Source organism: Quercus lobata, chromosome 11 (genome assembly GCF_001633185.2).
Source record: "Quercus lobata isolate SW786 chromosome 11, ValleyOak3.0 Primary Assembly, whole genome shotgun sequence".
Classification (NCBI taxonomy): Eukaryota; Viridiplantae; Streptophyta; class Magnoliopsida; order Fagales; family Fagaceae; genus Quercus; species Quercus lobata.
Genome location: NC_044914.1, coordinates 8,168,065 through 8,240,153, shown reverse-complemented (window position 1 = coordinate 8,240,153; position 72,089 = coordinate 8,168,065). Strand labels below are relative to the sequence as shown.

At 32.3% G+C, this 72,089-nt stretch overlaps 3 protein-coding genes across 4 annotated transcripts in view; 1 reads left to right on the top strand and 2 right to left on the bottom strand.

The window, feature by feature from the left end:
* Window positions 1–13,145: 13,145 nt before the first annotated feature.
* On the top strand, window positions 13,146–13,803 carry LOC115966345 (probable E3 ubiquitin-protein ligase XERICO). The gene is made up of 2 exons (XM_031085593.1): window positions 13,146–13,577; window positions 13,771–13,803. The coding sequence occupies exons 1-2, from the start codon at window positions 13,146–13,148 to the stop codon at window positions 13,801–13,803; spliced, it is 465 nt and encodes a 154-aa protein (XP_030941453.1).
* Window positions 13,804–32,683: 18,880 nt separating this feature from the next.
* Window positions 32,684–60,578, bottom strand: LOC115967271 (cycloartenol synthase-like). Of its 2 annotated transcripts, XM_031086349.1 has the most exons (19): window positions 60,570–60,578; window positions 60,017–60,232; window positions 58,456–58,641; window positions 54,140–54,229; window positions 52,681–52,875; window positions 49,359–49,443; window positions 48,490–48,656; window positions 45,835–46,023; window positions 41,230–41,343; window positions 40,952–41,074; window positions 40,744–40,866; window positions 37,140–37,238; window positions 36,060–36,116; window positions 35,932–35,978; window positions 35,493–35,636; window positions 33,899–34,076; window positions 33,557–33,631; window positions 33,090–33,173; window positions 32,684–32,824 (listed from the first exon to the last, which is right to left on the bottom strand). In XM_031086349.1, the coding sequence occupies exons 2-19, from the start codon at window positions 60,212–60,214 to the stop codon at window positions 32,711–32,713; spliced, it is 2,268 nt and encodes a 755-aa protein (XP_030942209.1). In that variant the 5' UTR covers window positions 60,215–60,232; window positions 60,570–60,578; the 3' UTR covers window positions 32,684–32,710. The 2 variants fall into 2 exon arrangements, with proteins under 2 accessions (XP_030942209.1, XP_030942208.1); XM_031086348.1 differs by lacking the exon at window positions 60,570–60,578 and having other exon boundaries at window positions 58,456–58,584.
* Window positions 60,579–69,495: 8,917 nt separating this feature from the next.
* The window catches only part of LOC115966344 (cycloartenol synthase-like), a 4,584-nt gene continuing 1,990 nt past the window's right edge, over window positions 69,496–72,089 (bottom strand). The window contains exon 2 of the mRNA XM_031085592.1: window positions 69,496–69,720. Within this exon, the coding sequence (XP_030941452.1) occupies window positions 69,496–69,720 (225 nt within the window). The remainder of the gene's footprint in view (window positions 69,721–72,089) is intronic.

The following is a 72,089-nucleotide window of genomic DNA, read 5'->3' as shown; positions in this document are numbered from 1 at the left end:
TATTTCTAACAATGTGTATTATAAATTAATAATTCCAATTGTTCTATCAGTAACATAGTATAAGATGTTTTTCCCTATTCCTTGACAAATGTATGAAAAGTAAAATCTCTTCAAATTCCATACCGCCACTTAGATGGATATTCAGCACTAGCCTATAAGATATATTAGTACTTAATGCAAATTTTATACTTAAGCTTGAATGTTTGGTGTAAAGTGTGTTAGGTTTTAAATATTTAGGATTAAATGTTTAAATACTTAATTTATTTATGTTGGCAAATTGAGAACAAAAACATGTCTAGATTAGGTGTTAGACATTTCTCAAGGTTGTTCAAGTCAAGATTCAAGCATTGTTAAGCTGTAAAAAGAAGAACTGAGCTACTGTGAAGCTCAACCGATCAAAAGATAGGTTCAATTGATCAAAAATTGTGTTTTGTAGATTTCAAATCAAGCCCAAGCTCACAAAAATTTCTAGGGTTTCAATCCAACATTATTAGGTATAAAAGTGTTAGGGAAAAAATGTACTGACCCCTTGCAAATTAATTAATTAATTACCCAAGTTAATTAATTAGATCAAATTTCATGCAATAGCGTGGTGGCACAAACAAATCACCAAAATATCTAAATGTAGCGGAAAATAAATTTGACACAGGTGATTTGTTTACAAATGGAGAAAACCACTAAGGCAAAATCTCATCAGGCGATTTTAAGGTTAGCACTCCCAAGAATCCACTATTATCAATCACAAGTGGTTACAAGTATAAGAAATCTTATCTAACCCTTTGGCCTATCCTGAAATACTAACCTACGGTTGAACTCTTAACCCAATACTTAATTGAACTTGTATTGTAGCGGTAATCTTTTCCTTGATGCACGGATTCCAGTATGTGGCTAACTCCAGCAGCTTGAAAAGGTTGTTGGCTGCAAAGTTCTTCAGTTTATCAATGATGAAGATCAAGAAGCTCCTTGGTCACAAAACCCTTGGCATAAAGACATAGTAGCTTCTTCAGAGAGAATAATGAACTATGTCACTTTTTGCATTTTTCTCCATGTATAACAGCCTTTAAAATAAGCTTTATATATGTCTAAAGTTGTGAGAAAAAAAACCCTACACTACATGTCAGCTAGGGCCAAAAATCAGATCTGGAATTTTTGATTTCGTAAGTCTAGACAGAAACAGCTTCTGTCGAGCTTCGACTTTAAATCTCGATAGAAGTCTTTCTATCAAGATTGCTATCAAGCTTTAATAAACAACTCTTCTTCACTTGTTCCTTGATAAGATCTTCATGGCTTTAGCACTTAACTTGAACAACATGTTTCTTGAAGTCTTAAACCCATTCTAGATCTACCCAATTACAAGTAAAGTGCATTTTGTTAAATGATTAGCCAATTACATAAAATCCCTAACAAAAAGGAAAACCCTAATCCTATTCTTTTTCATCTTGGACTATATGGCTGATGAACTATGCTAATCCTAATCTTAAATACCTTGGTATAACTTCTTGCTGCAATAATTATGTTTGTTATACTGCTTTAATTGTCTTAAAAGTACGTGATACTTGTTTGTGGTATTTGGATAGTGGTTGTTCCAGGCACATGACAGGAAATAAAGTTTTATTCAAGACCCTCTTTGAAGGAAAGATAGGAACTGTCACATTTGGAGATGAAAGTAAATTAGTCATTCATGGTATTGGTACAGTAGATATATCAGGGTTACCTATCTTTGAAGATGTGTGGTATGTGGATGGATTAAAGGCTAATCTAAGTAGCTTAGTAGCCTAACTGAGAGAAAAGAGATTGAGTAACTATAGAGCAAGCATCTCAACTATGAATGTCGTCAAAACTAACCTTTGCAACAAATTGGAAATGAGTTTTTTATGAACACTATGATGTTATTCATTGAAAGGGACATCGCTATGACAATTAGTATGGATTCAATCATTGATGATTTTGTAGATTCAAAAAAAAATTCCTAATTCCCTTTTCATAAATGATTGCATTTTAATATATTAAGAATACATTATGTCAGATTTAGGCCCTTGAACAAACAAGGTTTAACCAATTTTTAGGCCAAGTTGTTAATTAGATTAATTATGCAAGCCTTAGTTTAAACATATAATCAAACATATTATGTACAGTGGAAAAGTAAATAACATAATGATATGATGACCCAGGAAACAGTTTCACTATAAGCTGGAGATTTACAATCAAGAATAGCCCTATTCGTAGTAAATCGAACTTCAGTTACCTAATTGAGTTTTGAATCCCACAAACTTCCTATACAATGAACCAATACAACGTGAATCTCCAATCCACACACTTCAAAATCTCATTGAGGATTTAGATCTCTAGCACCCTTTATGGCTAGAATGAGGCAGCAACTTCTACCACACTGGATCTTGAGTTTCTTCAAAGAATACCACCAGTAGATTATATGAGAGAGCTTTGGGTAAAAAAAATCCCAGATTTAGAATAGAAGGCACATGAGGCACTCTTCTCTCTCTAAAACCTCTCTAGGTTTGCTTATAATATCCTTTAAATACTGCAACAAATAGATCACCGTACATTTTTAGACCCTTTAAACACAAACAGATTAACATAGTTATTTAGTCAAGTGATTAACTTAGGTAAATTATGCAAATCTAGATTAACACAAATAAATCCTATCGTTGAAACAGTGCAGAAAATATATAACACAATGATATGATAACCCAGGAAAACCAAACCGGTAAAAAACTTGGGGAGGATTTAACCTAGCTATCCTCAAGGTAAAACAGATCTACTATGAAAGAATTGAAGTTTACACAATAGTGACTTAGACCACTAACATCCTATTGCTAGCTCGAGTTGGAAACTTGCTACCACAACCACATGACAGCTCCAAGCCCATGTCTCTTTCTTGGATTCATAGCAACCATAAGTACTCCCACTTGTGTTTTCTTTAAACTCTTTATGTAGCAATTGAAATGATCACCAAGTTCTCGACATCAATCTTGAGATTGGATACCCTAAGTATGTATGAAGGCAAACACCTTTAGATCTCACAAGAGATTCATACACTAAAACGTGGCTAGGGTTTTTTCTTTTATACTTAAGGCAAAACATAAAACCCTACACATCAAATGGGCTTAGGCTGAGTTGGAAAATCTACAGAAAAAATAATCTGCACGAACTTCGATCGATCAAGTCTAATTTTCAATTGATCGAGCCTTACAGAAAGTCAATAATAATTTTTTGCAATTACTCGATTCCAACTTTACGTACAAATACTTTGAGCAAGTCTAAAACAAGACTAAATGTTTTGATCATGGTTTGCCAACATTATATAATGAAGTTCTAATACATTTAAACCTAAAGTCTTAGAACCTAACAAACTCCCCCTTTGGCAATCCATGACAAAACACAAAATAAACAAAATGCTCAAAGTTTACAAAAACAACCCATTACAATAACATTGCCCAACAAAAACAAATTCAACCTAACTACTATATATTAGTTGCAAGTGTAGACAGTAGCACAACCGAATCAACCTGTATATTCCTCTAACACTTGACAAACACATAAATGCATGTGTGGAAAATATAAGTAAAACAAAATAAATTCTTGATTTCACATAACATAAAATAAAAGATATATATCATGAATAACCTCATAAATATAAATCAATAATCAATGTAGCACAATGTGAAACAAGAAACAGAAATAAGAAAAAGATGTCTCCCCCTATCATATACAACTCATAAAAAATAAATACATCAAATAATAAATACATCATAAGCCAAAAAAAAAAAAAAGTACAAAGTGAAGCACCTAGATACAATCTAAAAGCTCCAAAGCAAAAAAAAAATCTCCCCCTATCTCCATCCATATTTACTTCCCCTTTTTGTGACAAATTGCCAAAGTGCAATTACTCATCAGTAAAAGGAGGTGGTGAAGGTGACTGTCTAAAACTCGCCAACTCTGCATGCAATGCTTGTAACTCAGTAAGCATGTCTACCAAAAGCTGACCATGAGCTGCCTGAATGGTCATGACAGTGTCCAACATATGATGAATGCTCGAATCATCCGAAATAGAAGGTAGAGGAGCAGTAGCAGCAGCAATCGAATCAACGAACTTATCAGCAGCCGAATCACCTAAAGAAGGAGGAGGAGGAGGAGGTGCACCAGAGGAAAACTCTACTCTAGAGCGTTTAGAGCTAGCTCTCATTTGAGCAGCTCTCTACCGAAGGAAGGTGGCACCTATGGGAGCTATGATATGAATAGGCTTAGACGCCGGAAACTCCTCTAAACCTAAATGTAACAAAATCCAATGAATAAAAATAGGGAAAAATAGACCATGAGCAGTAGAACTACTCCTATGAACCTCAACCAAAGATTAAATAAAAAGATGAGGAAAACTCATAGGAGCATCTGTGACAAAGGCATACAAAAATGCACATCTCTCTAAAGGAATAGTATGCAAATAAGAGATGGGCCAGATTGAATGACAAGAAATCTAGAAAAAGAGATAATGAATCTCGATCAACTCGTGAGAAGTAATCCGAGGATCAGAATCCCACTGGATAGAAGTCCCAGTAAGATATGACATAATGTTATCAAGGGGAGGAGACTCATCGTAAGGATAAACAGGATGCTGGACCTTAGGCACCCTAAGAGCAGAGGCCACTACCTAGGAGTAATGGTATACTGTTCACCCCGTATCCAACTCTTTACATACTGAGTGTTGGAATCATTGGAGTGGACAGAGAGGTTTGAGTAGAACTCTCTGATCAAGGTAGTCAGAGGAGGATGGCCAATATCCATCAAAGGCAACCAACCCCTACGCTCAAAATTTCTCCTAATGTCCAGGTCAAGCTCATCTAAAACTACTTTCCTCTCAGCCCACACAGTTCTAAGAAGGTTCAACTTCTCATAAGTCTCTTGGTTTTTCTCACTCAAAAACATCTCACTATCAAAGGATGGATCAAAAGATGAAGAGGATATCCTATGGGTCTAGTCTTCCTAACCATGATGCTAAGGTTGGAATAAGATAGACAGAAGAGAGACAAAAGAAAAAAACAAGAAAAACCCAAGGGCAGACTATATCAGACACAGTTAGAGCAAAAACAATATAGAAAATAACAATCTATATGATGCATGAATAGTATTAACACGTGATGCATGCTCTAATGCATTGATAATAGTCCAATTACACTTTAGAAACACAAAGTTGGCTTGAACATAGAGTGTATATCAAAAACCCCAAATTTTGAAAAGCCACTTTCAAAAATCCCAACAAATTGATCAATTGATTATTATACAAGTTACATAACAGAATATAATGACCAAATCAATTAATCAAACAAGCCAATTGCATCAATTTATGCTTAATTGAACAAAATCCCCAATTCGGGTAGTTTCAAGCCCTAGAAAATTCAATTTTTTCCAATTCATCAAATCGATCAAATTAAATCACAAAGATCAGTTTTATATCATCCCTTAAAAAAACCCATTAATCAATTTTGAAAGAAAAGATTGAAAACGCCAAAAACCCCCTAAAATTTTCATAGGTTCGAATTTCTCCCTAAAATGCATGAAAAAAATGGATGAAACATGAAAATAATTGAAAAAGGAGGGGTAACTCTCTGAAAAGTTGGCTTCACTTGAGAGAAAACAAAACAAATTAACCTAGTTATTTAGTCAAGTGATTAACTTATGTAAATTATGCAAATCTAGGTTAACATAGATAAATCATATGATTGAAACAGTGCGAAAAATAAATAACACAACGATATGATAACCAAGGAAAGAATTGAAGTTTACACAATAGCGACTTAGACCACTAACATCCTATTACTATCTCGAGTAGGAAACTTACTACCACGACCATGTGACAGCTCCAAGTCCATGGACTACTTCTTTCTTGAATTTACAGCAAGTACAAGTACTCCCACTTGTGTTTTCTTTATGCAGCAACTAAAACGATCACCAAGCTCTCGATATCAATCTTAATATCGGAAACCCTAAGTATGTATGAAGACAAACACCTCTAGATCTCACAGGAGATTCATACACATAGCATAAACAACTACGCTAAAATGTGGTTAGGGTTTTTCCTTTTATACTTAAGACAAAACATAAAACCCTACATGTCAAACGAGTTTGGGCTAAGTTGGAAAATCTGCAGAAAAAACAATCTGCATGAGCTTCGATCGATCAAGTCTAATTTTCGATCGATCGAGCCTTGCAAAAAGTCAATAGTAATTTTTTGCAATTACTCGATTTCAACTTTACATGCATATACTTTGAGCAAGTCTAAAACAAGACTAAACGTTTTGATCATGGTTTGCCAACCTTACATAATGAAGTTCTAATATATTTAAACCTAAAGTTTTAGAACCTAACAATCATGATTTAAGCTTGAAACAAACAATTTATAGGCTTTTTACGTTTGCTGTTTTTTGTTGATCTACAACTCTTAATCGATCAAAATTGTGAAAAATCCAAATCCTTGAATCAGCTTCTGCCTCTAACTCCAAGTTCTGACTCTATCCTTTGTCTCAAAAAAAAAAAAAAAAAAAAAAAAAAAAAAAAAAAAAACAACCAAGAGCTATCAGGTAGTTGTATGCTCCTAATGAAATTTCTTTGCTATACATGCTTCTATTTCATTCCCGGATGACCAGGGTACAGTTTCATGAGTGATTTCAGACCCTCAATAACTCCTACAATGCATTCCACATACCTATATTATGACCCGAGAAAATTACAAATAAAAAGTTTGGAACATAAGATTATTACAAAACCATTACTTATGTTATAAATATACAAAAATATTACTTATGTCTACATTAATTATTAAAGACTACTAATCTATATATAAGAAAGCAAAAATTACACTATACCATCTTAAATTATACCCTAGATTACACTTTGCACCCTAAACTTTTTAAATGCGTGTTTTGTACCCTAAACTATGATCTTTATTACACTTTGCACTCAAACATCAAGTTTACTATTAACTTGGATGGGAATTCAAAGTATAGGCTGCAAATTAAGTGTAATAGGAAGTATAGTTTAGGGTAGTAAAGTGTAATTTTTTTTTAAAGTATTGAGAAAATGGGCAATTGGGTCTTTTCACGTGATGTCATACTTTTTCATCCAAGTTAACAGCAAACTTGACTTATAATGCAAAGTGTAACAAGGGTCATAGTTTAAGATGCAACACATGCATTTGAAAAGTTTAGGGTGTTAAGTGTAATTAGGGGCATAGTTTAGGGTGGTAAAGTGTAATTTTTTCTATAAGAAAAGATCATACGTAAATATTTAGAGATTAAAATTGGAGCTAAGCAACATAGAATGACGTTGATGTCTTGTAGTAATGCAATACAAGACCTGAGTATCTATGCGATAAAATAAAAATTAAAAAAAATAACAGTTATTGTCAATTTGGTTTTTACATTTTGGTAAGAGTCAATTTAATTTTTGATGTTTTTAACTTGCAGCAATTTGGTCTTTATCGTCAACTCATTAACGAAAATTGACTACAATTGACTATAAGTTGAAAGTAACAATGACTAAATTGACTATTACCAAAATGTAGAGACCAAATTAATAGAGAGAGAAATGATATTTACTAAAACTATGAACAAAGTCGCTAAGAAGAGCAAAATTGTTGCTGGCACTGCCAAGGAGAACCCACAACCATAATGTTTCTCTTTATATCTTTTTTTTGAGGAAAAATATAATTTTAGATTATATTTAAGTAATGTTTTGCATGGGTTACAAATTTGAATGATTAGAGATTTTTATTTATTTTTGTTTATGAATAGGCTTTTTTTTAAAGAATTTTTCACTTGTTGTTGTTTGATCTAGTCTTATTTTTGTTTGAGTTATTTCTGTGGTTATTTGTTCTAATTTTTATTGTTAATATTTAAGCCTTTTTTTAAGAGGTTCAGAATTATATTTGGGGGGTCAGAATTATTTTGGAGAAATAATATGTCTACAACATTTTCATAACATATCTTACACTACAAGTTATTATTTGTGGGTAAAAAAATGATGTTAGTATTGAACCTAAATTAGATTAGTAAAATCTTACCATATAAGATTTATTGTAAAAATGTTGTAAATGTAGCAGTACTCTTATTTTTGTTGAACCAAAAATACTATGATTCTTAAGCTAGGGTGTACAACATTTTTTTAAGGGTAATCACAATAAGTTGGTTTAGTATATAAATTGTTTTTTGCAAGTTAGACATCAATGTAAAAAGGTCTAGACTTGGGACTACATTTCTTAAACTGATCTTTCAAACTGTCCTGTTGTCACTTGTCAATAGTGGTATCCAACCCACCTACCCAACTTGACCTTACCCAACCCCCCGTCCCGATCTCGATGGGTTGATTGCAGGTCTCCTCTTTCAAAACCCACAATATCTCAATCTTTTCAACAACCTTTTCAACTTTATTTGACGAATTTCGGCGAGCAACACAACTATACCGGCAGAGATATACTAGATCCGATGAGTTTTCCACACGATTTGGCGGAAATCTCATTGGATCCGATGAGATCTTCACTAGATCTGGCTAGACCTCATTGAATCTTGGCTGGATTTGGCTAGATCTCAACGCTTTTCAACATTTTTTTGGTGGTTTTCTACATAACCCAAAACCAATCACCACCCGACGAAAACTCGACACTTGAAACCCAACACTCTTATAACTCAATTGCGGGTTTGGGAACTCCCCACCTAATCTAATCGGGTCGGTTGCAGGTTGAGCACAAACCTAACCTGAACAGACCCGTGGACAGACCTACGTGTTAGATTCTATTTTGTCTTTCTTTTTTATTTGTTTTTATTACAAGTTTGATGTCCTTCATAGTTTGATATTTCATGTTTATGATAAGCGCTAGTCTTAATCTTAAATTTTTGGGATCATCCTCAATAAATAAAGCCATAAGCCTAATATGACATCTCTTAGACCTTGCAAAATTCAGAGTTTTATGCATTAAAAATGAATTTCTTTTTAGGAATATATCCTCAACAAAATTAGTTACAATATGTATTCTTTTCAACCATTTTATTTTATCCAAAAATCATAGCCTTTGTTACTCCCTTAACTGATATGTTTGTTTTAACTACTTTTACTAATGTTATCTTTTATATTTGTCTACCTTTTTCGTTCCCCCAACTTGAATAAATTTAATGTTTCTTATCAATATATTAATCATTCTAATCTACTCATGACCAAATTTTCTTGAGCGACTTTCCCTCATCTCTTCATCCTAGGGGACCATTCCTATCTTTAAGTCAATTTTCACAATTCAAATCCTATATTTTATTGAATTTTCACTTGACCATATATCTTAACATTCTCATTTAAGCTACACTCATTTTCTGAATATGTTCCCTCTTAACAAAGTTTATTATACGATTTGTGTGATTTTGATTAGCTTTGTTCTTTTAGTTTGTTAACTTCTTTATTTAGGTAAAGTTTTTTAATAATTATTTAAAAGATTATTTTTGTCAATTTTTAACAAATAAGCAAGAAATGGAATGCTAAAACTAATTCAAAATTTACTATAAAATGTTTACAAATTGATGTGAAAATGAAAATAGTAAAGATTTGAAAAAAGAAAAAAGAAAAGAAAAGACTAATGGTAGGGATATTACAAAATTTACTAAATAAACCTTACAAATTGATATATCAACAATCACCAAAAAAAAAAAAAAAAAAAAATGTAATCTTCATTTAATATGTTGTTGAGGAAAATGCTAAAGTTAGTACAAATTTTAATATAAAAGCTTTACAAATTGTGTATTGGGTTCTAATACAATAACAAGCCACAAAACCACTCAAAATCCATTGCAATTGAAGAGATGGTATTTGTATAGTTTCATTTTACTGTTTGTCAATACTTTCTTGAACAAATTAATGGCAAATCGTTATAGATTTGTTATACAATGTTCCTAAATACTTGAGTAATTTTTTAAGTGTTTACAGCTTTTTTATAGTGTTCTTCATCTTCATTTTCTCATTAGTATATTCTTTGAGATTTTAAGAAAACAAATTCAATTTTGTGTTTAAAATTATTTATTTATCTATTCACTATTCACATGTTGGATTAGATCATGATACTATCTACACAATACATTTTTTTTCTTTTTTCTTTTTTAAATTCCTTTACTTTTTTCCTCTTTGGAATTGTACTCTTGGTTTTTTTTTTTTTTTTTTTTTTATTAAGGAAAAATAGTTGCAATCATCATTTATAAAGCTACAACCATCATTTTTGCTTGGGATCAACCTCCTATTTCTATTGCATGACTTCAAAACCTTATTAAAAATTTTGAATTTGATTATGCATTGGGTATTTGACTTGATCACATCACATTTGATATGTTTTACATATTCGGGAGAATGAGTTTGACTTTAATGTGAGTTTTATTTTTCACTTTCTTTTTTATTTTGATTGTAGTTTTGTTATTTTTTTTTTTTTTTTTTGAAATACAATTTTTAGTGTTTTGGATTGTAGTGTGAAAATTTTGGGTTTGAGAAAGTTTTTTTTAAAACTAAAAGAATAATTTCCAAATTCTGTATAATTTTTATTGAAACATAAGATATTATAAATAAATTTTATTAAAAAAATGAATATTTTCGCTAGCTTACCTTTTGAATTTCTGATAAAAATTGTATTGATTTCATTTTGGTACAACAAAAATTATACATATTACATTTACCTTTTGAGTTTTATTATCACGCACTAAGGGCAGTTGTACATGTACCTTAGGAGAGTCAAATGAACTTCTCAACCAGCTAGTTAATATATATATATATATATATACCAAAAATAAAATTTTGAACACCCTGAACCTTTTTTATTTTTTTATTCTCAACTAAAATAAGTTTGAATATAATTATCTTAATGCTACTTTCACAGTATTTTCACTGTAAAAGTTTAGTGGCGAGTTCTAATTAGTTGTTATTTGGACCCACAACTGACATCACTTTTTTACCTACTATAAACAACTTGTCACCTAGATTTGGTTGTGAAGTTTTTGTGAAAGTGTTGTGTTAGTAGCACTACTATTAAAATATTTAATTTTATTAAAAAAAAATGTTTCAAATTTTTGCTCCTTTGTTATTTAATAAAAAATAAAAAAATAAAAAACCTTATCTCTAGAACTCTAGCTCACTTTAGCATTGACAGTGGAATGAAGCTATTTTTCCCTACACTTTTCTTTTTCATTAGCAAAAAATTACACCACCTATACCACCAACATATATTTATCTATATATATATGATTCTTTCTTTATTATCTCTATCTTTTTTTCTCCCTTCTATGTTTTCTTAGTTTTTCTCTCTATCTTATCAAATAGTTTGATAAGTTATCTACAGATTTCCAAGTCCAAAAAGTATTTTTCCATTTGTTCTCATTCCAAGAAAGTGACCACATGTATGGTTAAAAAGCCATACATTTTCAAAAGTAAAAACTTATATCAATTACAATTTTTTTTTTTTAATTTCACGTTTATTCACAATCCAATTCCCAGGTGTGTTACTTTTCTTATTTATCATACAATTTTATTTAATTGATAATACATATGAATATAATAAGTTATTATTAGTTTGACAAAACTGTATGATTAGTTATTTAATTCTATTTGTTCATGCATTCAATGATTGTTGTCATATCGATCTTTAAACTATTAATAACTTTTTTAGGCTATTGTACAATATCGTTGTATTGTATACTAAATTGTATTTAGAATACTATTTTAGATTATTGTATATATAAGGACAAAGTTTAGTTTCAAAATTAGTTGTAGCCTAAATCTACAACTTTACTCAATAAAATAAACATTGCTACATATTTTGAAAATTTAACCGTTGAATTACATGTTCTTTATACTTTCAATACACATGTCAAATTTTTTGTCAATTGGATATTATTTACTATATGATCTATAAGTTTATATTTTATGCTTAATTTTAAATTGCAAAAACTTGCAATTTAAACAATTTATTGTATTTAGAATACTATTTTAGATTATTGTTTATATAGGGACAAAGTTTAGCTACAAAATTGGTTGTAACCTAAGACTACAACTTTACTTAATAAAATAAATATTACTACATATTTTGAAAATCTAACCGTTGAATTAGACATTCTTTACGCTCTCAATACACTAGTCAATTTTTTTGTCAATTAGATATTATTTACTATATGATTTATAAGTTTATATTTTATATATAATTTTAAATTACAAAAACTTGCAATTTAAACAATTTATTGATGATATAACTATTATTTTTATATACAAGATAGAAATTTCACTTTGGCCTAATCTAAGTATATGTGTGTGTGAGACTCCCTCTTGGAGACTTGAATTCTAGCCTTTGCTCCCCACACCCCACAAACACTTAATATATTTAGAGTGACCATTATGCCAAAAATGTGCAGTGGCATATAACTATTGTTCTTTAATATGGAAGTTGTATACACATAAAAAATGGCAAATAACAACTTACCCACATATAGCTCGGCCGAAATTTAAGCTGTTTATCTCTAGTTTAAAATTTGACACTTTACTCACTTGAAGTTAACTTAATTAAAATTCCGTAACTCACTTCTATTAAAAAACAGGATTAAACATGTAATTTTGCTCTATTTTTATGTCTCTTTCTTCCAAAAACACAAAAAATACAAAATCAAATAAGATCAGAAAGAATCTAGCGAAATACTTGTATCAAGGGATTTCAAACTACAAATAAACAATTTAAATTTTAATTAAACCTCAAATTGGTAAAGTATCAAATTTCACCCCACTCACAGCAAATTCCCAACTCCACCACTATTGACCTCCCCAAAAAAATTTTCTGGAGCAGCAAAACGGACAGGTCAGCAACTAGTATTTATAAAAATAAAGTATATGTGTATCCGCTCTATATAGCGCGGCATTAAATATTGACTGCCAACAGTTGCTTTCCTGTTGATTTCGTACAACCAGGCCCAGATGAGTTGGGATAATATTTAATATAATTATCACACGTCAACCACGAAGAAAAGAAACAGCTCTCTTAATAACTGTTTTGGAAAGAAGTGCAAGCTATATCACGGTTTATTTTCTTTCAACGTCTTCAACATCTATTTCCCTCTCTCACAATAATCATGGGGTTAGTCTGTATTGCAATGAAGATAGCAAAATCCATAATCATTAGATTTTTACTAGGCATGCTGGGCCATATAAAGTTCATTGTTATGGTGGCACTTACACGTCTAGGTCTGCTCAAACCGCCAGAACAAGCAGCTGAGACTGAAGAACATTCCACTAGTTATGTTCTTGTAATGGATGGTTTAACTCCATCACTAATCGCAGTCGACAGTCTAATGGTGTTGATCAAGAAGAGGGTTCCTGTGATAGAATATAGTGGTTTTGTTGAAAGACATAGAGCACTGAATGATGATGAAGACGTGGATATGGAAATGGAATGTTCTGTCTGCTTGAATTGCGTGGAGAGAAGCCATGAGATCAGAGAGCTTTGTAATTGCTACCATGTGTTTCACAAGGAGTGCCTGGATAGATGGGTGGATGAAGGTCAGGTGACCTGCCCTTTGTGCAGAACTCTACTGTTTCCGGCAAAGACAGAGAGGATAATTTAGATGTTATAAGAGATATCAAGGTAGTATATTTGTTTGGTTAAAGTATGAGACAGGAGCTAGTGGGCTCACAAATCTCAGCTTCAGGCATCAATGATTCTATATCACTTATCTGAACTTTTTGAATTGGCTCCAGATTGTCAGAAGACATGATGAATATGATGTGTAAAAAACAAAAAATTATGGAAATCACCGTACACAATTCTGATTATGATGTGTAAGGAGTGTATACTATTTTGAGTGTGTAACAATATACGTTTCTTAAGTTACTATGCTTCACATTGTCTCTAGGGCAGTGATTATCACAAATCTGTCCGGCTTCATTGTCATTGTTTTCCTTTATTATGGATATTCATGAAAAAATAATGCATAATAGACCATTATGGCATTCTTAGACTCTCACGTGTGCTTGAAATCATCGCACATGGCACTAGTAGAAATCATTCGCCATGAAGTCGGAATCGCATGAAATTTGGCAGGTTAAAGCGAAACAACCTTCTGAGCAATAGTCATCTCCTTGTCACGAGGTACTTCCTAAAAATAGTGAATTCCTCCATGTAGACCTTGAAAATTGTGATTCTACTATTTATAATAATTTTTGTTTTCTTTATGACTTTTTATTTAAAAGTTAGAATAAGGCCCCATTTGTTTTGAGACAACCCTTAAGATCAGTATTTTATGATTTTGCCTTTAACTTAATTTTTCCATTTTTGGAAATTTTTGGTATTTTGTCACCTAATCGTGTAATTAGTGCGAATTAGGGATTCAGACGTTTCCTAATCGTCTTAGGGCTTTACTTTCTCAGTATTTATATATTTTGTAGCTGTCAAAGGCAAATCACATTATTATCAATAAAATTGCAGTGTCTTTCTCAAACTTTTCTTTGGAGGATTCCAATTTATTTCCTTGTGAATTTAGAGAACCCCTCATGGATTCAAGGTTTACTACCTAGAAGCTAACAGTTTAGTTTCTATCCATCAAAGAGAACATCGTGTATGCTCTCTTCAGACTTCTGCTACATAAGAAAATGTGACATTTATATGAACCAAACTGCAAGTGAATTCAATTTAGAACCAATACAACATGACAGCAAGATAATCATATCAATCATCCAAGACAAATCAGGGATCTTAATTAGAAAACAAGTAAGTTATCAATCATTAATATGGAATAGGAAACTTAATGAAAACAAGTGGCAAGTAGTGTGGAGGCAATTATACATATTAGAGCAACAGTCACGAGTTAATGACTAATTTCACTTAAAAACAAATTAAGAGATAAACTGTCTTTTGTCCTAATATGTTTTGTTTCACGCACTCAACAACAACGTAAGAAATATGTATAGACAACATTGACTTAATAGGATGACTCTAGTCTAGTCTACTATTTTCTTCGATTGCTACGGTATGTGACTGGACCTATTCAAACAATGACTTGATAATGATAGATCCTCAAATATTGTTCATATAGTTTCAAGCTTTTTGCCCTTCTCTCAGTTGAAAGTGCAGCGCTTATCTTCGTCGTCCGTTTTCCTGCGCGGTGTCCTTTTCCTTACGTTGTTGTTGTTGAGTGCGTGAAACGAAACATATTAGGACAGAAGACACTTTATATCTTATTTTATTTTTAAGTGAAATTAGTGGTTCACGAGTGTACAATAATTTGACAAAAATTATATATATATATATATATATTTATATTTATATATAAATGAATTTAAGTTAGATCTAGTATATCTTCGTAAGAAAGCTACACTTATATTTTTGGGTTTGATGTTTATAAGATCTTAAGGTGAGAAAGACACTACTTGTGTGCGTTTGGTTTTAAATTGAAAAGCCAGTTTATTTTATTATTTAGCTTATTTTTGTAACTATTCGTCGATCCCACTGTAATTTTTTGGTACTATCCATAAGTCTTATTATACCATTTCAACTAACTTTTAATTTTATCTACAATACTTTCAATAAAAAATTTTCAATTTCAACAAAATAAACGAATTTCAAATAGACCCATTATCTCATTAATGTTTTATAAAATTAATAAAGTACTGCCTCCGCAATTAATATGCACCACTTTATAATTTATTTGTTTAATATTCTACACCTTTCCTCTCTGAACTTATCTCTTACAGCTTCATCTTCTTGCGTAGGCCACAAAACCAGCAAAGAACAGAGCGAGTTGACATGGCAAGTAGCGTTGTACCCACTGGCACTTCACTTATATTCAAGCAACTCAACGAGACGTGTTGCAGTCCCTCGTAACTACTCAAGATGCACACTATGAAGCATAGGTGCGTTTCCGGGTTCGGGTACGGATACGAGACTCGACAATTTTTGAAAAAATAGAGTGTGGTGATTAAAAAATTATTAAAATTATTTTTATATAATGAATTTAATATTTTTATATAAAAAATTCAAATAAATGGTGGAATTTATTATTAAAAAAATTATTTATGATTTGTTTTTAATAAAATCAATATATTTGGTAATTGTAAACAAAAACCCACACCTCAAGAAGGTTCCTTTACTCATTTTCCAATTCCCAATCCCACCCACATTAAACAATTGACTTTTCCACCTACTTAATTTATATTCTTTTGTTCCATACCTTTATTCTTCTTCCATCCATTTTTTTGTATCTTCTCATCTTCTTCTTCCTTCTCTTTTTCTTTTTTCTCCTCTCACAAGGCCACATGAAGCAATAGAATGGCTGAAATAGCATGTTTCAGTGGTCGTTATTGGCCCGTTTTGGCTTAAATCGGCGCAAATCTGGCTGGGTAGGCACGAATTGGCGCGAATAAAAAGAAAAAAGAAAAAAAAGGGAGAGTCGGCATGTCGGACGCTGGATGCTGCGTCTGGCCACATCAGACTCCGATACGGCGACGTTGGAGCCGTGTCGATGCTTTCTAGGTTGCACATGGTCGGCTTTTGGATACCTTGATGGGTGACATGGCTGACAGCTTAAATTAGGTGTTATCAGTGGAATTAGTTACTGATCCAAGTCCACGGGTCAGCACCTGAATCATCTATGCATGCGTCAGCACTTGATTAGTTTATGCTATGGTTTTTTAGGTTATTTCTACACTCTACGGAGTTTGTTATGTATTTGGAGTCTGTAATTAGAATCAACTAGTCACTAACTCGTGTGATACATAGAATAGTTAAATAATAATTAAAAGTATTTATTTTGCTTAAAGGTCTATGACTTGACTTAAAAAAAATGTATAACTCGAAAATAAATGAAAATAAGTAATTTTTTGTTCAGTATAATGGTTTAGAAAAATTCTTTTTCTTTCATGTCATTGGTTCCACATAACACATCCAAACGTGGGCTATTTTATGGTGATGACTTCACACAATACTAAACTGCAATTAAATTTACTATCTACCACCAATGTAATCTATGTTATCTTGATAGTAGAACTACAAATTATATTCTCATATCCATCATCATTTAGAAAATAACTGAAGTAATGATCATATGTAATGTACAAGTTTTATTCTTTTACAATATAAAATTATTAAAATAATTAAAATAAAATCTAATGTTTTGGAAATTTTTTCAAATAGATTTTTAAATTTTTTAAAACTTAGTTAATAGAGTTTCTATTGTACCTAAAAGTGAACTATCACAATTAACGAGAATTTAACCATTCTTTTGCAAAGAGAAGATAACCTTAGGCTCAATTTTTATTTTATATCATAAGATGTTACAGTTAGACCTATACCATATATAATATGTTGTCCATTATGATAGTTCCAAATAATATCCTAATACCTATCTATATGAGTTTTCTTTTTAATGATGCCATAAAGGATGGAGTTTAGTAGAAGTCATTTAAGATCCAATGAATCCAGTAATTTTTTTTTTTTTAAATGTAATTTCAAAAGTCTTTTAATTGTAAATTTTTTAAATCATAAAATAGACTCTATCTAAACTCTAAAGGAAAACATTCGAAATAATCACATCATTAATACCATATCTTGATAGTTGCAAATAGCAATATTATTATTCATGATTAATAGATGAACAATGAAAATGTGAATTAACAATTTAACAATTCAAATACCAAGTTTAAACTATAACAACACATATGCAAAAGACTCCAAATATTGAAACATACTTCTTCTGCCATTTTCATTATTCAATCAAAACCAAAGTTTCAAAGATAATTCCAATTCAATTAAACCCAATATATGAATACACATGAATGTGACGAATTCCAAAAAAAAAAAAAACAACAATCTCCAAAAGCCTCTACCTAATACAATCACTGTTTATTTTATTTTATTTTTTCAGATTGTGCATTCTTTAGTTCTTTTTCCTTTTACATTTCATCAAACTTTTTCTAATTGACCAAAATATCTCTCATGTACATTAATATTAAACCTGATAAGAAAAACTTTACATACCTTTTGTTTTGAAGGCACTTCAAAAACCAAAATCAATGCAAGAGATTGTATAGCAAAGTAGTGTTGGAAGAATTTAAAAAAAAAAAAAAAACTATTTAAAATATTGTAAGTTTGAATTTAATCAACTATTTTGTTGGCTTTATTCCATGCCAAATTTGCTTATACTTCAGCAATTAGTAACCCTGTATTTAGGTGGGTTTGTTGCAAGGGTAGTGAGTGAGATAGAGTGTTAAATGCTCAAGAATGTGTAAGAAAATAGAGTCTCACGGCTGGATCTCACAGATGACTCGTGGCTGCAAGCCGCCAGAAGCAGCACACATGCAAAGCATGCCAGAAGTTGAAGCGTCATGCTAGCTGGAGCACTACAGGACAAAATAGGATAACTGGCCATTCTGTTATCTCAAGGCTGGATCTTGCGACTCAGTCAAGTCGCGAGGCCATGCCGCGAGCTAGCCCTATTTTGAAAAACCTGACGTTTCACATTCCAGTCTCAGTTTAGTATAAATACCCCTTATACCCACGAAAGAAAGAGAGCTTCCAGAGAGAATTTTGAGAGAGAAACCCTAGAGTAAAACAAGATTGATTCATCCACAATCTTTACATAAGAGACTCTTCAAAATACTCAACTCTCTTCCTCTCCGTTATTGAATCCTTGAGAAGCATTTTACCAAAACCTTTTTCTCACCATATCCATTACTGTGAGAGGGTTGTTTGGTGTTCTGGGAAGCAGTTAGGAAGGAACCAATTTACATTGGTTGATGCTATGGTCAAGTAGCGGAATCCAGGAAGCTAGAAAAGAAATAGGTTCGGCACAACCTCATTGGAGCAAGAAGCTTGGAGGGCTTAGGTACACTGGGTAAATTAGGCTTGGAGGGTCTATTGTTGTTCATGTATCCCAACTGCATTTTCAAGTGGATTGTTTATCACTTGGAGGGTGGCGGAGAGATTTTTTGCCGAGGGCTTTGGTTTCCTCTTCGATAACACATCGTGTGTTGTCCTTGTGTTTGCATCTCTCTTCCATTTATCTTTGCCTTTTATTTTTTGCTGTGGATATGATTTTAATTGGCATAGATTGTTTACCAATTCTGTATTAAGCTTTTGTTCATGTTCCACACATTAATTGTTTGATATAAAACTGGAATTGGTAATTTGTAAATTGGGAGTCTAAACATTCAAGGGTGTTTTTACACTATTTGAACTTTCAAATATAATATAAGAATGAAAGCTAAGTTGAAATTGTAACAAATAATAGCTAAAAAAGCTATTTATAATATAATATAGGGTATGGATTCCTAATCAAATTTGGTTATATAATTTTGTTTTAAAGGATGAATATGTTGGTAGAGTCCATTTGATATAAAATTTAAATCCTATTGAAATTAAATATGATATATATTTGTTAAGTCTCATTTGATATAATTATAGAGTTTAAATCCTATTGAAATTATAATTTTCTTATCAACTTTAATTTATATAAAATAAAATAAAAAATGAGAAAAAGAAGAGAGAGAAAGCGTGATTGATAGATATAAGGAAATATGATGGATTTTTATTTTTAAATGTCAGAAATTATCAAATTAATGGAGATATATTCCAATTTTTGGGATACATTTATATTAATGGAGTTACTATATAGTTCGTTAGTACTATCTAAAAATTCCCTAATTAGGTGATAATTTAAGATTCCTTTAAGTATAGTGGTTGTATGGCACCAAACAACTAAATTTAATTTTAAAAAAAAAGAAATTTTATAAATTCCTGCAATTTGGTGTTATATAATCAAAAGAATTAAATCTAATTAAATCAAGTTAAATATATAAATAAAAATACTGATGTGGAAAATTGTAGAGAGGTTAATCAAAAGTCAAAGGTTTCAATTATATATATATATATATAAAAGAGATCAAGAACTCAGAATTTCATTCTATCAAAATCTTTCATTTCCTTTACTCTGGTTTTTAGTATGTACTTTGGGGTTTCTGTACCCTTTTTTTTTTTTTTTTTGACTTTTTTGAAACTCTATGCTTTCATAGTTTTTGCTAACATGTGGCATCAAACTATTTAATACCATGCTTTCATAGTTTTTGCTAACATGTGGCATCAAACTATTTAATACCACATGCTTTATATTTGTTGCTTATCTTTAGTATAGCTTTGTGAGATATTCTTCATCCGTCTTTATTCCACACATGGCTTTGATGGTTTCTTTTGAGTGTTTCAAGAAAGACAAGTACATTCCAATCAAGAAACTCAGAGCCTATTTGGTAGTCTTTCAAGTTTTGTTGTTCAAAATGATGCGAAAGCTATAGTTTAAAAAAATATTGTAAAAATACGTATTTAAAGTACTCATAAAGAAAAAAATGTGTTTGGCACCATGTTTCAAACAACATATTTTAAAATGTGAGAAAATATAATTCTATGTTTGGTATATGTATGTATTTTTTTTTAAGTGGTAACTTTCTAACAAGTACAATTATTTTATTAACATTTATTAGAGGAGTAAACGTGAGAGAGAAGGGAGGAAAAGACAGAAAGAATAAATAAATAAATAAATAAAGATGAGGTGTGCATGTGAGAGAGAGAGAGAGTCGTAGTTATGTTAAGTCTCATCAAGTGGATCCCCCACTTTTCTAAATATTTACAAAAGTGTCATTGAGTAATGTTATTTGAAAACTGAAATCTGGTGGAAGGAGTTTTCTAAATTCAATGTTTAAACACTCTAAAATGAAAAACACAACTCAAACATTCCTAAATGAAATCCCTTGCCAAACTTTTTTTTTTTTTTTTTGGCCCACTGTTTTCAGTATTTAAACTCTGAAAATTATTGTTTGAACTACCTTACCAAACAGCCCTCAACATTTTCTTTCAACTTTTAGGTTAGATGTTTTAGGTTGGGAATATTATTTAATTGGGCTTTATGTTTCAGTTTTGGTTTTGTCATGGATTTCTAAAAGTGGAGATTGTTAGATTTAAGTTTTAGGGTCCGTTCGGTTAGGGCAAAACGAGGATAGAAAATAGATAAGAGAAAAGTTGAGAGAAAACTGATTTTATAGGTGTTTGATTGGAGAGAAGGGGAGGATGAAATTGGTAGAGTCCAAATATTTTCTCTCCTAGCCTACCAAAATATTTTCTCCCCTATTTAGGCAGAAAATAGAGGGGAGAGGAATTGTTACAATCAATGACTAAACTACCCCCCTCCTCCTCTTATGTTTCTTGGTTAAGTGCTTCTCGTATTTTTTTTTTCTCCTTCCGGGGTGTGATACAACAAGTGCCACTATTTTTTCATTTTCATGGGTGCTCTGACTGCTTTATTTTGTTTTGCTCTTCTTCTTCTTTCTTTTTTTTCCCCCCTTAACTAGACGTGATATTTATTTGTGCTTCATACAAGTACCACTATTATTTCATTTTTGTAGGTCATTTCTTTTGTTTTGCTCTTCTTCCTTTTTTTTTTTCTTTTTTTAAGACGTGAATTTATTTTTTTATTTTTACTTTTTTTTTGGGCATATTTTTCTTTTTAAATATATTTAGGTGATTGCCTTTTTTAAAAAAAAAAAAAATTGGGCATCATTTTTTTAATAAGGGCATATGAGTAAACTTATACAAACTCTTTTTTTTTTTTTTCCCCATCTCTCCACTTTTCCATCCCCAACCAAACACAAATGAAGGAAACTATGGTTATATTTTGTTTTTTGTTGACTTGTTTTTAAGAATAAAATCAAAAAAATAAATTTGTTATGTTTTCCAAGTTAAAAACCCACTTGCTTAGTTGAAAAGGAAAAACACTGCACAAAAGAAATTCTCATTAATTTTTGTATTTTTAGCATCCATTATAAGATAAGCACAGAAGAAGAAAAAAATGGAAGATGAGGGAAAATCTGAAGTTTTGGTTATGATGGGATTTAAGTCCCTTCCAACGAGATTAATGTATGGGTTCATTTAAGTTCTAACATACATCAGATCAGACCAATATTGGAACTACTGGATTACTTTCCTTTTTTTTTTTTAGTATATGTTAATTTCTTGTCTTAATAAAATATCTATTAGCAAATGTCAAAAGAAATGGTTCTACTAGCTACCAAAAAAGATTTTTGAGTTAGAAAATAGAAAACTATTCTTTAGATAGAAAACTGGGAGACAAAACATTTAACAAACATACCCTAAAATCTCTTCTATCCTCCTACTTTTTCATTCCCTTCCAATTTTCTGTCTTCACACTTTTTTATCCTCCCAACCAAACGAACCCTTAGGTTGGCAACTTGTGAGCAAAAATGTCTTGTAAATTTAAAGCCTTTATGTGTTGTGAAGATTGTTGCCCAAGTACTAAAACTCACTGTGCAAGAATTAAGAATTCCACAACTTTCCATAGATGTTCAATTAGCAAAATTGATGTAGGACACAATTTAATATTTAATTTTTTTAATTATTAATTTTAGTAATTTTATGTAATTTTTATTATTTTAGGTTTAGGTTATTTATTTCCTTCCTTTTAGGTGTTTTTAGTATTGTTTAGTAAAATTAGGTTTTCATATGCTTTCGTAGCATCCTTAGGGTTTCTAGTTGCCCTAGGTTTTGTTTTTACTATTTAAACGCATTGTAGCCTCCAAAGGCAATATAGTTTTTAAACTATTATCAATAAACACAGACTTTTGTCAAATCATTTCTTTGGTGGATTCCAGTTTTCTTCAAGCTTCTGTGACATCATTTGGTATTAGAGCCTTGACATACCCTAATCTAATGGCTAATCGGCGAGACAATAATCACCACAACAATGAAGGTGGTAACGATGTCAACAACCCAATCCACTAGGGTTGAGTTCCTCAAGTTTCGTAAAGAGGCTCGTGATGAGAATCGACAATTTCATGAAAAGAGTCGACAAATTATAGGCGAAATCAAGCAAATGATTGCTACTCTTCATTCTAGGAAATCATCTCACAACAACAATAATCTATATATTCAATGACGCACTCTTAACTACAAGAAAATTTCATTCTTTGACGGAGACATTTGTAAGTTGGATTTTATTGACTGGCTTCTTGATTTCGAAGAGTATTTTAATTTTTGGAATATTTGTGATGAAGAAAAAGTGTGGCTTGCATCTAATAAATTGGATGATGAAGCAGAGGAATGGTGGGAAGATATTCAAATAGATAGAAAATGAAGAGGTAAGCATCCAATCTACTCTCGGCAAAGAATGAAAATGATATTAATCGATTTATGGTTTGCCAATGACTATTATGATATACCGGATTATACAAGTCTTGATTATAAATCTACATATTCATATGAAAAGCAATATGTTCAAAACAAGGAAGGTCAACCACAAAACCAAAATGATCACAATCAAGCCCATGTGTCAAGTAAAGTAAAGGATCTGAGGGTTGAGAAGAAGCAGCCTATTTCTAAAGAAAATTTTGAAGTGGTTAAAAAAGATCCAGACTTGCAACAAGTTATTGAATTGAAAATTGAAGATACCACTTGCCAAAAAGTTGATGAAGAGGTCAAAGAAAAGAAGTTTGAGCTAATTGTGGATAATGACTGAAATCAAGAGACGATCATTGTTGAGAATATTGTAGAAGATCCAATTAAGATTAAATATAAGGATAAGTCCACAAACTCACAATCCTGAGGTTTTGGTTGATTTGTTGAAGATGACTACACAATATGTTGATTTTCTTGGAGTAGAAAATTTTAATTTTATTATTATTCCTTTGTTGATTGATGTTGCAAATAAATTGAAGGTAGAAGAGAACATATTTTATGCTACACTTTATGAAAAATTCAATTTTTAAAATTGGATCAAGTCATTAAAGCATTCAAAGTATTTGTTTATTTGGAGCGGAAGATTTCAGATTTCGACCATCACCTCGTGGAAGATTTTGTTTCAAGTGGAGGGGTTTGATATAGGACACAATTTAATATTTAACTTTTGCAATTATTTAATTTTAGTATTTTTATGTAATTTTTGTTATTTTAGGTTTAGGTTATTATTTCCTTCTTTTTGGGTGCTTTTAGTGTTGTTTAGTCAAATTAGGGTTTTATATGCTTCTGTAGCCGCCTTAGGGTTTTTAGTTGCCCCAGGTTTTGTTTTTACTATTTAAACGCATTATAGCCTCCAAAGGCAATTTAGTTTTCAGACTATTATCAATAAACATAGATTTTTGTCAAATTATTTCTTTGGTGGATTCTAGTTTTCTTCTCCTTGTGGATCCAGGGAAACCCCTCATGGATACGAGGTTTACTACCAGAAACTAACCATTTAGTTTTTGTTCCATCAAGAGAGTATCATGTGTGCTTTCTTCAGATTTCCGTGACATCAAAGACAGGATCACTACAAAACAGTGCAACAATGGCATAAATGTGGGCTACCTATTATTTTCTTTTTACCGGTTACTTCTCTTTTTCTCTCATATTTTTTTCCAGCTAAAATCTGTTTTTATAAATATATATATATATATATATATATATATATAGCTAAATACATCTTGATATTCCTTGATATTTGGAGCAGCATGAACAGTGACGGAACCAGAATTCAAACTTGGGGGGGGGGGGCAAAGTTTTTTGTTCAAAGATTTAAATGATTAAAAAGAAATGGAATATCAATAGTAGAGGTTGACAAATTTGATTTATTAGCATTAATTTATTAATTTTTATTTTTATTTTTTCTTTTGAAAAAAAAATTAATAATAGGATTTGTAGGGACACGATTCCTTTACGGCCCAATAATGTTGTTGGGCTCGCACATGAAAGATCCCTCACAATATGAGTTGTAGAGAGTGGGCTTGAGAAGCTTGGCTTTGGTCGCGGGGCGGTGTTCCGGTCTTGATTTTAGAGGAATTCCCGTGGAAAATGGAGTTGGGCTTTGAGCATTTAAGCCCAACTGCGTCGCGTCCTATGAGATTGGGCTCCTCGGACTTGATCCGAGGACCCTTGAGGTCTTACCCCGGTTACCCAACGGTGGGTTTCCTCTGTGATGTGCATGTGCTGTTCAGGTGTCTTCACCCATGGAGTCTTTCTTTTTTCGAAGAGGGATCAGAGAGCCCCCCCCCCCAACCAGATTCACTTGCTCCTTCTTTTATACCAGCCTGTGTTCGCTGTCCTTCGTCCACGTGTAGGGTCAACCTTTACAAGACTGACATTTGTCCCATCAGTCCCATCCCAGAATTGTTGGGGATGGTTGATAAAGCTGAAGAATACGGCTCTGTCAGGGGCAGGGCATTGAATGGCAATGAGAGCAGTTTTCCCGGATATTCTTAGATTCTCTCTTAGGTTTGGCCCTATACCAGTTTTACCCCTCTTTTCCGGTGAGATTTTGGATCTGCCGAGGACTGAAATGTCCTCGGCTGCCTCCCAAAACTGCCTTGTGCTCTGTATTGTAGAGCTTGGGCCACAACTCTCCTCGGCTGGGGCCTTCGGATTCTCCAGGAGTAACTGGGCCTGGCCCTTAAATTATTGGGCCCCACAATAGCCCCTCAAAACCCTGCTATCCGACTTCTTAGTTGGAGAGGAGGGTTTTGGTAAACCCGGGCCTTCAGTATGGCTTACTTAATTCAGCCCTGCATTAATGTGGGCGGTTTTCCATCTGTCCAGGAAGCTCGCCGGTTTACAAGGAATTCCCTTTAATTCGCTCGTGATCTACTCCTGCCGCTTGGCTGTCCAAAACGCGCCTTTAATGATTTCCCTTTACGGGGCTCATTTATGTCCGGCGGCTCATCTGATAAGGTGGGGAAGTGGAACGGACACATCTTTTTTCTTCAGATTCCTTTGGAAACCCTGAATGCATTTAATACCCCCCGTTTTGCCCTTCTTATAAGAAGGCAAGCAGGAGGCCATCACTTTCATGCAGACTCCTTTCCATCCTTCTGAGATCTGAAACCCATAGCCTCCTTTAGCGTTTGCTTAGCCCGATTGTTATACACCGTATCAGTATACGTCTACCATAACGAGTGATGAAGGAACCATGCCTCTCCTCAAAACACCATGCTCCAATAAAGCTCGAAATGGCTCGATCAGGGCAAGGATGGCGCAGACTTAAGATTTTTCCAGCCTCCCTTCCAGCCAAAATCCGAAGCAGGGGCTTGTCACGTCAAACTTTCGGCGTGACCGAGTCGAGAACACCCACTATCAGCACCACCCGGCTCCTCACGAGCATACCTAACATGGCACCAGTGTGTTAGGAGTCAGGGCCGAGGCAGGGGCTAAGTGCTTCTGCTTCTTCCTCTCTTTGTTCACTGGTGCCCTCCTCCGCCTTCCTCTCCTAGTCTTCCCAGCACCAGCTTCGTCCTGGTGCTGTCCTTCTCCCTCTTTTGCTCCTCTCTCCTTCTTTTCATCTTTTCCCCTCTTCTTCTCCTCCTTCTCTTACTCATGTCCTCCATCTTCTTCATTCATCTCCTCCATCTTCTTCATTGATTTCTTTCTTACTATTTCCTTCTCCTTCATTTTTTCCAAAGAGGGTTCTTCTCTTAATATGAGCAGCAATGAGGCAGAGATTGGAGAGACTTTGAAGACGAGTTTAAAAGGCGCCTGACCGTTTACTTATCTGTACTGCGGATGTTATTGTTGCTTCGGCAGTTCACCTTTTGTATAGGCTTGTTTGAGCCCCTCTTTGTATGTTGTAATAATTTCTTATATTAATAAAAATTGTTATTATTTCATTTTGCACATTCTGTCTCTACGTTTTTATATATTTATAAGCGCTGCTCGACACAATAATATAGCATCTAAATCAATGACGACTAAGACCAAAATACTTGATAATAAATAGACGTCGCCATAACTTTAATAGAAGTGCTTGGCACAATAAGGCCGACCAGTGAAAAGTAATACTTACCCGTGCTATCCGAGGAGAGAACCGAAGGCTTGATGCCGTGTGAGAAGTAACCATTTGAAGGCATATCACCCACCAAATGAACAGCCCTCTTAGGCTACTGAATACTGGGGCGTTCCTCCACCTCCCTTACACCTTCGTTGGCCTTAGTCTTTTATAGTGCTTAAGCCGTGGACGAAGTGATCTGACGTTTTTACCAAGTAGCCCATCTTACGAAATTCGAACTTCTTTTTTTTTTTATCCGAGCAGTTGGTTTCCCCATTGGCTTGGGTCCGAGGACCATACAAGGCCTTGGTTTTGTCCAAAACTTGTAATAATTTTTTGTACTTGGTGTCCCCATAGGCTTGAGTCCGAGGACCATACAAGGCCTTGGTTCAATTTATCCATTTTCCTCAGGTATCTCATAAGTTGCCGAGCAGGAGGTTGTCCTCGGCATCGGCTATCCCTCGTCGTGGGTCGTAGTCCCTAGGCCCCCATGCAGAACGGGCCTTGGTCACGAATTTACTAGGCCCACAGACTAAGAGGTATTTCCGTAGTCTTGGGTCACGCGGTACCTTTTGGCGTCCCAGTGTTCGAGGTGTGCCTTCCCCAGACTCCTTTAATCCCATAGTTGCAGATGACGTTGGAAATCGAGCCGGAGACATTTTGTCTGTAGCGCTCCTTGGGACGCTGCGTGAATTAAATGCCACCACCTCATCTTTTCAAATAAATAGGAGAGAAAGTTGCTTTACCTACGCACAAGTCCTTCAGCTTCCTCCCTTAGTAAATCATGTTTGAGGCGAGGGTTAGGGAAAAAGAACTTTCTCCACCGCAGAGGCGCCGTGTCCTCCTGAGACTCAACAGAGTGACGTACGGGCCAAGGAAGCATAAATTCAAGAGAAATTTCCATTTCGACAGAGGGGAGAGGGTGTTTCTCCCTCTTTTAGTCAAAATCCGAAGCAGGTTCTGTTCATGCCAGAATTTTGGTGTGTCAGAAGAAAGATTCTCCGCCACCAGCGCCTCTGCCTCGTTGCAGGCAAATTTTTGGTGAAGGTTCCTCAACTTCCGGCTCCCTGCACCTTTCCTTCAGTGGTGTGAGGCTCAAGTTGGGTTCTTTTGCTGCCTGAGTTATGGACATGTAAAAGCATTGAGGAAGAACAAGGTCTTGAAGCAGTAGCCGACCTCTCCTCTGTGCTGCCTCCTCGGCCTTATCTTATTCTCTTGTATCTTTCCTTTCTATTATGTAGTCAGCTTTGACATAAGTTGATTCCAGCTTTTCATTGTATGCTGTACTGTTTCTTTGTTTTAGTAAAAAGGGAAATTTATTTACTTGTTTTGAATACTATTCTTTTTGCAACACTACTTTGTGAAGGGGCGTGCTCCATGTGTGTGTTTCTTCCATGATACTTAGAGCGGGAAATCTTGAAACATAGTCCAACTAATTCTAATTTACCAACACTACCAAGCATTACGACGATAATTCATAGTGAGTTAAACTTAGGAAACCAACAGAGGTGACAATTGAATATTCTGTGATAAGTACGAGAATACCGTCCAAGGAGTTGATTGAGCAGTAGAGAACTCGGATTGTGTTTCAGGCGACATATTGCCCTATATTGCATTGATCTTTTTGGTGCTGCAGATCCGAAAGCAGACAGTAGTTGGTTTCCCCATAGGCTTGAGTCCGAGGACCATACAAGGCCTTGGTTCTGTCCAAAACTTTTAAGATTTCTCTTTTGTACTTGGTTTCCCCATAGGCTTGAGTCCGTGGACCATGCAAGGTCTTGGTTCTGTCCAAAACTTTAAGATTTCTTTTTTGTACTTGGTTTCCCCATAGGCTTGAGTCCGTGGACCATGCAAGGCCTTGGTTCTGTCCAAAACTTTAAGATTTCTTTTTTGTACTTGATTTCCCCATAGGCTTGAGTCCGTGGACCATGCAAGGCCTTGGTTCTGTCCAAAACTTTAAGATTTCTTTTTTGTACTTGGTTTCCCCATAGGCTTGAGTCCGAGGACCATACAAGGCCTTGGTTCTGTCCAAAACTTTTAAGATTTCTCTTTTGTACTTGGTTTCCCCATAGGCTTGAGTCCGTGGACCATGCAAGGCCTTAGTTCTGTCCAAAACTTTTAAGATTTCTCTTTTGTACTTGGTTTCCCCATAGGCTTGAGTCCGTGGACCATGCAAGGCCTTGGTTCTGTCCAAAACTTTTAAGATTTCTCTTTTGTACTTGGTTTCCCCATAGGCTTGAGTCCGAGGACCATACAAGGCCTTGGTTCTGTCCAAAACTTTAAGATTTCTTTTTTGTACTTGGTTTCCCCATAGGCTTGAGTCCGTGGACCATGCAAGGCCTTGGTTCTGTCCAAAACTTTAAGATTTCTTTTTTGTACTTGGTTTCCCCATAGGCTTGAGTCCGTGGACCATACAAGGCCTTGGTTCTGTCCAAAACTTTTAAGATTTCTCTTTTGTACTTGGTTTCCCCATAGGCTTGAGTCCGTGGACCATGCAAGCCTTGGTTCTGTCCAAAACTTTTAAGATTTCTCTTTTGTACTTGGTTTCCCCATAGGCTTGAGTCCGAGGACCATGCAAGGCCTTGGTTCTGTCCAAAACTTTAAGATTTCTTTTTTGTACTTGGTTTCCCCATAGGCTTGAGTCCGAGGACCATACAAGGCCTTGGTTCTGTCCAAAACTTTTAAGATTTCTCTTTTGTACTTGGTTTTCCCCATAGGAACCCGAGGACCATGCAAGGCCTTGGTTCTGTCCAAAACTTTAAGATTTCTTTTTTGTACTTGGTTTCCCCATAGGCTTGAGTCCGTGGACCATGCAAGGCCTTGGTTCTGTCCAAAACTTTAAGATTTCTTTTTTGTACTTGGTTTCCCCATAGGCTTGAGTCCGTGGACCATACAAGGCCTTGGTTCTATCCAAAACTTTTAAGATTTCTCTTTTGTACTTGGTTTCCCCATAGGCTTGAGTCCGTGGACCATGCAAGACCTTGGTTCTGTCCAAAACTTTTAAGATTTCTCTTTTGTACTTGGTTTCCCCATAGGCTTGAGTCCGAGGACCATACAAGGTCTTGGTTCTGTCCAAAACTTTAAGATTTCTTTTTTGTACTTGGTTTCCCCATAGGCTTGAGTCCGAGGACCATACAAGGCCTTGGTTCTGTCCAAAACTTTTAAGATTTCTCTTTTGTACTTGGTTTCCCCATAGGCTTGAGTCCGAGGACCATAGGTTGTACCCCATAAGGACCATACAAGGTCTTGGTTCTGTCCAAAACTTTAAGATTTCTTTTTTGTACTTGGTTTCCCCATAGGCTTGAGTCCGAGGACCATGCAAGGCCTTGGTTCTGTCCAAAACTTTTAAGATTTCTCTTTTGTACTTGGTTTCCCCATAGGCTTGAGTCCGTGGACCATGCAAGGCCTTGGTTCTGTCCAAAACTTTTAAGATTTCTCTTTTGTACTTGGTTTCCCCATAGGCTTGAGTCCGTTGACCATGCAAGGCCTTGGTTCTGTCCAAAACTTTTAAGATTTCTCTTTTGTACTTGGTTTCCCCATAGGCTTGAGTCCGAGGACCATACAAGGCCTTGGTTCTGTCCAAAACTTTTAAGATTTCTCTTTTGTACTTGGTTTCCCCATAGGCTTGAGTCCGAGGACCATACAAGGCCTTGGTTCTGTCCAAAACTTTTAAGATTTCTTTTTTGTACTTGGTTTCCCCATAGGCTTGAGTCCGTGGACCATGCAAGGCCTTGGTTCTGTCCAAAACTTTAAGATTTTTTTTTTTTTTTTTTTTTTTTTCGAACGTAAGCCCCTGGATCAGGGCGGGGAGAGCTGGCTTAAGACCAAAAGCTCCTAGGGCTGCCCGCGCCATTGGCACTTCAAGGCGTAGCCCCTAGCAGAAGTTTATGTCGGAACAACAACTGCATGTCGCCGGAGACGGAGGATGCTCCGCGAACCTTTGCTTGCTAGAGAGTTGACTCCACCGCCACCTGCACCAATGCGCATGCTTCCCACAGACGGCGCCAATTGTAGTGACACGATTCCTTTACGGCCCAATAATGTTGTTGGGCTCGCACATGAAAGATCCCTCACAATATGAGTTGTAGAGAGTGGGCTTGAGAAGCTTGGCTTTGGTCGCGGGGCGGTGTTCCGGTCTTGATTTTAGAGGAATTCCCGTGGAAAATGGAGTTGGGCTTTGAGCATTTAAGCCCAACTGCGTCGTGTCCTATGAGATTGGGCTCCTCGGACTTGATCCGAGGACCCTTGAGGTCTTACCCCGGTTACCCAACGGTGGGTTTCCTCTATGATGTGCATGTGCTGTTCAGGTGTCTTCACCCATGGAGTCTTTCTTTTTTCGAAGAGGGATCAGAGAGCCCCCCCCACCAGATTCACTTGCTCCTTCTTTTATACCAGCCTGTGTTCGCTGTCCTTCGTCCACGTGTAGGGTCAACCTTTACAAGACTGACATTTGTCCCATCAGTTCCATCCCAGAATTGTTGGGGATGGTTGATAAAGCTGAAGAATACGACTCTGTCAGGGGCAGGGCATTGAATGGCAATGAGAGCAGCTTTCCCAGATATTCTTAGATTCTCTCTTAGGTTTGGCCCTATACCAGTTTTACCCCTCTTTTCCGGTGAGATTTTGGATCTGCCGAGGACTGAAATGTCCTCGGCTGCCTCCCAAAACTGCCTTGTGCTCTGTATTGTAGAGCTTGAGCCACAGCTCTCCTCGGCTGGGGCCTTCGGATTCTCCAGGAGTAACTGGGCCTGGCCCTTAAATTATTGGGCCCCACAGGATTTTATAATCAAGAGTTTTATAAGTCAATTGACATGTCTTAATATTTTTAAAGCCTAACTAATGTGCAGATGGAGTGATCAATATGTGGCACAGGAGTTGTCTCTATGGGTAAATGTTATTGGGTTTTTGTGATTTTTTTGCGAGGATTTGTAATTGATTTGTTGTTATTGTTTCTGCTTAGACTGAATTTATGATTTGTCTAAAGATTTTTCTCATTATTTGGATATGTGCATTTTTTTTTTATAGATTTTTCTTGTTATCTATTTGTTGGATTTCTTGGGTCAATTTGTAAATTTTTTGGGGGGGGGGGGGGGGGGCAAGTTTATAAATTTAAGGGACAGAATTTAAATTCTTTTTGTTAATATACATGCTAGTATTTTTTTTTTCAAAAGTTGTGTGTGTTGTGTGTGTGGTGTGTGTGTGTGTGTGTGTGTGTGTGTGTGTGTGTGTCGGGGTTGGGGTTTTGGGGGGGGGGGGGGGGAGTATGGGGGGCATGTCCTCCCTCAGCCCTTGAACAGTTCCATCCCTGAGCATGAAATAGTTGCATTTCTGCACTGGCTTAGGTACTAATATAGCAAATATCAACTAGTACAATATGAAATTTACTCCCTTAGTTCAAAGTGCATTGAAAATTAATTGTAATTAACCTCACCCTCTCCTTCTCTTTTTGTGCAATATATTTAAGAGTTCCATTTTTATTCTGCACGTTACGTAACTAGTAATATATAACAACAGTTCACTATCATTAATGCCAAACAACAACTTTGTAAACTATTAATATTTCCCCTGGTTCCTAAGGAGAAAGTTTTGATTTCAACTAATTGTAAATATGTGATTTATGGGATTATGAATGTTTACATATTTTGAAAGATAAAGAAAAAATTATCACGAATGAACTTATAAACTTTAATTGTAAGTTTAAGTGTACACAGGAAGAATTAACACATCCTACCAAAACGGTAGAAAAAAGGAAAACCAACATAAAAACCACAAAGTGAAATTCATCATCCATTTTCAATAATTATTCAAAAACACAAACAAGCACTTCTTCACCTTGATTAATACTTTTACCACTTTTAAGAAATCAGAAGCACATTATTGCGGTACTCTCCAAGGGCCCATATAGGAAAGATATTTCTGTACGCTGAATAACTGATCATACAGTTCTTGTTGAAAACTCCCATGATTTCCTATAGATTGGAGAAAACAAAGCTAATAACGGACAAGAAGTAGAATTTGTATCACTTATTGAAGGTTAAGAAACTATTTTTCCTCACTGAGTATCTGATAGCATATGTATGTAATTGATAAGGGCAATCTTTTTCGAATGCAAAAAGTGGAATATAAAAAGTTAGACGGAAGATTTTTATTCCTTCGATAACTAAACTTCCTAACTAAGAGACCATTTTTTAAATCGTCACACATTCCTTTTCTTTTTGTTTTGTATAAATTTACCTGTTGAGGGAAGTCTCCATTTTCCATTTGTGCATTAATCAAAACCTTGGCTGCACGATGTAAGGGAGTCGCATCTCGCTGGGCCTAACCATCAAATTGGTAACAAAAAAACCAACATATCAAATTAGTGTTATCTTACTTACTAATTAGAGAGTTAGATCCTATATGCAACATTAATTTGTGCAATAGTAGAAACTATGATACCACATTGTGCATGACCTAGTTACCCAGGTTGAGACGAATTGCGCGGGTGCTTTCTCATTCATCTCTTCCCAGATTTAATCACCCACATTCTTGAACTTCCTTGCCTTCCCAAGTACATTTTATGTACTCTTTATTATTATATTATATTATTCGTTTTCCTCGATAGAACTAATGTAAAAGTCTTTTGAACCTTAAAAATTCTAGGCATGTTGACAGATGAATTTTCGTTGTGAATGGAAAAAAGATAAAACATTGTATCGTACCTGGCCAGCTTCAATAAGAGCTAACATAGCCCATCCAGTATTTACTATGTGTGCTCTGTCCAGACTGCCGTATACCTGTTCACACGTAATAAGATATTAAAATACGTAGAAAAACTATGAGCCGTATGTTAGTTTTTGTACCCAGAACTGAATATTCAGCTTTACAATGATCTAAATTATGTTGTGAAATTGGATCATACGGGACCTCATTGTGACTCTTTTCTTTAACCTTCTTACTTTTCACCTAAAGTCATTAATTAGCTTAATTTTTTTCCAAAAATTCAAGATAAATAATGTGTTTTAAAAGAATTTTTAAAATACAATGCTTGAAATGCTTTTTACCTTATCTTGGCATGACAGGTAGCTTTCTCCCCAACCATCTGAATCAAGCTGTTTGGAAAGTAAGAAATCACATGCTCTTCTAATGCTGTAGCTATTATGGTAGGTCTTACCACTAGCCACCAGACCCTTTATCCCAAACCATGTTGCATAGGTGAAGCAAACTCCCCAAGATCCAATCCTATTTTAGAAACTATATATTGTCATGCTCAATGGTAAAAAATCACCTTAAACATTTGTTAACTACAGCAGCACTACAAAACCTAGCTTGAAGAGTAACCAAGCTAGTTCATGTCCAAGAAGAGGTCAAGAAGGATAGGAAGGTTGCAAAGAGCCTAATTAGCTAAATCCTTATGTTTACCTAATGAGTAACCAATTATTAGTAACTAGCTTTGATTCTTACCAGGTTTTGGCTAACAAACTATTTTCGTGAATGCCCAACTTAATGGCTATATATTATGAACTAACTAGGCCACCTGTCATTGTTGATGGCTAGTGGATTTGGCTTTTCGTTTGGAAAGGTTATTCAAGTTATGCATGTTTACACTATATATAAGAGCATCACTATTGGGGTGGTAAAATAGCTTATTAGCTATTTTTCCACCTTAAACTCCAAGTAAGTGCCTAACATTGGTGGAGCCAAAGGCAAATTTTTTTGCTTTCTTACTATAGTGAACAGTCAAGACTAGCAGTTCACTGTAACAAGAAGGTATAAATAAAATTATTACTTTATCACTTAGTTGGGTTTGGAGGTAGAGAGGAAGAGAGAAGTGAGAAAGAAATTTTTTTTTAAAAAAAATGAATAGTATTTGGCTGATGGTAAAAATAAGACCATTGATGTAAAGTGTGTTGTGAAATTATGTGTTAAAATAAATAAAATAGTTTTTTAAGGTGTTAAATGCTAAAATTTTTAACTCCACTGATGTGTATTAATTTTATTCTTTGCAGTATTTTAAAGCGTGGGTTATTAAGAAAAAATTATTAAATCATAAAAAATTAACAACTTCCTACACATTTAAGATTTTGGAATAAATGGTAGTTTATCAATGTATATTGGTCTATCATAGTAAGTATCTTGAGTTTCAATCATATTTCCATTTATCTCTCATTTCAAATTATTAGAAATCCAGGAAAAGTTTTGTAACTTAATGACAGAATTTTGCTCTCCTTTATTAGGAAAATTAACGTTTATAAATTTCTCTTTCTCCAATTGTAATTATTAAAATATTTTATATATACATGTTAAAAATCTTACATGTTGGACTCCACTTATTATGGAAAGAAACGTGATCCACACATAGGAAAGTGTTAATTAAAATAATGATTAAATGGTTAAATTATCATTTATTAATAATTTAAGTTTTTGGGATAAGTGATAGTTCACCATAATATTATAGAACATGTTTGTTTTAGTATTTGGAGATTGTGAGTCATTTCAATTTACTATAATTCTTTTCTGTATTTTTGGACTTTAAAAACATAATTCCAAAAGAACATTTTTGAAATCCCATTATTTGCTCCCCCTCTGCTCATCTAGACAAAACCAGAACTAATGTATAATAATGTGAGTGGTATGATCTCAAAGGAGAAAACAAACCAAGAGCCATCTGGTAGTTGTATGCTCTCAATGAAATTAGCTGCCTTTGCCATACATGCTTCTATTTCTTTCCTCCGATGTCCAGGGTGCAGTTTCACGAATGATTTCAGACCCTGTATAGCTGCTGAAGTGCATTCCACATACCTACATAATGACCCAAGAAAATTATAAATCAAAATTTTGAAATATAAGATAATTCCAAAACCTTTAGTTATGTTATACAAAAACTAGAGTTGTGTGCTGTGTACATATATAATGTCTACATTGATATTTAAAGACTACTAAGTTTATACATAAGAAAAAATCATACATGTTTATTTAAAGATTAAAATTGGAGCTAAAAGAAAAACCGCCTTGTTAGTAACTAGTATAATAAATCATAATAATTATGAAAGTCATGATAGTTCGTGAGTAAAATTGTAGGCATGGTCGATCTTACTGATAATCAATGATAATATCTCCAAACGTTTCCGATGGGTTGATCATCTATGAAAGAAACACGATGTGTTAAAACCATAGGCAAGATTCAACATTACAAACCAAATTGGAAAGAAAAGAATGTCTTACCTCTAACCACGCATAAGATCTTGTGAGCTCGTATGAAGCAAACCCACCATTGTTGTTCTATATTGCCAAGAAGAAACAAATATTCATATTCAATTGGTGTAAAATAGACTCTCTCCTAAAAGAAAACAGTTTTTTATATAAACCACACAAAATATTTTGTTACAAATGAAAATTATATTGATGAATTCTTCAATATAAAATTATAATTATTAGCATATCCATTTTCACACTAAAATGAAATCTTTTATTATAATCGAAACATATGTGATATGAATCATTCAGGAATTTTAATCGATTTACTTTATCTAAAGAAGGTGTCAATAAACATCTAAGAAATGATTTCACAGGATTTGGCCAATTGTCTTGAACACAAATCCATGTTATCAAAAGATTTCTTACGATTGTTTTTAATATGGAATAAGTCCACCGTCCATAATTTTTTGGTATCCTATTGAATAAAAATTGTGATATTATTCCTCGTTAATCAAGAGTTGTGAGAAGTATCATAATCATCCAAAAGAATGGCCTCAATTTTTTCAAATGAACAATTCGAAGACCAATATTCATTCCGACAAAATCACATGGATAATACAATAGGCTGAAAACCATGTTTCTTGAAGCAAAGATCTTTAGTTTGAATCTCCCTTTTTCTCTTTTCTTGGTCAAATTAAACTCATTAATCAAAATAGTTTTATGATTTTGATTCATGAATTATAATTCAAGGTATCAATAGCATGCGTGTTGACATATATATATATTGTTATTGTTGCAAGAATATGTTTTTTAACATGCTATTATAATATTGACGTGACACATTAAGCCACCTGTTGGTCTCAGCATTATAAGAACATACATAAAAAAACGACTGCACATTAAGAATTGTCGTTCACATAATGACAGTAAGGTATAGTTTTAAAATAAAAAATTGTAACAATCAATAACTTATAGATAAAATTGAAATCTAACTCCTAATGCAGGAATTGAAATTGTATTTTGACTTGATTTTATTTTGCACAATAATTAATATGCAAAAGACTATAATTTAAGACCAATTTCAAAAGACTATGATTTAAATTATACCTGTAGTGATAAAATCACATTAACAGCGTCATATAGTTTATCTGCTGCTATTGCCTCTCCCACAATGTCAGACGGCATTTGTGATAACAAAAGCGCTGACTGCAAATGATTTCAATATGTCAAAACTGTTAAATTTCATAATGAATCATATCATTTACATATTAGATTATAATGAGTTAACAAAGGGTTAGCTTTGCATGTATGTACGTTTATAAGTTTGATTATGTTAATGATAATGTTAATGTTATTTTATAAACAAGGGTAAAAATTATACTTTAAGTGCTATACCTTAAACTAGGGGTGTGTACAAAACCAAGAAACCAAAAAAAGGGCTGAAATTGGCCGAAATGTTGCCAAAATTTCGGTTCAGTTTCAATGCAATTCGGTTTCAGTTACCATTTCACAGAAACTGAAAATTTCAATTTAGGTTTTCGTAGCAGGTTTGCATGCACCAAATCGGCCGAAACTGAATTGAATTATATAATAATATATTTTGTATTACATATATAATATAAAACACGTTTGGGCTTGCAAACATTGGGCCTCTAGCTTGCAAACATTTGTGTTAGGACATATGTGGAACTTGTTAGGACATATGTTATGTAAAATTGGCTAATCTTTTGACAAAACGCACTTTACTTGTAATTTGGTAGATCTAGGATGTGTTTAATACTTTAAGGAATAAGAGTTCAAGTCTAATATTGAAGTCATGCAAATCTATCCAAGAAACAAGTGAAGAAGTGTTTTTATTAAAACTCAACAGATAGCTCGTCAAATATATCTATCGAGATTTAATGTATAATTCTCAACAGCTCTCAACAAAGGCTATATCTGTTGAGAATTACGAAATTCAGATTTCCAGATCTATTTTTCGTGCATATCCAAGTTATTTGTGTAAGGTTTCTTTTCTCACAACCCTAGACATATATAAGGATTATTTTAACGGGCGTTAAAGGTGATGCAAAGTGATTATTCACTCAAATTGTGGCTGAAGATAAATTTTCCTTAGTTCATCTTTTTTTTGTAGAAGCTACTGTGTCTTTGTACCAAAGGATTTGTAACCAATGAGCTTCTTGATCTTCATTGTCTGGATGAACAGAAGAATTTTGCAACCAACATCTTTCTCAAGTTAGTGTATTAGTCACATACTTGAATCCGTGCATCAATTGATTAGTCATGTACTATGAGTCGTGCATTGAAATGAGAAATTGTCACTACATTACAAGTCTAATTGTATATTAGGGTAAGAGTTCAACTGTAAGTTGGTATTAGGTACTGGAATTCCTTTTACTTGTAACCGCTTGTTTTGATAATAGTGGATTCTAGGGAGTGGTGACCTTAAATTCACCCAGTGGGGTTTTGCCTCAATGGTTTTCCTCATTTGTAAACAAATCAGTTGTATCAAATTTATTCTTCACTGCATTTAACTTAGTTGGTGATTTTTTATGCTATCACGCTTATTGCATATAATTGAATCTAATTAATTAACTTATCTAATTAATTGATTAATTTACCAAAGGGGCCAATACATTTTTAGCCTATCAGTCTAGCATTTTTTGTTTTTTTAAAACCCACACGTTTGAACCTCTTGCTATTTAAACCCCATTAACACATTAGATTAAGTAAAAACAAAAGAAAATTTTTAGAAACCCTACCCTACATACCCCATGGCTCACAGCCTCACACTTTTCAATTTTCACTCATTCTCAAATAGCCTCCGCCTTCGCACTCCACTCTACAGTCTGATTCTGCCTCTGTCGCTAGCCTCCACACGCCGATTTCCCCTTTCTTTCACTCTCACTCTCTTTTGATCAATGGCTTGAGGCTTTTTTTGATCATCGGTATGATTCTTCTCTCTTTCTTCCCTTTTCTTTCTTGACTTGCTTCGTTCAACACTTCAACAGCTCTGTCTCTCTCTATTGCTTTGTTTTTTATATGTAATTAAAGTTAGGGTTTTGAAAATCTTTATAACCCTTTCTTTTTTTGTATTTTGGGTTTTGTTTAATACTGAATCAATGCTATTGTTTATGAGATTAAAGCTAATAAACTGAAAATTGACCAAAACTGAAATAAACTGAAACCAATTGATTTCGAATTATTTTGGTCGGTTTCGGTGGAAAAATTTACAAACCGAAAATTTTGGTTCGGTTGGCCAAACACTAAGAAAACCAACTGAACCGAACCGATTATGCCCCTACCTTATATTATTCAATTAAATTCAAACACATTAATATATTGAATTTAATTGTTTTTAAGAAATATAATAATGTATATGCTGCATAGATCACTACAAATATGTATTTGAATTTAATTAAGTAGCTGACAACATTGGTCAATATAATTAGAACCACTAGTCGCAAACCTACGCGATACATGATAAAATATTATATAATTATTTTATAAGAATACAATGTAAAATTTGTAAGTTAAATAGTGTATGTGTTATTTAAGAGCATTTCCTATTTTTATATGTTTTATGTAATAAAACATATAATTTACTTTGCAATAAAAAATAATACATAGTGATATATATATATATATATAAATACATATGAAAAATTTTATTTAATAAAAATATTTAAATTGCATAATTATAATATTTATATATATATAAAAATGGACAAGATGTTATTGAAATTGCTTTTTTAAAATAACAGGTGTAACATGTTACATTAAATTTAAATTATTATATAAGTTTAGAATTGTAACTCTTTTTCTTTCCAAATATAATGCCTATATTGTTGAAACTTGAATTTTAATGTGATATTTTGAATATTTATCATTTTTATTGCATTTTTAGGGTCTATATATATATATCTAATTATTTTTAGATGTTGTTTTAACTTAGGACATTCGCTCTTGATGATTGCTCTTTTATCATCAAATCAAGACATTAATTAGTTTTTGGTATAAGCAGGGATTAAATCTCAAATCTCTTATTCAACCGCAAAAAACTTTATCCGTTGATCTCTTATATCTTTAATTTATAATGCTTATTTTATTTATACTTTTTAGCCCAAAACTAAAGAGTTTTATTCAAATAGAATAAACTTTTATACTTTTAACCCAAAAATTAAGAAATAACAATAACATTTTGAGCCCAAAATTGAAAAGGCAATTGCAAATATATATATATATATATATATTTAAGGGTCAATTAATCTAAAATGGACTGAATGGACCAAAGTGGACTGAACAAACTAAATTAGACCTAAGTGGACTTAAATGGATCAAAGTGAATCGAATTGGACTAAAATAGACCGAAGTGAACAGAAATGAACCAAAATTCTATGTAGCACAACAGGACATAGTAATAATAAATTTTACATTTCATCTTTTAGATATTTTAGATGTGTTGGTATTAAATTATGTAACTTAAAGTTTAGTACATATGAAACTGTACCTATGTTTCCCCATGTAAACAATGTATCACGGACTGGACCCAATATATTAAGCCAACTACATGTCTGCATCGCAATGGGTTTAATGCACTGGACTAGAGCTTAAATCAGGCATCATTATACCGTAAATCACGCATTATGTTCAGCTGACAGAACAACTCAGTAAAATCTAAGAACTAAGATTATGTAAGACAAAAGGTTACCTTCAAACCTTCAGCTGTACAATCTGACACAATCCAACCATTGTCTGGAGTTGAGAAGGGCCATCCACCCTTTGAAATATGGCGATACCAGTAATGAAGATCACCTGAGCTGTTTGTTCTAACCTTCATATCCGACCAAAAATCACAAAATGAATATACGTTTTTGGTGATTAATCTTGTTTATGTTTAAACTTTAATGTAGCATTACTTGTGTATTTTTTATAAAATTGTGCGCCTTTTTAAGCATTGAACCATATTCGTCTACAAGGTCGGTAGCCAGGATTGCTTGAGCCGCAAGTGCCACATCCCATAGTTGAGAACCATTATATCCCTATCATTGAAACATTTAATTTACATCAATGTCATATCTCACACCTCATATAAAAAATATTTTCTCATTCCTCAACTTAGTTGAACATTTTGGTGCAAAGATAAAGAAATATAGAAAAGCTAAGTTCACATGGGAACAAGCTTTTGAATTAGAACCTGCATTTTCATTCCATCTTCAGCTACCCATAAATAATCTTTGATTCGTTCAAGGTGACACTGATACGCCTCTGAATTTGGATCTTCCACCCAACGACAGACCATGTTTAGTACCTGTATTTATAATGGAATATGTTTTGCTTCAAAACTGTTAGAGATATCAAGTCCAATAGCTAATGTTAGAGATATCAAGTGTTTTACTTGTAACATAAGTCAATTAATAATGGTTTATTGTATGGTTAGTTTAATATTTATTCTCCTATAAATACCCCATATTTTGCTCAATGTAACAAAAATTGAAATTATAGTGAAGATATAGTTGCCATAAGCTTCCTCTATAGACATAAGCGGTTAAGCTGAATCCCATAATCCTAATGTCCTTTTTCTTTTCTCAATGCTCTCTTTTCTCTATATTTTTCATAAAAATGTAACAAAAACTAAGCTAACTTGTATCTAGACCTTCCAATATCTCCAAATTTCTTTACGTGAAATTGGCTGGTTGATCAACATATGATTTTAGTTATAGAGAATTGCCTGATGGAAAAACAATTTTCGGCCTTAGTAGCCCTTACATTAGTGTATTTAAAAATATCAAAAATAAAACCAAAAGAAAAGAACAACAAATAAGTGGAGCTCATTGGTTGTAGAGGTAATTAAATTTATGACAACTTTTGTGCTTTCTTACAAATTTTTTTTTGGGGGGGAGAGAGAGAAACAAAGAATAATACAAATACTTTAATGTAGGATGTCTAAAGTCAATTGCAACAAGTCATGAACCATTCTCCTTACAAATCTATACTCCTATTAGTTTACTAATATTCCTATTATAACCCTAAGCCTCATTAAGAATAACTCTTTTTAAAAAAGTGATAAATTTATTTAAGGGTAGTTTTATAAACTTATACATTTTTATAAGACAGACAAGATAATAAATGATATTCCCTTAAAATGTTTGACTTTTCAAACAGGATAAATAAAGTGAGACGGAGGGAGTATATATATATATGACAAAACTTAAGTACAGTACCTTAGGTACTGTTTCTTGGGCTCCTCTCTTCAGATTTTGTCATGTGACTATTTAACTAAAAAATATACTTTCAACCTATGAGAAAAAATCTACATGATAGAATTTTATGAAAGGAATCTAAGAAACAACACTTAAGTACTATACTTAAGTTTTGCTCATACATACATACACACGCACATATATATATATAGAGACACACAAATCATTCTTGGGTATTCTTTAATTCTTTCAAAATAATCGCATATTCTTCATACATCAAGTGTTTTTATGGTCTTATTATAATTAAAACATTAAATTTAGAATGTCATATATTTACTCTCACTCTATATCTCTCTCTCTCTAAAGTCAAAACCTTCTTCTCAGAAAAAGAAAAAAAAAAAAGTCAAAACCTTACATGTAAATTACCAAAAATTAAGGATATCAAAACCTATAACGGTTATCTATCGTTTTCGTTCCAAAAAAAAAAACTTATAACGGTTATGGAAATGAATGTTTAAATGGAGCTTTTTCGTTGATGAGAATTTAAATTAAAGAAAGCTATAAATCATTGAGAGTTTAAACTCACAAAATTACAATTTCTGAGAATTGATATGTATGTTGTTTAGATACACTTTTGAACAAGGGACTTATTGTTCGATGGTGTTGCGCGTCTCCTAATGAAGAAACTGGTTTCCAATGCCCCACTAATTGTAAGAATAAAATTATCCTTAGAATTCAAGTCTATATCATATTATAGAAACATAGTGTATTAAAATATAAAAATTGCCATTGTATAAAATCGTGTATACATATAACATTTTATTTTAATAATTAGATAATTCATATTGATCCTTATGGACATTTTTTTAATATAAAAAATACCATTGAACATTGATAAACATACTATTTGATGAAAAATAGATTTTTTTTTTCCTTCTAAATTCAATTCTAATGTAGTTAGTTTTAAGAAAGAACAAGAAAAATAATTTGATTTAAGTACTACATTAGTAATTGTGTACAAGATATACGAGAATTGTTCTTATCTAAAATGTGAGAGTTAGAATTCTCGCCATTCATAAAAATTGAGATGTTCATGGAAATAGTAATTTTGTTAAACAAACAACAAAATTTTTATTAATTTTCAAAAATTACAACATTTCTATCTCAAGCCTACCATGATGAGCGCACCATAAAAGATTCCGACACATTTCCCATTTTAAAAAAAGAAAAAATGGTATGGAAACTCTTTTTGCAAAATACATGTAACACATAGTATGCGTTAGGATTAGGTTTTTGCCCAAAAAAAATAAATTTGTTTATTTGTTTATAAAGGTTATATTTTATATACTCATAACAAAAAGATTATCTTTTATATAACCTTCATAAAATATTTGTTTATTAAGGTACAATTGTATTTTTTTTAAATGAATTTTATTAGTATTACATAAACTAATAAAGTAGCGAAAAATATTCAATAGAAATTATAGAATGCACTAATGTAGTGCCATTTTTATGAATTAAATGTACGGAACACACTGTCATATCAATTTTTTTTAACAAAACTGTAATATATAATATATCCCGTGGGTATAACCGTATAGCATAGCTTCCAATCTCAATATATATACTGCTCATGTGGATGTCTTGAAAATGTTGATGTGTATATATATATTCATATAATGTTCACCATATATATACTATGACATATAATTATATATGTGGTTTTGTGTGAACAATGCTGGATTCTAGATTGTAGCAGTTGTTGGCTTTGGAGTTTGGAATGACCAAATTGAATAAAGAAAGAGAGGGCTCAAATCAAAACGAAGGTTCATAAATGTGAACTTTCACGCTAACTAGAATAATAGTAACAAAATACTTGTATTTTTTTAAGAGGAACAATTAACAAAAAAACCATTGTCTAGCTAGAAGACTAACCAAGTCATTTATTAAAAAAAAAAATAGTTAATTAAAATCATGGGGACGAGGAAGCCTGTGAGCTGTGATCCCAAGGAGAGTCCAAAAGTATTCTTTGTTAAGAGGTAGTTACATGAAATATTAAAACTAACACAAAGACAATTTTATTAAAAAAAAAGAAAGAGAAAACACAGCTGATAAACAAAATAATAATGCTGAAATTAGGTTATATTCTTGGAAACATGTAGTTTTCCACCAAACTAAGCTGGAAGAGATTACATGGTATTCATAGACAATCTATGTCTATGAAATCACATTATTTATTAAATTATTTAAAGTCATATGACTTTTAAGTAAGCCATGTGGGTTGGAGAAACTTTCCCGTGACCAAAAAAACAAAATCTTCCTTCTCTGCTTTTGATAGAGCTCAATAGACTGTAAGTGCGTGTTTGGAATGCATGTTGAATGTGCATTTCTGTGTTTTGCTGAAAAATGGTGGGTTCTATACACTATTCACGAGACTCATGAGTACAGAATTCAACCAAAAAAACCTTTAAAACTGGGTTTTATGGCACTATTCACACATTTAAAAATTATTTCGCTACAATGTTTTCAGTTTTCAACAATAAGCGGTATCCAAACAAACCCTAGATAAATCAAACTATGATGAAGAACACTAGTTTGACTCAGAAATAAATAACCCAAGTTCAAACATAACTATGATACTTGATTTGAGTATATACTATACATAGTATAATGTGTTTATATTTATATATGTTTATAAATATATACATATATAAACTTGAGACTAGATTGTGTAAGATACTCAATTCCATAGTAAGAATTATATATTTTTTAAATAATAAAAGTTAATGAATCCAACTTTTATAAGTTCATAAATGAAAATCATTCTATCTAATTAATTCCATTAATATAATTATAAATATAAATTTGCTAATAATTATTAGCATGGATTTGTAAAAACATTATATATAAAAAATTAATCGTAGTTTTTACTATATATGGAGAAAGAATAAGTCAATGAAATAGCTCGTAAAGAAACTTAAACTTGTTTCAAAGAAAATGAACTAAACTGGAATGTATAAGCAAACTTAGTGATCAGCTCAAGCTCGAGCTCAACTCATGTTTGAAATAAAATAAAATAACCAATCGTGAACTTTTAATACTCATCTAAGCTTATTAGCCTGCTTAAGAGGCCCAACATTATTTAGTTACTTCGATTTTATTTTTAAATTGCATTTGTAGTGCTCCCCCCCCCCCCCCGGCGGCGGGCGACCCTCTTCCCTCCTTTCTCAAAATAAGATTTAGAGAATTAATTAACTTAGACTAAACTTCTCTAATTAATTTAAACTAAACCAAGCTCAAGTTTGTTCGACGAGAAAATGAATCAAACTTAAACGTGTAATCTAACTTAGTAATGAGATTGAGCCTGTTTCATTTTTGAAATAAAACTAAATAAATAAACCATGAACTTTTAATACTTGTTTCAACTCGGCTCATTTACTCACCTAGAAATTAGTGGTTCTAACTTTTGTGCATAAGCATGCATAGCCATATGGAGGGTTAAATATCCACAGGACCACAACCCTAGGCTCAGTCCAAAACCAATGTTTCCCCAATATTCAGCTTTTCATTTCTTTATAAACAAGGAAAAAAGTATATACCTTATTAACAGGACCAATGCAGATATACCGAGTGTTTTCATCTTCATAGTGGATGTGTTGCATCACAGTGTCAAGAGCCTTCTGTCGTAGCTTTGAGAAAGGCCATTGCATTAGAAGAGGTTCCGCAACCTTGTCAAGACAACCCCACAACATGTCTTGTACCTTCGAATGTGGGCAATACAGGTCCTCCTGTAAAACTATCATCTTGTTCAAACAAGGTTTTTCCTTATATTTCTTTTAACAAATTGCATTTGAGGTTGAGGAAAAGGCCCATACCAGAGGGATTAGGAGTTCATATCATTGTAAAATGGACTTTTATGATGGTTATAACCCCTAAACCCATAGTCCAGAACTATTTGGACACTTCTTCCTTTACAAAAATGTAATTTACAACAGTTAATATTATCCAAAAATTATTTAGTTCTTTACGTTTAAAATTGGTCATTTTAGTCCAGTAGTTTTACCTAAAATTCATTTTAGCCTTTTAAGTTTGAAGTTAAAAAATTAAAATGATTTCTAGGAAAAGTTATTGGACAAAAATGACCAATTTTAAACTTAAAAAAGAAAAATTATTTTTGGGCAAAGTTAACAAATGTAATTACATTTTTTTTTATATCTTTTTATCTTTCTTAAGGAGGAGAGATATTAGATATATAAAAACTCTTTTTCATTTTCCGTCTTTTTTACTTTCTTTGGAGGGTAATTCTGTCACAAACTACTAAATTATAGAGATATAGATCTTAGCAATTCCTCTCTTTTTCTCCCTAGGTAGGTAACAATAATTCTTTTTGGTATTTATAATATATCAAGAATATTTGAGTCACTTTCATAAATATAAATAAATAAATAAGAATATTTGAGTCTCAGGCCTACCCTAACCACACCTCATCTTTTATATGTTAATGATTTTAAAATTTGGAAAATAGTTAGAATATTTTATACATATATTTTATTAATTTTTATATACATTATTATTGTGCCAAGTCATCATGTTCATTTAAACAATAATCATATTTAAATCTGATCACCAAGGTTCTACTTGTTCCTCTTCTGGGGGGGAATGGCATTCAACTTTGTGTTTGTCTTTTGACCTCAGTTTAAAATTTTAAGAATATAAAAGATATCTTACTGTAACCGTGGGATTTGAGCTTGTCTCATTCATTCCTTTTCTTTTGCTTTTTTTTTTTTTCTTTTTTTAGCAAAGTCTCATTCATTTCTTGGTTGCATCTATGAGCATTTTGACTCCTCAAGTGTGCATCTGATTAAACTTCAAATATATATTGGTTATAAGGACGTCTTTTACTTTGATTTCAATTATTTGACCTTTTTGACTTAGGATGGAATTTGAATATCCTGCGGTCCTCACATTCTCTTTTTTTCCTCTTTGGCCTTTCTATATGGACAAAGGTTAGGTGGCAATCTATCATATTATTTTCATCTAAATAACAATTTTGTATCTCAACTAGCATTTTATGGTATTTTTATGTGAGACATTCAAGATTCAAATTTCTCCTCCTCCAAATATCAAATTATAAAAAAAAAAATTATAAAATAAAATAAAAATAACAACAACACTTCATCTAATTTTTTATGTCAAATAAATATATCGGTTGGGACTTTTTAAAAAAATTGTTTTTTGGAATAAAATCCAAGTAAAAATTTTCTTTTATTCTCATATTTCATTATTTTGTATGAATTTAATTCAAAAATATTAAAAAGTTATGTTAGATTAAATAATTAAATTTACTATTTAATTTCTAACAACTTAAAACTTTAGTATCAATCGATAATTTATCATGGTATCAGTGATTCAGAGTAAGAGGTCTTACCTTCAATATTGTGTCTCCACCTTATCTTCCATTTAAAATATAAATAAATAAATAAAAAATTCGTGCACTAGGCCCACTTAATAAGGGCGCCCACATTTAAAGGACGGAGTTTAAAATTAAATGATTAAATTCATCACTTGCATCATTTCCTAATGAAATGAAGCATTTTAATTAGAATCTCTCATAACCCGGCCCTTCAAAAAAAAACAAGCATCGTCAATAGTCAAACTACTATCAATCAAATAATCAAATGCACGCTAGTTGCGTCTTGTATTTTGGTTAGAATCCCCCGCCACCCTCCAAAAGAACAAAAAATTGCATCATCAATAATCAACTTGCTATCATCAATATTCAGGCTGATATCAATCAAACAATTGAACGCACACTACTAGATGGGTCTTGCATTTTGGTTAGAGTCGGCCCCACCACCCAACAAAACAAAAAATGGTATCATCAACAATCATATTGCTATCATCAATAGTCATACTGCTATTAATCAAACAATCAAACGCACACTGCTAGATAGGTCTTGCATTTTGGTTAGAATCACCCCACCCCCCAAAAGAACAAAAAATGGCATCATCAATAATCAAATTTCTATCAACCGAAGGCACGCAATTCAGATTTCAAAAAACCACAAACTATTACACAATTTTTTTGCCACAACTGTGATGTGGTAAAGTGTGAGTAGTAAGAAAAAATGATAAATTCATGTATAAGTGATAAACAACCATTCACAGTCCATTACATTAGAATTGTAGCAAAAAAGTTGTGGAATAATTTGCATATTCTCCATGTAAACTTTCTTCAAAAAAAAAAATCATACCCTAGCACACAAATTTCTAGCCTGATCCCAATTGATTTGATGGTACGGTTGAGTATAGAGCTCTCTTCTGAGCAAGAGAATAATACTGTTGATGGGACCCACGTATCTCCTCCCATACAAATACGACATTGGCAGATACACCATCCGACAATGACACCACATTCGTCCTGCATGCATTGCACTCCATGTTATCTTTTTTTTCTTTTCTTTCTTTTTTTCTTTTTTTCTTTCTTTTGGATGATGCAAGAAATTTGTTGTCCCTATTTTTTAAATATTTCTAAGGGTGCACACTTCATGGCATGTGCAATTATATAATTTACAAAGAGTCAAAGACCCATAAAAAATAATAATAATTTAGAAAGAAAGTAGGAGGCCCATAAAAAATAAAAATAAAAAAAGACAAAGATTGGCTACAAAATTGATTGTAGCCTAAGACTACAATCTTACTTAATAAAATAAATATTAATATATATTTTGAAAATTTAACTGTTAAATTACATATTTTTTACACTCTTAAACACATGTCTAATTTTGTGTGAATTGAATATTATTTACTATATGATCTATAAGCTTCTATTTTATGCATAATTTTAAATTACAAAAACTTACAATTTAAACAATCTATTGATAACATAGTTATTGATCTTTAATTTACTAATTTTGTAAGTATGGAAGATATAAGAAATAAATGTAATCTAATGGTAGATTTGTCAAATTTCACTTCCAATAAAAAAATATTGAGTTAGGTTTGTAGTTTAAGGTTACAACTAATTTTGTAACTAAACGTTATCCAAAAACAAATAAATACAAACAATAAAGAAACCCCATTTAAAAAATTAAAGGAAAAAAAAAAGACAAAAATGAAGAACCTGGATGTATAGGAAGAAAGTAAGGAAGAAGCCATATTTCTGGGGGTAATGGATTGTTGCCACTCCACTCGTATACCCCAAGTACCTACAAATTTTTTCAATAATTATATACTATATATAATAGCAGAAGTTTTTTCCTACAATTAAGGAGGTGCTGCCATGTAGGAAAAATGTCCATCTAAAATTCAGCCACGTACAAGTTAAAAAGTGATAAATTATGTTGTTTGGCAATGCTACACACCGTTTAAAGCCTCTCATTATAAATAACAAAAAAAATAACCTGTTAAAATTAAAGAGTACACAGAAATGGAAATAGAGAGAGGCGAGAGGCCTGGGACGCAAAGAAAGAAACAGAGAAAGAGGTTGGGACCCGAAGAAAGAAACAGAGAAAGAGGCAGAACGATAAAGACTACATTGATTGGGCATAAGAAATCAAAAAATCTCAAAACACGATTTTGCAGATGACATCTCCCAAATTCCTTTCTCTTGGTTTTCGCTAAATCTAATATCAGAATTCAGAGACATTTTTCATTCTACTTTTTTTCGAAAATAAGGAGGAAGGAAGATGAAGAGGCCTTCAGCATAAGCACGAAAAAAGCCTATTCTAGGAACTCTTGATATCAGACCGTTCTTTCTCGATAATTTTCAACTAATCTCTTACCCTATTGTCTTCAATTATGTTTGCTGTCAATTTAGGGATTTTCGTTGAAATCAGGGAAACAATCTAGAAGATCAAATTCTAATTGAATTGTTATTAGGAATTTTATATTTCTGGGTTTTGTATCAAATTTTAACTAAATTGTTATTAGGAATTTTCAGTTTCTAGGTTTTGTTCCTTTGCTTTCATGAGTTTCAGTTTCATATTTTGTTTTGTTTTGATTTTTTTTTTTTTTTTTTTTGACTTGCTATCTGGGTCATTAGAGAAGAAGAAGGGTTATTAGATAAATTATAATGTATTTCTATGGCATTGAAGCAGGCCTACGTTCAATATTTCTGTTTATCATTTTGCTTCTTATTAGCTTATGCTATTTCAGTAATTTATGGAACTATGTTTATGGTAGTTTGTGCCCATGTTGCTTTTGTAAGCTTTTAGGATTTGTTTCCATGTGTTTGTAGGCTTTTATGGTTTGTGCCTTGCTATACAGCCCTTATGTTCTGTTGCCTAATACTTCTAGCTAAATATTTTGCATTTTCTTTAAGTATTCTCACTCTTGTGCCCTAGTAGGATTTTGTTCCTAAATGCATATAATTTATGTATTGTGCATTGGTTGAATGTTGGACATGCAAGTGATTTGCATTGAGCTTATTAACTTGTATGTCCGGATGTTCATTCCAAGTGTGAATGAGCATTGTAGTCACTATTTTATAGTGATTACCTGTTTGGTCAAGTCATGATTTATTTCTCATTCCATTTTGCTTGATCGCATTGTGCTTGTCTCATATGCTATTACAAGTTTTTCTGCATACAATGATGATATCGTGTTGTTATGCTTTAGGAGATTTTTGTTCATATGATTCAAGAGCTTATCAGATTCTAGAGTTAGGTGTGAGTGAGTTTTGTTCAACTGTTCCCAACACACATGTTAAGTCTAGAGTTTATTTTAGAGTTTTGTCATGGAATAGCCAAAGGGAGAGATTGTAAAGTTGAATTTTATCAACCATCTTGTTGGCTTTATTCCGTGCTAAATTTGCTTGTGTGTTAGCAATTAGTAACCCTATATTTAGGTGGGAATCATGTAAGGATAGTGTGTGAAAGAGTGTGAAGAAATGCTCAAGATTGTGCAAAGAAGCACAGACTAGCGACTAGATCTCGCGGGTGGCTCGCGGCTTGCAAGCCGCCAAAATTTGCACACGTGCCAAGCATGCCAGAAGCTGAAGAGTCACACCAGCTATTATACTACAAGGCAAAAGTCCCAAGCTAGCCAAACCGTTAGGTCATGACTTGAAGTTGCGACTCAACCCAGTCGTGAGGTCAAGTATCCACAACACCATGTTTGGAAAAAACTGACTTTTTACATTCCTTCTCATCCTACTATATATATACCCTTATACCCACGATATTCAGAGAGCTTCCAGAGAGAATTTTGAGAGAAAAACAAGATTGATTCATCCACAATCTTCACATAGAGACTCTTCAAATTTCTCTACTCTCTTCCTCTCCATTGTCAAATCCTTAAGAGGTACATTACCAAAATCTTTTCTCACCATACTCATATCTGTGGGAAGGCCATTTGGTGTTTGGGAAGCAGTTAAAAATGGACCAATTTCATATTGGTAGATACTATGGTCAAGTAGCGGAATCCGGCAAACTAAAGAAGAAATAGGTTCGGCGCAACTTCGTTGGAGTAGGAGCTTGTAGGGTTTAGGTACATTGGGTAGATTAGGGTTGGAGGGTCTTCTGCTATTCATGTATCCCAACTACACTCTTTAGTGGATTGTTTACCGCTTGGAGGGCGATGGAGAGGTTTTACGCCGAAGGCTTCAGTTTCCTCTTCGATAACACATCGTGCGTTGTCCTTGTGTTTGCATCTCTCTTCCCTTAATCTTTTCCATTTAATTTCTACTGTGGATGTGATTTTATTTGGTTTAGATTGTTTATCAATTCTGTTTTAAGCTTATGTTCATATTCCGCACATTAATTGTTTGACATTAAGCATGAATTGGTTATTTATAAATTGGGGGTCTAAATGTTCATAGTGTTTTATACACTTATTGAACTTTCAGAATTCAGGTTTTGACTTAGATTTGTGACTATAATTATATAATTGATATTATTTTTCTATAATATAATTCCAGCCATAAAGAGGATAAGTTAAGTGACGTCATCACTTGTGTAATCATAATTGTGATGGAAATTATCAAATTTTATCTAGCAAGACCTACATACAATGTTTCTTAATAATATAAATAAATAAACCTACATACATTGAGGTCCACCTCCTTCTTCTTTTCCTTTTTTCAAAGAAAGGACCACTTTTTAGTCTAATACTAAATGTTGGAATAAAAAATAATCTTTTTTTTTTTTTTGGAAACAAAGAACCACTTTTTAACCCACACTAAATTTTGGAATAAAAAACAATCTAATATTTAAAATAAACAGGAAAGATAATTATAGTCAAGATGACATCAACAATAATAATAATTTAAGTTTTATCTATATATATTTCATGTACTCGATAACTGCAATGATTATAAGGTTTTAAGTATTCGTCTAAACCTAGGACCACTTGCTAATCTAATATAATTAAACAGAAAAATGTACAGTCTTTTATTTATTCTTTATATTTGATTTTTGGACATGATAAAGAAGTATATACTTAACTGAAAGCCACATCTTGCCCCATGATGGAATGTAGGTGACGCCACCATGATCAAGAATCCATTTTCTTGCTTTCTCCATGGAACCATCCCCACCATCCATTGCTTCACCTAGCAATCTTAGGGTGACATAGCAGAGAGCTGTACAGAACATTGTGCTAGTTCCTTCTATATGTAATCCCCAACCTCCATCAATGTTCTGCAACCCATTTAGCTATAAAGTTATTCTCAATCTTCCCCCCAAAAAAATCACATTAAAAAAGAGAAGATTAAGGTTGAGCTTAGCTAAAGGTCATGCAAGGTTTACTTGTGTACGTAACTAACCGAGTGAGAGAACGTTCCTACCATCTCATGCTTGTTTTTCATAAGGAAAAAACATAAATTGAAACCCATTAAACTTATAGTTTGCACGATGAACACTAGCTTTTGTAAAGGAAAGATTCAATTTCTAACTTCTTATAGAAGACAAATAAATCAGCACCTTAATTTGAGCTCAAAATTATCACATTTGAATTTACTACCTCTTTTTTTTTTTTTTTTTCTTTATTCATTTTTTAATGGATAACACATGTACAGGGTGATGAGCGTCTTAAACGCATAATCACATGTTCACCATATATTTATGAAGGTATGAGATACCATTTGATTTAGATTTTAGAGTTCATTGACTATGTACTTACTAAGATTAATGTAACCTAATTTGAAGTAATTACTCTCTAACCTATAAGCCATCAGCCCAATGAACGAGACAATAAAACCGACCAGATTATATAAATAAGTTTAAACCTAGGTTTAGGAAGTTAGGGTCAAAGTGACTAGATAATTTAGCTAAATAATTTTTATCTTTAGATCTCAATCTCAATGCTGTAATCTTAGTAGATATAGCTGAATTACTTAATAAAATTTACAGCCTTCTTCTCAAAAAAATTTTAAAAAAATGGCTATCTTTAAATTGGGCTATTATGTCAGCCACTTATTGTTTTATTCTAATAATTATGTTTTTCTTCTTTCCCCGATATGGAAATCTTGTTTATAAAACTAGTATAAAATTAACCATTCTATTCAAATCTTGCTTATAAATCAATATAAACTAACTGGCCAGGGAAAGATCGAGTATATTCACTATGATCAGGTGCCTTTGGAATTTTCTTTCCATACCCCAAAAGAAGGGGGGTTATTAGTTTTTATAGGCTGTATGTCATTGTCAAATGTCTATTGCCCAATAAAAGAACAAATTAATTAATATTTTTATTTGATCATTTTTTGTTCTGAACTATTTCTTGTCCTATATATAACTAAAGTGACTGCTCTTTCTCTTTTTTCTTTTTTCTTTTCTCTTCCTTATTTTTGTGCTTATTGTGCCTATTCAATATTCATTGGTCAATAAAATTTAAAAAAAAATAAAAAAAATCAAAATCAAAATCAACCAAAATAAAGACCATATTTGAAAAGAGACAATATACCTGATGGTTGTAGAGATAGCGGAGTATCTCATGTCGATGCTCAAGAGGCAAGATTGCATTAAGGGCCCCCGTTATAGATAAGCCAATTACCTATATATGACAAATGATTGTGTTTATTATTGTGTGTAAGACACCAACTTTTTAATAATCTGATTGATATATCCACAGCCAACCTCTTACAAATAACATAGATTTGAAATTTTTGTCAGTAAGCATTGGATTCCAAGATTCATATATGGTGCATGTAGGGATTTACCCACCAAAGTTTGACTTTCATTTGTGTTGAAAATAGAGAAAGTTTATGTACATTTTTATGTCACAATTTTTGTCGTAATTTTAATATAATCAACTATATATGATTAATGAAAAAAAAAATAGTAGGTGTGGGGGCCGGTCAATCAACAGGGCCATTAAGGTCAGGATCGTTAGGCCTGTGGCCCATCCGAGGATGCATATCCGTCCGAGGAGGCCAAGTTAGGTCATAAGGGTGATTACCGAGAGGGGATGGTAGTCAATATCACGAAAGTAGAGTTCCGTATTCGTCCGAGGACGCCATACTCCTCGGGGCAGTATGAGTCTGAGGACGATCAGGACGCGGTCTTGTTACAACCGGACCTCGGAATTATGTCACCACTGAAGATGGGATAACAGACCAAGGGTAGAAAAGAAAAAACAAACAAATATCTATAACTACAGCTGCCTCCGCATTAATTACCTCTCAACCAACTCTTTGGTCGCATTAATGTGGAGGTGATACATGAACAGTAAGGAGGCAATCTTACAGCTGCCCATAGGAAGTTCCAGAAGGTGCTAGATGGGACAAAAAGAAATCCCACGAACCCAACCTACACGTGTGTGGTGAGAATGGAACACAAAAGGTGGTATATAAATTGAAAGAAGAACATGCAAAAGGGGGGATCGGAACATAAGAGAAAGAAAGAAAGCACAGACTAAGCAAGAAGAACGTAAAATAGTAGAAGAACTATATCGATTACGAAAACAAAAACGATCGTTGTGCCAACTCTGAGCCTTCAATATACGTAAGAGTGAATCTTTTCATTCCAAAAAAGTTAATTTAGTTCTTAACACCTACGCTCTACAAATTATATTGTTTGGGCCTATATACGTGCAAACCCAGTATCGTTTTGGGTGGTTACAAATCGTGTACTTACAGTAGGTATATATAAAAGTGATTGTCCACTATTTACAACTAACCATTTCATCAAATTATTAATTATGGCAAATTGTTAAGAATGTTTGAAAATATTGTCATTAAAAACAGTCAACCTTTTTAATATGTTTATGCTCAAGCAAAAAAAAAAAAAATTAAAAATTACTAAGTTGCCTTTTTAATTTACAAATGATAGAAGAACCTTTAATAGTTAGTACTACAAACTCCCCACCTAGGGTGGGTTGAATCCAAATCTTAAGCTTTATGAAATAGAAAATACTAATAAGTTATAATAATATAGGTACCATTCACATAATAATAATAATAATATAGGTACCATTTTCTTCTTTCTCTTTCTTTTTCTTTTTTTTTTTCTTTTTTGTTTCGATAAGATTTATACATACATATATATAACAATAATACATATATATATATATAACAATAATACATACGTACATACATACATATATATATATATATATATAATTTTGAGGCAAGATTGATCAACATGGATTGATAATGTTCAGGCAACCCTCACAGAAGTTGCTTTCTTCAGAAATATATTATTGTACATATTTAATTCTTTTTATGGTAATAATTTATATTATAGTACAAATAATTGTTATTTAAAATGACTAAATATGATTATGAAATTAAATTAATCCATATTTGATGATTATTTATTTGAAAAAAAATAACTGTAAGTTGGAGGGGGAGGCCGACTAGTAGTGAGGGGACCATAATGAAAAGGTACACGTGATGTTCCACTAAAATGAAAGCTTGTTTCTCAACAAAAATAAAAAATAAAAATGAAAGCCTGGTCTGGTTCTTAATTTATAATGACAATTTAGAGTTTGTACAATAATTCTTTTCATAAAAGGAGCTAAAAATATCGTATTCTTAATTTATTTGATTAGTGTATTATTGCAAAAACACTTCTTCTTCTTTTGAGAGGAAATGTATGCATGTAATAAAATGATTGCAAATATGATATAACTATATGCATTATGTGTTTGATCAACATCCCGTAAAATTTTGCATGATTTCCTTTGAAATGAGAGGTTGACATTTATATATAGTGAAGAATATTTGCTCTCGACAATCAATCTTTATCAGAGCATATATCCATCAAAATATTTTTCTTTATAATAATAAAAATAAAACGAAATATTTTTCTCCTTTCCGTACAAGAGAGAAGAACATCAATGCATACACGTAACGTTAGTGATTTATACCCTTTTTTTAGATGGGCTTGGGAGTTGGGACCAAGAGAGAAGAACATCAATACATACATGTAATGAAAAGTTTACAATCAAATGAGAAAAAAAAAATTAAATTAAGTTTATAAGCTCTACGTTCAATCTTTGTCAAAGCATCATCTCCATCAATATATTTTTATAAAAGATTTAAAAGATATATGTCTCTCTCTTTCCCGTACAAGAGAAGAACATTTAATAAACATAAGTAATTTTTACTTCTTCTTTTTTTAAGATGAGCTGGGAAGCAATGACTTGTTTACAAGTTTTATTTATGCATATATGATGTTTTATGTTCTCTTAATCTTTCAAGATGCATCAGGTAAGTGAAATCTTACGTATAGTAAGTGTTCAACAGTTTTATGTTTTTTTTCTATGTTTCCCCCTCAAAGTTAAGAGAAAGAAAAATAATTAATTAGTATTCTGAGAATAACATCTTATCTTATATAATAGTGAATTACTAATTAGATTTATAATGCAATTTATCATTCATGTGAGATGAGGGTTAGTGTGAAATAGAAGAAAAAGTTGTGAGAAGTCATGAAATGTAAGCTGTCATGCAATTATAGTATGAGATATTGAAGTGGGGTCAATTTGTAAATGTTAATGTATATTATGTTATGGGCTTTAGGCCCAGTTAGGTTATTTGTATAGTACACACTTTACTTGTACCGCACACATATTACTTGTACCGCACACATATGCCTCCTATATAAAGGCACTGATGTATATTCTTTTACTCATGAAATACAATATAATTATTCTGTATTTCTAACAGTAAAATTAAAATGTATTTAGCTATATCCATAAAATAAAACAAAGCATAAAGAGTTAGTTCAAACGTCTTCTTGGCCTGTCTTTGATTTTTTTTTTTTTTTTTTTTTTTTTACCCCTCTATGCATAAACGACTATAAGATAGCCAATTAGTTGCTTTGGCAATAGAATGCTAATTCAATGAAAATTTTCTTTAGATAATTTAAATTAGTACTTTTGTTACGGTGAATTGATATGAATATTGCATCATTATTCATTAGGCATTTGCAGTATGTAAAATTCTCTTTGGTCGTACCCTTCAAAGGAAAATACTGACCATGTCATTTTTATGTAGTGCATAGTTCACATTTATCTGATATGATAGATTAGAATGTAGGCAAAGTAACCATCTAATCGCCTTATAGTCTGTTTCTTCCTTTCAATGTGGTTTAGGATGTGTGGTTTAGGGGGTTATTACATATTCAATTATAAATTGAAAAGTTTTGCCACCACACCCCTTATTTTCTGTTGAGCAAAAACAATTCTAAGTCCCGTTTCCAAAAGAAAATTGATGTTACCTAATCTTCCTCAATATAGTGCGTTTGAGTAACAAGATTTCGACTTGAGTGATTAAAATCCAAATATCTTGTTTAAATAGGTTTAAAAGATCAAGGATTTGGATTTGACAAAATCTACCAAAGATTTTAATATTTTTAAATGACATGATACTCTATAAACCATCAGATAAAAAAATAACTGTAAAATTGACCCTCTCCAAAAAAATAAAATCTCAATAAAAAGTTAATCAACTACTTTAAAACTGACCCTTTTTTTTTTTGGTTAAAAAGACACCTCTTTCCTTTTAAAAAGGGAAGGGCTTTTACTTCAATATGTATGGAAAAATAAGGATTTAAGGGAGAAGTCTACTATAACTGTAGATTACCATTACTAGTTCATAAAAAAAAAATAATAAAGAGAATAAAAACGAAAACCTATTTTGAAGTATATCCTGCAATTTTCTGAAGTTCAGCAATATGTGTTTTGCTGAGTATTAGACTAATCTGAAAGGCATACATTACATGATAGCTGATTTAGTTTTACTTTAAAGAAAGAGGGCAAGCAAAATAGGAGCTTACCAAGCCAGGTAAGAGAAATAAGGGGCCACCATAGTCACCTGGCCAGAACCCATCTTCAGTCTGCAGAGTTGAGTAGAACCTCAACGCCCTTCTCAATGTGGTTGCCACTGCCTCCTCAGTTATTTCTTTCTCAGTTTTCACTTTCACTTGAGGTAGCTCCATTTCACATGGATTCTCCTTTGCAAACTATAAATTAATATTGAGAAATATAATTAGGGACGGAACACATTCATTGCCATATCAATTTGAAAATATTATGTTGTAAAATTGATAGTAATTTTGTAATTTTATTTATCTATTTATTTATTTATTAAGATATTGATGTGAGTATAATTATCACATCAATTTGTAAGCTTTTAGTATAATTAGTAGCAGCTTTATCATTTTTCTTGTCGAAATTTTATTAATACTAATTTTAAAAAATCAATTATACTTTAGTTCCCCTAAGCTAAACTCCTAGCTAGATCCCTGATTAATCTAATAAGTGTAAATGAAAACGTATGTTCATGAAAGACATGTTTTGTAAAAAGTCTCTCTCTTCATCAAATCAATGCTTTTGAGTTTTGAGCATTCACTTCAAATTTATATAGAATAAAAGGCAGGTTGAATAGAACACTTACACATGCGCGTGATATTCTATATCAAATTCAAGATTAATTTTCTTTTTAAATGGATACATATATCCTCACAAACTTCTCAAATCTGATGCTTATGTGTAGCAGTAGCACCCACCAGTACTGTCGGTCTAATTATTAATTATTAAATAACTCCCTCATAGTCTAGACTCTGGAATACTCCTCCAACCCGAAGAGCTTTTGCATAAATTTGACCCTTTTTTATTGCCGAAGCATAAATTTGATAATTGGGAAATCAACTTTCTGAGTACTTTATTATTAATACCTTGTTGGTTCTGACTTCTGACTGGCAAAAAATAATCCCATATTAGTGAAATATATAAATGGTGTCTTGACCTAACATCAAAAGATGACCATGCCTAATTTCTATATATATTTTCATCCAGTTTTACATTCCCTTTTCTACTATATCAAGGAAAAAAAAATCGTCTTCAATGATTTAAACTATTTAATATTAACCACTGCATTCCTTTTTCTTTATAAACAAATATACACACATGTTCTTCTCCAAAAATAAAATATATATATATATATATATATACACGTACACACAGACTTATATAATTACCAAAAGAAATGTAAAAGTTGATGTTTTCTAGCATTCATATGAATCAGAAGAAAAAATTGAAATACTACAAGGTTACTTACCACCAAGAAAATATTTAAAAAGAAGAAGAAAAATCAAAATCAAAATCAAAATAAAGAGCAATTTAAGTTTAAACCGCATTATTCTGATAACAGGAAAATTAACTTGATTAGTTGTATTTTGTTAAAATTACAGGAAGAAAAAGCTGTACAATATTGTATAAAAACGATGAATAATTAGTCAAAGAAATAAAGAAAGGACTTTTTAAAGCTAAACTACTTTTTTCTCAGAAAAGAAAAGAAAAGAAATCTCAATGGATTAAAGGAAAGCTTAGTTTCACCTGAATTCTCATTAGGAGGTCAGAACTTTGTTTATCATGAAACCGATTCTTCTTAAATTCATCACGGGCTTTCTCCACTTGAGCTTGTTCTTGGGGTGTTCCGAGATTCGGGTCAGACTCCCAATATTGCCTTCCAATATGATTATTTGCGCTTTCAAGCCTCACATCATTGCCCTCACTAAGCTTCAGCTTCCACATTGTTTCAGACTCCGAAAACTGTAAAGAAAATTCATGATAAAACGATCAAAACTAGTCCATATTATCTTCAACCACAACATATGTTATTATGCTCTGATACAAAGAATATATCTATGCTAATTAATGAACTATGATTATAGGGCTTGGTTCGGTGCAAAGTGTGTAAAAGTGTGTGGAACTTATGCATGTGTCTGTGTCTATTTATAGATCATGAATATTTATCCCCAAGGAAAAAGGAAGTTATAAATAGTCTTTCAATGTTAGAGACTAATGAGCAGGGGTCTTTACAATGAAAAAGAAGTAAAATGATTTTTTTTTCATTGAAAGTAGTAAAATGATTAAAGAGACTAATGACCGTTCTATAATAATTTCTCACCCACGTTCATGCATCGAGCAACTAAAATTCAGTAGTGGAATAGCTAGTTAGGCTCTATATATGCAAATGAAAAGGATTGCAAAGCATTTTACCTTCCTCAACTAAAAGGCTGTGAAGAAAGGAGGATTTTCCTTCCTATACTACACTAGGAAGCTATTTGGCAAACTCCAGGTTTAATCTAGTGTTATTATTAATTGCACATTGGGGTCCTTATATAGACGTCCTTGTGAGACAGAATTACCAGAATGTCCTTTCCAAATGGAATTTGAGTTTAGATTAATAGCAAAATATCATGGCTATGACACATGGTTTATCCTAATAATTATTAAAATATGATTCATATGAAGTGTCCATTTAAGAACAGTTTTTAATTTATAGTTTTTTGCTGAAAACTTTTTATTAAAACTGCTGTAAATAAAAGATAATCGCTAAATAAAATAAGTAGAGGAAACATTTTAGGACAATCCAAATATTTTCTATCAAGTCAATGTTATCTATCCATATTTCTTACGTTGTTGATGTTGTTGAGTGCGTGAAAAGAAACATATTAGGACAAAAGACAATTTATCTCTTAATTTATTTTTAAGTGAAATTAATGGTTAAGTTGTGCATGATAATTTGGTATTAGGACAAAATCACTTAATTTATTTTGAATCCATTTAATATAAATGAATTCAAGTTATTCAAGTTATACTAATTCTTAAACTTCGTAAGAAAGTTACACTTATTTTTTTGGGTTTGATGTTTATAAGATGTTAAGGTGAGAAAGACACTACTTGCCATCTCATTAATGTTTTAAAATCTAATTACGTGACTGCCTCCACAATTAATATTCTACTCTTTTCCTCTCTGAACGTATCTCTTACAGCTTCACCTTCTTGCGTAGGCCATAAAACCAGCAAAGAACAGAGCGAGTTGACATGGCAAGTAGCGTTGTACCCGTTGGCACTTCACTTATATATATTCAAGCAACTCAACGAGACATGTTGCAGTCCCTCATAGCTACTCAAGCTGCACATGACCGGCTTTTGGATACCTTGATGGGTGACATGGCTGACTTGCGTATTATTCAACTACATCAGTTGAGAAGTTCCTTGTATTTTGCTCCACCTCCTGGACCCTCTGATTGAGTTTGCTTTGACATTACTGCAGTGTTATTCTTTTTGGAGAGAGACTTTTTTTTGTTCGGTAGTTGTATGTACTTTGGGTATCAAACTATTACTATGCTTCACGTGTTCTATATTTGTTGCTTATCTTTAGTATAACATTGTGATATATTCTTCACCGGCCTTTATTCCACACATGGCTTTGATGGTTTCTTTTGAGTGTTTTAAGAAAGACAAGTATATTCCAATCAAGACACTCAACTTCTTCTTTCAACCTCAAGGTTAGATGTTTGAGGTTGGGAATATTATTTAATTGGGCTTTGTGTATCAATTTTGTTTTTGTCATGGATTTCTAAAAGAGGAGATTGTTAGATTTAGGCAAAAATGTACTTTTGGTCTCTATATTTTGGGCATATTCTCATTTTGGTCTTTAATTTGATTTCACACCTACCTCAGTTCTTGAAAAAGAAAAATCATATCCATTTTAGTCTCTGTCATCATCTCAATAGCAGAAAATTCATTCATGGCAAACAGAATGCATAAGTGGCATATTAGATGCTGACGTAATTAATAAAATAATAATAATAAATTTTATTTGATTTTAAAAAATTCCACACCAGCATTTAAATAAATAAATAAATTACAAAAAATTAAAAACAAAATTCTGAAATTCTATTTTTTAATTTAATTATTATAATTTTTTTAATCTAATTAAAGTAACTTTAAAATAAATAAATAAATAAATCTCTCTCTCTCTCTCTCTCTCTCCATAAACAAATCTCAAGCTGTGTAAAACCACCACAAAGCCCTCATGCTTTCAAGGTTTGATTTTTGGTGGTTTTCAAATAAAGATGAAACCAAAACTTAGAGTTAGAGAGGGCAACTTTGCTATTGGTTCTGTGCAATGACTTTGGCCTCAAAATTTGTTGCTACTTAGTCGCTAAGTTTGCTAGTTGTTTAAAATTTTATAAATGGTCAAATTGTTTGTTTTAGGTAAAATTAGTTGACCGGACTTAAATTTTTTTTTTTTTTTTTTTTTTTTAGTTTTACTATTGGTTATTTTTGTTGTTGTACTAATTTTTTTGAGCTTGTACATTTCTTTTTTAAAAGCATAATCACATGTTCACCATATATTTATGAAGGTATGATATACCATTTGATTTAGATTTTAGAGTTCATTGACTATGTACTTACTAAGATTAATGTAACCTAATTTGAAGTAATTACACTCTAACCTATAAGCCATCAGCCCAATGAACGAGACAATAAACCCGACCAGATTATATAAATAAGTTTAAACCTAGGTTTAGGAAGTTAGGGTCAAAGTGACTAGATAATTTAGCAAAATAATTTTTATCTTTAGATCTCAATCTCAATGCTGTAATCTTAGTAGATATAGCTGAATTACTTAATAAAATTTACAGCCTTCTTCTCAAAAAAATTTTAAAAAAAATGGCTATCTTTAAATTGGGCTATTATGTCAGCCACTTATTGTTTTATTCCAATAATTATGTTTTTCTTCTTTCCCCGATATGGAAATCTTGTTTATAAAACTAGTATAAAATTAACCAATCTATTCAAATCTTGCTTATAAATCTATATAAACTAATTGGCCAGGGAAAGATCGAGTATATTCACTATGATCAGGTGCCTTTGGAATTTTCTTTCCATACCCCAAAAGAAGGGGGGTTGTTAGTTTTTATAGGCTGTATGTCATTGTCAAATGTCTATTGCCCAATAAAAGAACAAATTAATTAATATTTTTATTTGATCATTTTTTGTTCTGAACTATTTCTTGTCCTATATATAACTAAAGTGACGGACAAAATGGGCTTCTGCCCTTTTCAGCCAAATTAATTAGCCTTTTGTCCTTCTTCCCAAACTAAATAGGGAAATGCCCCTCTTTTGAAACTCGACTTTTTCAAAATCGAGTTAAGCTCTATAGTGACGTTTTCAAAGACCTATAGTGACGTTTTTAAGGACTTATAGTGGCGTTTTGTAACTTGATATCCATGAAATCGAGTTATAGGCAATAAACAAAACGTCACTATAGGTTCTTAAAACGTCACTATAGGTCCTTAAAAACGTCACTATAGGGCTCCAGAATTTTTTTTTTTTTTAACTCGATTTTGAGAAAGTCGAGTTCCAAAAAAAGGGTATTTCCCTATTTAGTTTGGGAAGAAGGGCAAAAGTCTAATTAATTTGGCTGAAAAGGGCAGAAACCCATTTTGTCCCTAAAGTGACTGCTCTTTCTCTTTTTTTCTTTTTTCTCTTCTCTTCCTTATTTTTGTGCTTATTGTGCCTATTCAGTATTCCATTGGTCAATAAAATTTAAAAAAATCAAAAAAATCAAAATCAAAATCAACCAAAATAAAGACCATATTTGAAAAGAGACGATATACGGTATACCTGATGGTTGTAGAGATAGCAAAGTATATCATGTCGATGCTCAAGAGTCAAGATTGCATTAACGGCCCCCGTTATAGATAAGCCAATTACCTATGACAAATGATTGTGTTTATTATTGTGTGTAAGACACCAACTTTTTAATAATCTAATTGATATAGCCACAGCCAGCCTCTTACAAATAACATAGATTTGAAATCTTTGTCAGTAAGCATTGGATTCCAAGATTCATATATGGTGCATGTTGGGATTTACCCACCAAAGTTTGACTTTCATTTGTGTTGAAAATAGAGAAAGTTTATGTACATATTTTTATGTCACAATTTTTGTTGTAATTTTAATATAATCAACTATATATGATTAATGAAAAAAGAATGGTAGGTATATATAAAAGTGATTATCCACTACTTATAACTAATCACTTAATCAAATTATTAATTATGGCAAATTGTTAAGAATGTTTGAAAATATTGTCATTAAAAACAGTCAACCTTTTTAATATGTTTATGCTTAAGCAAAAAAATAATTTTAAAAAATTACTAAATTGCCTTTTTTATTTTTTATTTTTATTTTACAAATGATAGAAGAACCTTTAATAGTTAATACTACAAACTCCCCACCTAGGGTGGGTTGAATCCAAATCTTAAGCTTTATGAAATAGAAAATACTAATAAGTTATAATAATAGAGGTACCATTTTCTTCTTTCTCTTTCTTTTTTTTTTTTTTTTTTTTTTTGTTTCGATCAGATTTATACATATATATAACAATAATACATATATATTTAATTTTGAGGCAAGATTGATCAACATGGATTGATAATGTTTAGGCAACCCTCATAGAAGTTGCTTTCTTCAGAAATATATTATTGTACATATTTAATTCTTTTTATGATAATAATTTATATTATAGTACAAATAATTGTTGTTTAAAATGACTAAATATGAGTATGACATTAAATTGATCCATATTTGAGGATTATTTATTTGAAAAACACAACTGTAAGTTGGAGGGGGAGGCCGACTAGTAGTGAGGGGACCATAATAAAAAGGTACACGTGATGTTCCTCTAAAATGAAAGCTTGTTTCTCAACCCCAAAAAAAAAAAAAAAAAATTGAATGCCTGGTCTGGATCTTAATTTATAGTGACAATTTAGAGTTTGTACAATAATTCTTTTTGATAGGCCAAAAATGTATTGACCCTTGTGATGAATTAACAAATTAATTAGCCAAGTTAATTAATTAATTCAATTAGCATGCAATAACGTAGTAGTACAAACAAATCATCAAATAACTAAATACAGTGGAATTTAAATTGAAACGGTGATTTGTTTACGAATAAGGAAAACTACGCAGCAAAAATCTCACCGGATGATTTTAAGGTCACTACTCCCGAGAATTCACTATTATCACAACAATCGGTTACAAGTAAAGGAATCTCAGTACCTTATACCAACCTATAGTTAAATCCTTACCCCAATACCCAATTGGACTTATTCTGTAGTGACAATATCTCCTTTTATTGCACGGCTCCTAGTATGTGACTAATCAATTCAGTGCGCGGATCCCAGTAAGCGACTTACTCACCAACTTAAGAAAGATGTTGACTGCAAAGTTCTTTAGTTCATCAACACGATGAAGATCACGAAACTTCTTGGTTACAAAACCCAACAGTGTACAAACATAGCAACTTCTTCATGAGAAATATGAACTAGGGCAAATTCTGTCTCCGGTCACAATTTACATGAACACAACTTTGCTTCACACTTGTGCAACCTTTGACGGCCCTTAAAACAATCCTTATATATGTTTAGGGTTGTGAGAAAAGAACTAACCATGTATTCACAAATTGGATTGAAATCAGCTCTTGAAAAACTGAATTTCATAAACCTCGATAGATAGCTTATCTATCGAGCTAGTTGTCAAGCATCGTGCTTCAGCAATTTTTTAAACCTCGATAAATAATAGCTATCGAGTTTTAAAATCCAGCACTTCTTCACTTGTTTCTTGAATAGACTTGCATGGTTTTAACACTTAATCTTGAAACCTTATTTCTTAAAGCATTAAGTACATCCTAGATTTACAAAATTACAAGTAAAGTGGGTTTTGTCAAATAATTAGCCAATTCTAATTTGACATATATTCCTAACATTAAATCACATATGTCCCAACACTTTTCATAAAATGAGCTAAAAATATCGTATTCTTAATTTATTTGATAAGTGTATTATTGCAGGTAACACTTTTTTTTTTTTTTGGGAGGAAATGCATGCATGTAGCAGATGTTGTTGATCTAATAAAATAATTGCAAATATGATATGACTATATGCATTATGTGTTAGATCAAGATTCCGTAAAATTTTGCATGAATTCCTTTGAAATGAGAGGTTGACATTTATATATAATGAAAAATATTTGCTCTCGACAATCAATCTTTATCAGAGCATATATCCATCAAAATATTTTTCTTTATAATAAAAAATAAATAAAACGAAATATTTTTCTCCTTTCCGTACAAGAGAGAAGAACATCAATGCGTACACGTAACGTGAGTGATTTATACCCTTTTTTTAGATGGACTAGGGAGTTGGGACCAAGAGAGAAAAACATCAATGCATACATGTAATGAAATGTTTACAATCAAATGAAAAAAAAAATTAAAATTAAAAATTAAGCTTATAATCTCTACGTTCAATCTTTGTCAAAGCATCATCTCCATCAATATATTTTTATAAAATATTTAAAAGATATATGTCTCTCTCTTTCCCGTACAAGAGAAGAACATTTAATAAACGTAAGTAATTTTTACTTTTATTTTTTTAAGATGAGCTGGGAAGCAATGACTTGTTTACAAGTTTTATTTATGCATATATGATGTTTTATGTTCTCTTAATCTTTCAAGATGCTTCAGGTAAGTGAAATCTTACGTATAGTTGAGTGGGAAACAATTGCCTCATATGAAATTTGGGGGAAATAATAGATAGCATTTATAGTAAGTGTTCAACAGTTTTATGTTTTTTTTCTATGTTGCCCCCTCAAAGTTAAGAGAAGGAAAAATAATTAATTAGTATTCTGAGAATAACATCTTATCTTATATAATAGTGAATTACTAATTAGATTTATAATTCGATTTATCATTCATGTGAGATGAGGGGTAGTGTTAAATAGAAGAAAAAGCTGTGAGATGTCATGAAATGTAAGCTGTTATGCAATTATAGTATGAGATATTGAAGTGTGGGGTCAATTTATAAAATTAAAATGTATTTAGCTATATCCGTAAAATAAAACAAAGCATAAAGAGTTAGTTCAAACGTCTTCTTGGCCTGTCTTTGATTTTATTTTTTACTTTTTTTCCCCCTCTATGCATAAACGACTATAAGAGAGCCAATTAGTTGCTTTGGCAATAGAATGCTAATTCAATGAAAATTTTCTTTAGATAATTGAAATTAGTACTTCTGTAGTTCTGTTACGGTGAATTGATATGAATATTGCATCATTATTCATTCGGCATTTGCAGTATGTAAAATTCTTTTTGGTCGTACCCTTCAAAGGAAAATACCGACCATGTCATTTTTATGTAGTCCATAGTTCACATTTATCTGATATGATAGATTAGAATGTAGGCAAAGTAACCATCTAATCGCCTTATAGTCTGTTTCTTCCTTTCAATGTGGTTTAGGAGGTTATTACATATACAATTATAAATTGAAAAGGATTACCACCACACCCCTTATTTTCTGTTGAGCAAAAACAATTCTAAGTCCCGTTTTCAAAAAAAAGTTGATATTACATAATCTTCCTCTATATAGTGCGTTTTGAGTAGCAAGATTTGAACTTGAGTGATTAAAATCCAAATATCTTGTTTAAATAGGTTTAAAGGATCAAGGATTTGGATTTGACAAAATCCACTAAATATTTTAAACCTTGAATTTGAAATAATATCTAAAATTAATGGATTTTTTTTTTCTTTTAGCAAACAAGGGTATTTGTAACTTTTCGAGTATCTAACTATTCCCTTATGCATGTACATTCCCTCTATCCCACACACACCGGGTTATTACAATGAGGAATCAAAGCAATTCAAACCTATTGATTTAAAATCCAAGTCCAAATTCAAGTTTCCGAACACAATCCTAGAGAATTTGAAATTAACCCTTCTGAAGAATATATGTTGCCAAGGATGGCTTATAACTAATAGTTCATTATCTATTAAATTTTTCCAGCATATGTACATTTTGGAACTGAGCAAGTCTTGTTTCACTAAAAGATATCTAGTTTAATTATGTTAGTTCTTTATCTAGTCATGTTAATTGCTAATGTTTTGACAAAAGAGAGGTGTAATTCCCATATTTGGGTAAAAAAGTATCCTAGCTTTCTTCTAATAATAATATTGTTGTTGTTGTTGTTATTTATAGAAGATATGAATCTGATTTAATAAAAACTCTAGTCTTTCCATAAAACAATAAAAATAAAAAGCCTAGTTTCACTAATAATTTACAATTTTGATTCTCAAAAAAATTAATAATAATTTGAGATTTTTTTACTTTACAATAAAATTTAATTAGTGATCTAAAAATTAGGAAAAAAAATATCTATGAAGTTAACATCGTGGAATAGGATTCTCTATATATATTTGAAATTCAATCTATAGTTCAAATCAAATACTACAAATACAAATATATCCAATAATGTCACATCATTTAAAATTTTTAAGTGACATGACACTCTATAAACCATCAAATAAAAAAAAATAACTGTAAAATTGACCCTCTCCAAAAAAAATAAAATCTCAATAAAAAGTTAATCGACTACTTTAAAACTAACCATTTTTTTTTTTTTTAGGTTAAAAAGACACCTCTTTCCTTTTAAAAAGGGAAGGGCTTTGACTTCAATATGTATGGAAAAATAAGGATTTAAGGGAGAAGTCTACTAAACTGTAGATTGCCATTACTGGTTCATAAAATAAAAATAATAAAGGGAATAAAAACGAAAACCTATTTTGAAGCATATTCTGCAAGTTTCTGAAGTTCACCAATATGTGTTTTGCTGAGTATTAGACTAATGTGAAAGGCATACATTACATGATAGCTGATCTTAGTTTTTTTTTTTTTTGATAATCAAAAATGGGTAGGGGGGGCAACCAACGTGACAATCCTATCTAGGCGTGACAATAATAACACCCTACCCACTAAGTCCGGGTCCTACTGGGGTGCAGGAGGACGCGGTGAGCCATAGCTTCCCAACCCCATAAGGGACACTAGTGATCCTGGCTACCAAGAGGGGAAACCCCACGCAAGTCCATATTTGGACTCGAACATAGGACCTCACCCTTGGCGCATCTTATGCCCCATCCAACACCACTAGACCACACCCCTCAGTGGTAGCTGATCTTAGTTTTACTTTAAGGAAAGAGGGCAAGCAAAATAGGAGCTTGCCAAGCCAGGTAAGAGAAATAAGGGGCCACCATAGTCACCTGGCCAGAACCCATCTTCAGTCTGCAGAGTTGAGTAGAACCTCAAGGCCCTTCTCAATGTGGTTGCCACTGCCTCCTCAGTTATTTCTTTCTCAGTTTTCACTTTCACTTGAGGTAGCTCCATTTCACATGGATTCTCCCTTGCAAACTATAATTAATATTGAAAAATATAATCAGGGATGGGACACATTCATTGTCATATCAATTTAAAAATATTATGTAGTAAAATTAATAATAGTTTTGTAATTTTATTTATCTACTTATTTATTTATTTATTTATTTATTATGATATTGATGTGAGTATAACTATCACATCAATTTGTAAGCTTTTAGTATAATTAGTAGCAGTTTTATCATTTTTCTTGTCGATATTTTATTAATACTAATTTTAAAAAATCAATTATACTTTAGTTCCCCTAAGCTAAACTCCTAGCTACATTTCCGAATATAGTAAGTGTAAATGAAAACATATGTTCATGTAAGACATGTTTTGTAAAAAGTCTCTCTCTTCATCAAATCAATGCTTTTGAGTTTTGAGCATTCACTTCAAATTTATATAGAATAAAAGGCAGGTTGTATAGAACACTTACACGTGCGCATAATATTCTATATCAAATTCAAGATTCATTTTCTTTTTAAATGGATACATATATCCTCACAAACTTCTCAAATCTGATGCTTATGTGTAGCAGTAGCACTCACCAGCACTCACCAGTACTGTCGGTCTAATTATTAATTATTAAATAACTCCCTCATAGTCTAGACTCTAGAGTACTCCAACCCGAAGAGCTTTTGCATAAATTTGACCCTTTTTTTATTGCCGAAGCATAAATTTGATAATTGGGAAATCAACTTTCTGAGTACTTGATTATTCATACCATGTTGGTTCTGACTTCTGACTGGGAAAAAATAATCCTATATTAGTGAAATATATAATATGACTACGATTTTAGGACCCTTAAAATACAAGATGTTTAACCTAGTCATTTAACCAAGTGATTACTTAGATAAATTATTCAAATTTAGGTTAACACAAATAAATCATATCATGTAAATAATGCGGAAATATAAAGAACACAACAATATGATAACCTAGGAAAACCAAACCAGTAAAAAATATAGGAAGGATTTAACCTAGTTATCTTTATAGTAAAACAGATCCACTATAAAATAATTGAAGTTTTACAATAACACTTAGACCGCTAACATCCTATTGCTACCTCAAGTAAAAAACTTACTACCACGACCACGTAACAGCTCCGAGTCCACAGACTACTTCTTTCCTTGATCCACAGCAACCACAACTACTCCCACTTGTGTTTTCTTTAAGCTCTTGAAACAGCAACTGAAGGAATCACCAAACTCTTGACATTAATCTTGATCTTGATAACTCTAAGTGTGTATGAAGGTAAACACCTATAGATCTCACAAAAGATTCACACAGACAACATATCAACAACCTCTAAAACCCTACACGTCATATGGGCTTGGGCTGAGTTGGAAATTGTGAAGAAAAAACAATCTGCACGAGCTTAGATCAATCAAGTCTAATTTTCGATCAATCGAGCCTTACAAAAATTGAATAGTAATTTCATACAATTACTCGATTCCAACTTTATACATAACCACACTTTGAGCAACCTAAATCTAGACTAAATGTTTTGATCATGGTTTGCCAACATTACACATTAAATTCTAATACATTTAGATCCTAAAGTTTTAGAACCTAACAATGACTATAAAGCTTTTGCATAAATTTAACTTTTTTTTTTTTTTTTTTTTGGCTAAAGCATAAATTTGACATTTGGGAATTCAAATATATAGATTGCAATTTCTGAATACTTCATATCATGTTGGTTCTGACTTCTGACTGGGAAAAAATAATCCCATATTAGTGAAATATATAAATGGTGTCTTGACCTAACATCAAAAGATGACCTTGCCTAATTTCTATATATATTTTCATCCAATTTTACATTCCCTTTTCTATCTATATCAAGGGAAACATAAAGAAAAAAAGAAAGAAAAATTTTCATCTTCAATGATTTAAACTATTTAAAATTAACCACTACATTCCTTTTTCTTTATAAACAAATATACACACATGTTCTTCTCCAAAAATATATATATACACACACACATGTACACACAGACTTATATAATTACCAAAAGAAATGTAAAAGTTGATGTAGACTGAAGTGTTTTCACGGGTAGCTCGCGAGTAAGCATCCCGAGAAGTAATGCATGTGCCCTGCACATGACTGGAATGTGAAGAGTTAGGACAGGATGAAGACAGCTGTGTTTCGCAAGTGTCTTGCAGGTAATGCCTTCCCACGAGATACCCGCAAAACATTCTGTTTTGCCAGACTATCATTTCTGATACACACTTTCTGTACCAACACTATTATACCCACATTACCCACAGATGTTGAGGAGTGCTTCTGAGAGAAAACTCTAGCCACAAACCTTGAGAGTTAGAGATTGTTATATCCACAATTCTCTACATAATTGCTTGTG

What these genes read in the sequence shown, in the direction of transcription:
- LOC115966345 (XM_031085593.1), top strand. Translation starts at nt 13,146, where the DNA reads ATGGGGTTAGTCTGTATTGCAATGAAGATAGCAAAATCCATAATCATT. An exon ending in GATGGGTGGATGAAGGTCAG is followed by an intron (nt 13,578 to 13,770) that starts GTGACCTGCCCT and finishes AATTGGCTCCAG; the next exon opens with ATTGTCAGAAGACATGATGA.
- LOC115967271 (XM_031086349.1), bottom strand. Translation starts at nt 60,214, where the DNA reads ATGTGGAAGCTGAAGCTTAGTGAGGGCAATGATGTGAGGCTTGAAAGC. An exon ending in CTAGAAATTTGTGTGCTAGG is followed by an intron (nt 46,024 to 48,489) that starts GTATGATTTTTT and finishes ATAGTTTTACAG; the next exon opens with GAGGACCTGTATTGCCCACA. An exon ending in AAGATGGAATGAAAATGCAG is followed by an intron (nt 41,075 to 41,229) that starts GTTCTAATTCAA and finishes TTTCAATGATAG; the next exon opens with GGATATAATGGTTCTCAACT.